The sequence below is a fragment of the Anticarsia gemmatalis genome, chromosome 7 (genome assembly GCF_050436995.1).
Source record: "Anticarsia gemmatalis isolate Benzon Research Colony breed Stoneville strain chromosome 7, ilAntGemm2 primary, whole genome shotgun sequence".
NCBI classification, from domain to species: domain Eukaryota; kingdom Metazoa; phylum Arthropoda; class Insecta; order Lepidoptera; family Erebidae; genus Anticarsia; species Anticarsia gemmatalis.
The window spans coordinates 2,052,295-2,124,383 of record NC_134751.1 but is presented as its reverse complement, the minus strand read 5'-3'; the positions used below and the strand labels follow the sequence as shown (position 1 = coordinate 2,124,383).

The window sequence follows — 72,089 nt, the reverse complement described above, 5'->3', positions numbered from 1 at the left end:
CAAAACGACCTATCCTTCTCATATTTAACTTAAAAACCACATTACAAGAGGAAATACAAGTGCGCAGTAAATCAAAATTGTTACAATAAAGCAAAGCTTTACTTAAAACAGATTTCAAACATACTTAAATACTTAATTGGTTTAGATTCGGTTTCATTTCGTTTCAACAACTTAAATGTTTTAAATCCTTTGGCTTGGAAAGTGGAAGTGTTGTTTTACATAAAGAAAATTATAATTGAGGAAGCGTTTCCCAGGTTATTTGTTGAGTCATAAATACATAAATAAACAATGTGTCTTAATTTAAATAAATAAAATAAATATAAATATTATTGGACAACTCACACACGGTTATTTGATTCCAAACTAAGCAGAGCTTGTACTATGGTAACCAAATAACTGATAAACATACCTTATATACTTCTAAATACATACTTATATAGATACATTAACATCCAGGCTCAGAACAAATACTCGTGCTCATCACACAAAGATTTGTCCCGGGTGGGATTCGAACCCACCACATAACCATAACATAACCCATTTGTCATGGCACTTTCTTAAATGCTACTAAAATATTAATAGTACTCGAGCTAATGTTGTCAGGATAAAACAGAAGCGAAATATATGGTAATGGTAAGTTCATCAGTAAAAGTGAAGTATATAAGTTGTTAGTTTAAAAATGTGTAATTGTAGATTGTTTCTAGACTGAACCCAAAGTAAGAATATGGCAATTTTTTTTGCACTCTTTTATCTCTTATGCCTTGAAAATGGTATTACAACATAAATACTATTGTTTATCTCTCAGACAAGACAAAAACAAGCGTTTTTATAACGTATAGAATTTTTATTCATTAAGATATTTAATAATAAAAAATGTACATGACGTTCGCAATGAAAATTAAAATAGAAAATAGAAGTCACTCAATTGTAATTTTCGAACGAATTAATCCGTCATTATAATTTATTTGAAGTAAATGAACTTCCTAGAAAAGACAATACGATTAAGTACTGTGTAAGTCAATAAATAATTTATTTGATATGCTTTCATGACCTTGAATTATTACAAAGAAAATATTGCGTTTACCCTCGACACACAATAATTTTATTTGTTAGACAAACTTTTATTTTTATTTTTCATGATTTTGAGCTTTTAGTAGTTTTAGCTATGAGTTTGAAATAGATCTTTAATTAATTGTTTCCGGAAGTAACCTAACAAACAACGACATTTTAATACACTATCCTACTATCCTTAAAATGTCACAGCAATTTTTATTTGACCATTATTACAGTATAACACGTAAAAACTTACTTTGAAAACTCAATCAGAAGCAACACAGTTCCAAAGTTCGAACACTTCGAAATCCATTTTCCGTACAAATTACACTTTCAACACAAACTTCAACACACAGTATATTCCAGTGCACTTTTATTGACCGAGAATCACTATTCACTGATAAGAACACTGCACTTTACACTTGAGGACAATGATTGAAAAGTTACGATAACTTTTGTTCACCGTTGAACAAGTGCCGGCGTCCGAAGCTTTTTCGTGACTGAAGTTTCATACCACCCGAGTTGTGTGGACTGCGCACGCGTGAAAATGAATGGTGTTGATACCGTATAGGTGTTTCAAATGTTTATGAACTGTTGAAGGATTGTTTTGTATGAGAAGGATAAAGGTGTAGGCAGGAGTTTCGATCATTTTTTTTCTTGTTTAGTTGAATGAACTAATGTTGGGTTGATGCCTTTTGCGTGAATTTCCAAACTTGGTAGACAACTTTATATTTAAAGTATTTGTACTAGATTCGTCAGTCATTGACTTTTCAGAAGTTTTTTTTTTACTTTATGTTGATCACTTAGTTGTGTCGTTTTGTTTTTGTGGCATCATAGTCCAAGAGATTTTTAATGTGAAAATACCCACCGTAACATATTTTATATTGTAGTTTATTTTCACCAAGTATTTGTCTTTGACCTCCATAGGTAGTCGACCTTTATCTATTAATTTCGATACCTTGTAGGTGATCTGAAAGACAAATGAAACCATCAATTTGAGAGTCTTCATTATAATAACGTGAACTTTAAAAATGAATGACCTTAGTTTAAGTATAATCTTTGGTATTAAGTGCTAATCCAGATTACGAGACGCTAATGTTAAAAAAAATATTAGACGAAATCTGCTGCTTATAAAAAAATTTGATCACGTGACTGAAATAGGGGAATAAAAATTGTAAATTTTTCATCTTTACGAGAGTGTTGGTTTTCTTTAGTAATTCCTTAATGCCACTTTTTTGTGCATAAGTAAAAATAGTGATATACCTAGGAGAATTAATGACTAAAAAATATTTATATCAGTTCCTTCCCACAACACTAAATAATAATTGAGTGGGATTTAAACACGTAAACGTACTAATCAAACGTTTTAAAAAGAATGTGTGTACTTTAATATCAGGTAATATCATTTATTTTCAATTATGGTACAATTATGAGATCAATATTTATAAATTATTAATATTAAAGAAAATATTTACAAGGTAATAAAAGGTATTTAATATATCAGGTTCAATTAAACACAATGCCAGGTGATATAAATTTTTCAATTGGCTTTTATTTTATCTTTGCGAGGCTTTCCGAGCCGCAGCTAATAAAAATTAAATGTTTTTTTTTATTCCACATAATATATATTTATTTAAAGTGTTTAAAACAAATTATAATACATTTTCGTTTCAACGACGTTCAATTTACTGACTACCGATAAGTTTTTATCCGACTTTAAAAAGTTGAACATTTTTGTTTGAATTTTTTGAACATAAAAATATAACTACGTTCATATCTTGCCTTACAATTAGGCCGTTTTAAATTATTCTTCCCCTTTTACGAAAAGAAAAACAAACGTCTAATGATAAGGAAAATGCAGAATCTTGAAAATGTCTGTTACGTTCCTTGACAGTTCAAAGAAAACGTTTGATGTTAAATCATGATCAACACGCAGTGATTAATGGAAGTCATAATTCAGACGAATAAACGTAAACTACCTTTATTTTTATAAACACGAAAGATGGTGAGTTTTGTTTTTAGTTGCACGGTTTTTTTGTTTGCGTCAAATACCTCGGGCAGCAATAAATATCATATTTTTCAATCGTATAAATATAAACTTTTCCAGAACAGGTTTTTCCTTTATTCTAATTCCAAAAAGTTTTTATTTTTTATGTTATAATTTTAAATTTACTTTGTATGTAAGGTTAACTTCTCCAGAACAGGTTTTCCCTTTATTCTAATTCCAAAAAGTTTTTATTTTTTATGTTATAATTTTAAATTTACTTTTTATGTAAGGTTTTAAAGCAATATGTTAACGTGATTACAATATTTCATTAAAGCTAGTATATTTATAAGTATAACAAATTTTGTAAACAATTTAGTTTACAAAAAATCTTATATTAATTTCGTCTCTATCAAAAGAAATATAAACAAATAAACATTTTAAAATTCTACCAGTCCTCCTAGAATGTCAAGAAAAAACAATTATAAATAGACTGAAAAATTCCTAATCTACTTTAAAGTAGAATATACAGTCAAAACAAACATCAAGTTAACACTCACATCAGTTTCAAAACAGAATTCTCAAAGCGCAAGAAACACTTTAGTTCCGCTAGATGTCACTAATGTCTCTACGTTCGTACACTTTTAACTCGCTCTGCGCTGTAGATTCTATTCAGTTCGCTCGCTTTGCCATTTCCCGCTAACATTGTTTCAAGTTTTCCATTACCTGAGTAAGTTTGTAGGCAATTGTACACTGAAAATATACTCTGTTTTCATTTTTTAAAGAAGAAACTCAGTGCTAGTTTCAGGTATGATTTCGATAAATAAGCTGTCAATTGATTTTTCTTTGGATTATTGTGTATGCGCAAGAAAAGTAGGATTTGGATTTGAATTTGGAGAACAAAATTTGAGAATATGCATCCAACTATTTTTTACTTTCACTGAATTTCATACATTTGATCTCAAAAAAAATATTAAATTGATAGAATAAATTTTATAATGCTATTTCACTACGATATACTGAAAACATAATAGGTACTTACGTAAATAAATTTATACAGAACAAAGGTTGTCACCTATTCTTAGTAATCCTTTGATCCATTTGGATAGAGGTAACCAAAAGCTTAATAACATCTTTTAGAATTCAAAATACTTTGAATTTACTTAAAATAGGAATTTCCAGGAAAATTTACAGTCATGGTAATGAATGCAAACCACAAAAGAAATTGGAATCCTCTTCTGGGAATATAAAGGGTAGATGAACTTTTGCTTTGAAATGTCATCAAGGGGCAATAAAAATGAATAAATTTAACCCCTTTATGTCTAACCGCTGGCCAAGACTTTCCTTATCGAATTAGAGAATCATGAGAATTAGGCCTTGAGTTTACCACACTGGTCAAATGCGAGTAAAAGCATTCGCAGTCCTGTTAGAATTATTTAAATAATATCTCAAGTATTGATAAGGTTAAATCACAATGTTTTCCATTATTGTTAGAACAAGTGATAATTATTTAACTTAAACGAAAAGTCAGTAGTACAATTTGAAAGTTTTAAGATTTTAGACTTTCGATCCATTACGTAGGATTATTATATTCTATTCTATTAGAATTATATGTTTAAAGAACCACTCTGCTGTCATTGCTTACTTTTCGGATTTAATTTGTTGGAAAATGCTCCTTATTAATTCAACACTAATGATCGCTTTCGCGTTACCGTTTTCCTCCTAGTGCATTAATGTTATAGTTAATTAATTAGTGGATAATGGAAATGTCAGGACTTTCTGTGGGCGAGAAAAAAAAAACGTTGGCATACTTTTGTATAGGAGATAATCTTGGATTTCTTTGTTGAGATATTATAAATAAATAGTTTAACCTAGATTATTGCAATGACTAGCATGCTCTCTATATTTTAATAATACGAATAGAAATAAGACAAATATATTTTAGTAAAGGAATATAGTATTTTTTTTTTGGCTACAATTGAAAACATTCCAACGAAACGTTCAACTACATTAAGAACTAAACCATAGACTTACCAAGTAACAGTAAGGATACAGTTATTGCCTTAAACCATTAAAAAAAACAAACTGTACTTATCAAACATACTTATTCCAACTCTCAATTTTTTTAACAATCAAGAAATCATCCCAAACCATATCACAAACATTGTCCACAATTTTCCATAACTAAATGGCTCTAACGAAACGACCTAAATAGGATATTGGCCGACAAAGCCCTATTAAGAGGATCGGAAACCCTATTTGAGACCCTCTCACAACTATTATTCTGGGCCCTAGGTTACTAGGTAAACATGTTCAGTTTACAAACAAAACCTTTGCTAGACTTAACATAACTTGTTTTTTATTTGTCTATCGTAGCTGTATAGTTGCGAGAAATTTGGTAGCAGTATCGTTTTGCAGCAGAAGTTATTATTGTGTTCTGGGTAAAGAAATGTCATTTTATCTAGAGAGTTCTAGCAACAGCAATTTTCTAATGAATAGCGAAATTTTAAGGAATCTAGTTTCTGCAATATGTTTACTTTTACGTTTGTCAAAAAAAAAGTAGTAAAAAAATAAAATTAAAGCTTTTTGACTTTAAAGTCTTATTTTATAAATAAATCTTAATCTTATTTTATAAATAGTCTTAAATCTTTAAAATCAAAGCGTTTTTTATGACATAACCGAACAAGTAGGACTTTTCATTTCATACGCTGGTTTTAAGAACTTTGCCTTCTAGGCATTTTGAATAATTATGAAATGATAAATGATATATAAGACACTCTTAAATTTTTGCCATTGCTATGCAAGGGTCTACTTTCAAGGAGAGGAAGGAAACAGGCTTTAAGTCCACTGTAGACGGACTTTTAAGTATATTCTAAGCATATCAATTTTTGTTGGCTAAGGTTCAGATATTATGATCATAAAATATTCATGTCTCATACTCTCTCTCTACTCATATCGAACGAAAAGTTGAACGTAGGAACTAAAATCAACTATCTGCATTTTACAGTTGTTTGTTCCATAAAATGACCGTACACTCTGTTGAATCGCAAACAAACCTTGTTTCGAAAACATTGTGTTACTATGTTTCAATCAAAATTGTGTTACAGGAAAGTTGTTCATTGTGAAACAAATGTTTTGTATACGAAAACTCTTTTCATAGCAATAATGACGTATACTTTAGGACAGAACAATTTAAATTTGTTTGATACATTTAATGGAGACATGCAAAGTCTACAACCCTGACTTGGTCAAAATCGTAGACTAAAGGCCTAGCTCCTCCCTAGTTAGGGAGGTGGCCCTTGCCCACGAAATGTTAAGATATAGTAGTCAAAATAGTGTGTCACAAAACTTTTATTAAAACTTAGAATTAAGTTATCTGACTATAGATGAATAAGCCCCAAGGGCATTGTTTTCAATCTCAACACTAAAGGTATAATTTCTATTCACAATATCAGTTCTTTTTTTGTTACAAAGTATATTGTTCTTTAAAGGTTTTTGAACTCCAATATCTATGATGTCAATATTAGTCATATTGCATTTTTATTTATTTCTATACACTACATCGTACAAAGAGGCTTTTCTTCAAAACCTCTATAAAAGTTACTAGTAGCCCACGAAATGGTATTTCAGTCCATAAAATTTCACAAAATACGCCAACCGTAAGGTCAATATCTTATTATAATGTCAAAGATACTCGTTAATATTTTATTTAACTTATAAATCACAATTTAAAGACATACTTAACAAATAACAGCATCTAAAACTGAATTAAATCCCTTTAACAGTATTGATAGCTCATTGATATTGTTTATTTTACTCCGGTCCTTTATAACTGAAGACCTTTATAAATTTTTGGAGGTGCATATTACGAATATTCTTTTATTTATTTATGGGCCACTTTCACAGATGATGAATAAGTATCAGAAGAATCTATCTGCTTAATAAAATGACAGCAAATGTATGAGAAGAACTGTCAAAATTCCGTTCGGTAAGTGATCTGACCCTTAGCTAGAAGTGGTGTCTTTTACAGTCGAAGGAGAAGGAATGAATGTAACACACATTTCGCTATTTACAATTTCCGTTCTATACGGGGCAAACCTGTTGTCATACACAAAACTAAAGACAGAAAGGTACACTACAAAATCAGGACCTGTAGTGCAATTGTCTCCCACTTTCGACTATCAACAATTGGCTAGCTATCGAAATGTACTTGCTAAAATAGTTTCCACAGCGCCCGTTAGAGACGCTGATTCGATTTTTACACAGCTAGCCGGTTGTTGATAGTCGATACTGGTAGAGAATCGCTACAGTTCTTCAATACTTAGAAAACGTCTTCCCATAGTTTTAAGTTCTTATGTTAATGTGAAGCACCTTCTTCTTATCGTATGATTAGTGGTCAACCTAGTACCAAAGCGGTTCAAGCCGCCGAGAGACCTTTGACGTGGCTTCGGAGGGCACGTAAAATTAAGATGACATAACGACTGTTATCTCCAAAGCACGGAGACCCGCAGTTCAAAATCAATGCGGTCATCCATCTATGGAATGACCGCGCTAAGGTTTGCTTAACTCACAGATCGTTTACCGAACGGTGAGCGAAACTGGCTGTGGGCACATGAATTGGGCGAGACAGTTCTCCAAGTATTCATAGTCAAAGTGGGCAGATAATATTGTATTGTCAGTTTTTAGGCAACATATTTTGCTTAGATTCTAGGTATCACCGTTTACTGGAGTTATGGGGGCGTGAGGATTTTATTCATTATTTATGTTGACCTTTTCTTATTCATTTTTCTTAGAAGCATTATTTTATTCTCATCTGAATATAACAGAATTAATGTAACGTTAATAAGAAAGAAGAATGACATTTTGATAATGTATAAAAAATAACGTGAAGAGATGTAAGTACTGAAATTCCACATACAAAATTAGAAAGTCGTAATGTTAAAAAATATAATAGTATCTCAAGTTATTAGTTAACTAGCTTTTACTCGCGACTTTGTCCACCACCTGAATTTTCCCATGGAAATGCGTCATTTTCCCGAAGTAAAAAGTAGCCTATGTCCTTTCTCAGGTATCAAAATATCTCCACACCAAATTTCATGCAAATTGGTTCAGTAGTTAAGGCGTGATTGAGTAACAGACAGACAGAGTTACTTTCGCATTTATAATATTAGTAAGGATTGGCAGATCAAAAATCAAAATCAAAATCAAATCATTTATTCATTTAGGTCAAATATTGACACTTATGATAGTCGTTACAATTACTGAATCTACCACTAGCTCGGAAAGGGGGTAGAGCCTTATGAGAAGAGCTAGCGAGAAACTCACGGCCACTCTTTTCAATCGCCAAAAAGTTTTACAATGTGGTTGATACAATAATTGATCATGCGAGGAGCTGCCAACAATCAGCGATATAGACTAAACGTCAATTAAGTTAAATGAACATAGCTAGGTTATTTATTAGTCTCTGATCATACCGTATGTTGGGAGCACCTACTAGCATGTGATAATAAGAATATGGGCAGCAAGTGAGCACACTGGTTGTGAACATTATAAAAGAAAAAAGTGACAGTTTTATGAATAACATCAAATTGTACGTAACATCACCTATTTGCATCATTAATTGCCCATATTTTACAATATTTAGACCTACTGCTACTGAGTTTATACAATTTATAGCAAAGTTCCCTAATTTCAAAGAATCCTAATCAAGCGAGCGACGAATCCCAAGAGCTATTGTCGTTTAGATACTCATCAATTCTGTAATAAGCTTTCCTAACGAGATGTTCCTTAACAGCAACTTTGAATTTTGGCAGGGGTAAATCCATGATGTGCTTTGGAAGCTTGTTGAAGAAACGAATGCCGAGACCTACAAACGAATTGTGCACCTTGTGTAAACGATGATGGGGACCTACTAATTTGTGTCTGTTTCTAGTGTTGTAATTGTGTCTATCGCTATTTGTTGCGAAAGTCCCTAAATTTTGTTTTATATACAACAAGTTTGCAAGCACATACTGTGATGACACCGTCAGTATCCCTATCTGCCCAAAAAGCTCTCTCAAGGAGTCTCGCGCTCCTAAACTATAAATTGCACGGATAGCTCTTTTTTGAAGGACAAAAATAACATCTATATCAGCAGCCTTACCCCACAGTAATATACCGTAAGACATGACGCTGTGAAAATAACTAAAGTAAACCAGTCTTGCCGCATCCACACCAGCAAACTGTCTTACTTTTCTGATTGCGTACGCGGCGGAGCTGAGTCTCCCCGAGAGATGCGCTATCTGAGTGCCCCATTGGAGCTTGCTATCTAGACTGATACCTAAAAAAGTTGCCGAATCTACCAAATCGATAGTTTGCCTATTTACGACTATGTTAGTACCTAAATTCCTCGCGTTGGGCATAGTGAACCTAATGCACTTAGTTTTGTTAGAATTCAATAACAGATTATTACAAGTGAACCAGTTGTGGACCTGTTCTAGAATACTATTGATATCGACAAAACAGGACTTCGAACGATCTACTTTAAAAATGAGAGAAGTGTCATCTGCGAATAATATAATATCACATAAGTCCTGCACCTGAAAGGGGAGATCGTTTATATATACGAGAAAAAGAAACAGACCGAGTATCGAACCCTGAGGCACGCCGAGAGAAACAGCTGAACCTGAAGACCTAACTCCATTGATATCTACTCGTTGAATCCTATTGCTCAAATATGACGCAAGTAAATTGAGCGCTGTATCCCTAATTCCATAGTGGTGGAGCTTCCTAAGGAGCGTATTATGTTGGACACAGTCAAATGCTTTGGAGAGATCACAGAACACAGAGATGCCCCAGAGGTCAGGTGTTTTTTTGGAGTTGAGCGACCTAAAAGCCTTAACTACATCATTAGAGTTGATATGTTTGAAGAAAAAAACACTACCACACTCTTCTACACTATTTCGAAGTAAACATTCTGCCTTGGCAGGACAGGAATTCAAGGAGCTAGTTGTAGCTGTGGGAATATCAGCGAAGAAAGTATTGAACGTCTGAGCAACCTCTAAGTTGTTGGTGATAATCGTGTCATTTACTTTCAGTTCAAAATTATTTTCGCGCTGGATAGCACGACCTGTTTCGTTGTTAATGATATTCCATGTGGTTTTGATCGTATTGTCTGAGCTTTTAATTTTGTTGCTTAAGTGTAAGGATTTAGCAGCAACACAAGTTCTCTTAAAAATTTTTGAATAGTTCCTAACGTATTCAAGAAATTTTGGATTAAAATTGAACTGTTTCATGGAATAAAGCTCATACAACCTAGCTCTACTTTTATAAATACCTGCTGTCGCCCAATCGCAAAATTTGAGTTTCCTATTGTTATCTAGTATGGTTTTCTCTTTGAAGATAGTTTTGAACTTGGATTCAATAATGTTGAATAACGATGTGTAAAGGTTATCCGGGTGTTCTTCGGTGTCGTCTAACTTCGTCATAGCACTAGCTATCTCACTATTAAATAATACTAAACGATCCCTAGTAATAGGCCTACAAGTAATTTTCTTTAACCTATTATCTACCCTAACAGGAAATATAGCCTTCTGTCCACAATGGTCCGATGTTAATTCACTTAAGATTTCCCTACCTAAGCATTCGCAGTTGCAGAATATACTGTCCAAGCATGTAGCAGAATGTGCAGTGATTCTAGTGGGCTCATTAAATAAAAAAACTAAATTAAATGATTTGAATAATGACTTAAGTCTCGTACTAGTCGAAGATTGCTCAAGTAAATTTACATTAAAATCACCACACACTACTACATACTTGTTGCTTATACTTAAACGCTTTAATATATCCTCCATTATCGACTCAAATAAAGTAAACTCACTATTTGGTGGTCTATATATACAAACTACTATGTGTCGCTCTAACTCGACACAGGAAACCTCAGCCGTGCGTTCTATTGACAAATTAACTATGTCCCTACGTTCTTTACATTTAATACTGTTAGCTACCATAATCAGTGAACCACCATGTCTAGCTTTGTTCCTAATATACGCACTAATAATTGTATAAAACTCATTGTTTATTGCTATTTGTTCCGTGTGTAGCCAATGCTCAGTCACACAGAAAATACCTACATTATGTTTTTGTAAAAACAATTCTACTTCTAATTCCTTGCTGGATAAACCTTGTATGTTTTGATGTGCTAATGAGCCTAGCTGTTTATCCATTGTCCTACCTGTCAGTTTAAAGAATCGGATACATTATTCGTAACCTTGTCGCTAACTACACTATCTATACATTTAATCACAGTATTGTTAGAATAACTACACAATACTGGGTCGTCCCTTAACCTAAACTGCGTTATAGCACCTATAACTGTGTTAATATTATAAGCTAACAATGTAGCAATTTGTCGTTTGTCCGAACTATTAAGAAACATAGTTTCTTGAGTATAAATAAAACTACTAATAAACTTATTAGTGTCAAAAAACAATAACTTATCACTATGATAAGATGTCATTAAATGTAATTGATTATTCAACCTATGTATACGCCTATTTTCCCTTTCTGTAAGAGATTGTGAGTACGGGAATGCGCAGATAATTAATTTACCTAAATCTAATTGCAATAAACTGCTAATACTATCAATAATATCAGTTTTATCTAAACCTAAACTATCACCTATCAGTAAAACTACTGTTGTATTTATATCTAAGCGAGTGTTCCTAACTCTATACTTTTGCAATCAAAGTCGAACCCGAAACAAAATATTGTGGACACTACTTTTTATTCCTTGTGAGAATCGAACCTACCTACCGTCCTCATAGCCAGTTGCACCGGTCATTACACGATTGGTAGGTTAAGCAACACCAAGCGCGATCATTCTTTAGATAGGTGACCGCCTAGTGGTAATTGAGGTGGGCGTCTCCTTTGGAGGGCACGTAAAAAGTCGGTTTTCGTGGTTATTCACTAAAGTATCAGTCGTTAAGCTTTATCAAAGGCCTTTTGGGCGACTTATTGAAACGAATCAAATAGAGCAATAATTCAGAATTAATTTAAAACTTACTAAACAAACCATATAAATACCACAACTCGTAATAAGCATGAATGAAGGTAAAGAGGAAATTAATTTCATTGATATCAATTTTACTCGAATGTAGGCATAATTAAAATGTATTTTATTTAAATGGACAATAAATAATAATTGAACATATTATAGTACATATTTCTGATTTATTGATATTATTGGTTCATTGAGGCTTATTTAATAAATTGATACGAGCTGAAAATAATATAATGTTATTATTGATGTGAAAGGAAAGTTTGTAAGCATCATTATCAAGTGGTGTTCATTGGTATCTGCTTATCCCAATGGGAAAAGGGGCAAGATTTAATGTATGTATATATTACAATCCAATAAATATTGTCTCAATTGTAACGATGAGAGACTGGAATATCATTATTTTCTTTCAATCATAAAGTTTTAGAAGAACTTCGTCGCCCTACTAACTTGTTTTCTTCTATTGTCATCCATTTAATATTCATACAGGACCTTTAAAACTATCATTAAATAATAATTTATTGATCAAACATAAGGGGCTATATAAGTATCTTATAACATAAGCAATGTTATCAGAAAATATTGCTGTAATGTAATTCACTTTTAAGATAACCTATAATTTAAAGTAGAAAATGTACAAATTAAATAGTGATAATTAATTTTATCTTTATATATATTCTTGGTTGCTAGGGACAAAAAAATACTTGAAACCTTTAAAAAGTTTATATCTTATGGTATTTAGATGCCTTTATGATAAAATGTCTGTCAGTCTGTAACACTTTTGCGGCTGAACTGTGAAACGATATGTGTAAACATTTTGTATCAATTTTATTTGAAGTCCGCGCTACGCATTCTTGTAGTCAATTGAGTTATTTTGTTTTTAAAACCAAAAAAAAACATATACATCGAGTCGTAATATTAAAGTATACGTAAGTGAGGCGTTAACGATAAAACAATGTAACTTGAGCCTATTTTACTGAGTACTACAATAATTTATCGTGTTTGATGTACAGACTGTGTATTAGATCCGCGCTCCACTTAATAATAATTATAGCTAAGATTAATCACTGCGGCCAATAATTGCGTTTTTGCCTACATTCAAACAATCTATCATCAGTACAAACTCATTCATGTATTAAACTTGAAATTGAACGGTAAAAAATATGTAAAGCAAAAATGTTTCAAATAATTTTACTGTCAGTTAGTCAATTTGTTTCTAATTTATTTTATGGTGATGGCTATTACCCGGAGGTTTATTGGTAAGATATAACTGTATTTAATTTATTGAGAGAAAACATTATTATTTTTAAACATTAATCTTCAGTCTTTCGTTTTCTTGTAACTTTTGTAATGAACATACAAAATCAAAACTTGTTTACAAAAACAAATCAGGTTTGTATAAACTTTTACGCTGCTATCAAAAGAGACATTTGATTTAAAATTATTGCTTTTATATTTATTCACTACTAATTTTCACTCCCAAACATAAATTTTCCTTCACTTTATGAAATTCCATCACGAATGCTTCTACACTTTTTCAGTTATGTTCCCGTCATTAATTCCAAAGATTTAATTCAAAACAGCCGCCTACAAAAATCACGTATTTTATACCCAAACTAAGTCTCCGTTTCAACATGTAAAAATTTTACGATTACCACAATAATAATGTTCATCATAAAACGAAATTATTGTCACGTAAACGTGCAAAGAAATTTTATTAGGTCATGCCTTTATTATGCAATTATATATTGATGAAGTATGCTCGTTCAAGGCCTCTACAAAAAAGGTTTCTGCGATCTTCGATCTTAGGTAAATTACCTTTCAACTTATTTATAGTTTGCTTTAGATGCCAATATAGAATTTTATTTACACAACTGCAACAAATAGAATATTAAAACTACAACGTTGTCATATAATTTCTAAAATGAAATGGTTTTATTTTGTGCATATTTTAGTGTCGACAGTTATGTTAACACGCCGCTAAAATTATGAAACAATGTGTTCAATTTATCATGCAAATTGTATTTATCTCATAATGAGACATATTAAAGTAAGGACCGAAGCAAACGTATGGTAAAGATAACAATATTTCTATAAGTTCACATTCAGCTGTTGAACACAATTGTATGACACACGGCATAACTCATATATAACGGAGCTCAAGTGAGGAAGTGAACTATTCGGGCCCAAGTGCTCGTTTACTACGTCCGTTACGAGAAAAATGTTCGCGACTGAGACAGTACTGTTTCTAATAGCACTTACTTCTTACAGGTGCTCGGGAACAAGTGTCAATGATCGGTTTTACCCAACATACCACCTCGCGCCTCCACAAGGATGGATGAACGACCCAAACGGCTTCTGTATATTCCAAAATGAATATCACCTTTTCTATCAATACAATCCGAAGACTAGTCTAGAACCGGGAATAGCGCATTGGGGCCACGCGAAAAGTACTGACCTCTTCAACTGGAAACATCTCGACATTGCCATGTATCCGGACCAAGAATACGACATCGGTGGCGTGTTCTCAGGTAGTGCTATAATAGAAAATAACACAATGTATTTACTCTATACGGGAAATGTCAAAGAACCGACTCAAATTGAACGTCAAGCTCTTGCGTCCTCTACCGATGGTGTCAACGTTGTGAAGTATGCGGGAAATCCGGTCCTAATGGGCGAAGAACACCAGCCTAATATTAGAGATCCTAAAGTATGGAAGAATGGAGATACTTATTACATGGTATTAGGAAACTCTTACAATAACAATACAGTTGGAAGAGTGTTACTGTATACCTCTAAGGATTTAACTTGTTGGAAAGAAGAGTGTGTTTTAGACGGATCAGATGGAACTTTAGGCTACATGTGGGAGTGTCCCGATTTCTTTGAACTGAATGGTATGTATGTGTTGCTATTTTCTCCTCAAGGTATAGAGCCACAGGGTGATAACTATAGAAATCTATACCAAGTTGGTTATTTCGTTGGAACATTCGATTACACGACATTGAAATTTACTAGACTGACTGAGTTTGTCGAATTGGATAGAGGAAATGATTTCTATGCAACACAAACCATGTTAGATAAGATGGGACGTAGGATAGTTGTAGCTTGGCAAGATATGTGGGAGCAGGACTATCCTGAACGGAAGGACGGCTTTACAGGACAAATGACGATCCCGAGAGAATTAACACTGAGTGATGATTGGAAGCTCCTACAATGGCCAGTAAAAGAAATTGAAAACCTTCGTGGTGAGGTTTTATATTCTGGTAAAGCAGGTGGTGATACATGTGTGGAACTGACTGAAAAGACAGGAGAAATTGTTGTGAAAGCACCTGTGTTAAAAGACTTCAAATTGATTCTTGATGCTGGAAATGCGACTGTGACTATAAGCTATGATTACTCGAAAGGAAAGGTGACTGTTGACCGCGGCGGTAACGATGGTGTCAGAAGAGCTGATTGGAGGCCTAAGGGTAAACTAGAGATGCGGCTTTTCGTTGACCGGAGTTCGATCGAATTATTCTGTGGTAAAGGTGAGCTCACTTTCTCGACCAGATACTTCCCCTATGACAAAGTCAATGTGAAATTGGGAAACGACTGCGGTGCTGATGAAATGACAGTGTACAGTATGAAGAAAACTGTTCCTCCGCCTTGTTAATGATTTCTTTGTTTATATTGATATAATGAAATCAGCCTCGACCTCTAAGTTGCCAGTTATTTGTGTGTATATCGTAAACATTATTGTTTAGTATTGTTGCACGAATTATGTTTATCTCTTTGTTGATTGGTACAAATATTGTTTGTGAAAATTATTTGTATTTGAATTTAAATTGTCGCCAATGTGTAAAATAATAGAACGAAAATTGTAATTAAACGGATTTGATCATGTAAAGTATTATAATGGTTACTATTTTTGATGATATATATTTATATAATATTTTAATTCAATAAAGATAGTGTGAAATAACGACTAGTTAACGATATAATTAGAAATGATATATAATTATTATGGCGAAGAGTATTTCATTGAATCATGAAAAATGTTTGTCGCATAATAAATTCTTTCAACATGACAATTATTATATTAGCTTCACTTTTTTACGGTAACTAAATGATAATTTCAAAGAATGATCATAAAATATTCACCGACGTAATTTTTGTTATTTAATCAGCTTATAATAAGCCTTTATAATTACTATTCTGTATTCATATGCAAATACAACGTTTACAATTCATTAAACTGTATTATTACAATTTGTGGTTTATTTCATCGAATTGGATATTATTGAAGGCTCTATTGATACTATTGAAAGTAATTCACATTATATTATATCAGCCATTACAGTGAAACAAGTACACCAAAGTACTTTCTATACTTTTTGGTTTTTGAAAATTGATATAACATAAATCGAATCAAAAGAAATAATGAAAATAATAACGCCTTTTGATGGCCAGTCTGTCTAAAACACACTTTGAAACTTGAAAGTATCCCTTTAAATCAATACTTAATCCAAAAATCGGGAGAGCCTGTCGTAAAAATTTGTCCAATAATGTGAAAAATGGTTACAATCAATCCTTTAGTGATGAAACAGTGACTTTAACAAATATTGGTTTAATAGCCACTTTTTAGTTGCGTAAAAATATGCTCCAATGATAAGGATTCTTATAAAGTCAACTCAGAGATATCTTACGATTTTACAATGAATTTGTGAATAAAATTATAGCTAGCTTCTTTTATTAGAAAATACATTGTACGTCTATGGGGTCATACAAATTTTAATATGGAAAATTACTCCGTAAGTTCTAGGAAACCGTGACGATTAAATAAATATGTTATTATTTGATAAGATCATAATGGCGTTAAATGGACAAACAACATGACATAAATTGTTTGATGATGACAACTCGCTATAGAGAATTGCGTTAAAATTTGCAATAACAATAACATTTTATATCATAACATTGTCTGTTTTCTAAAGTTTAGTTTCATTCGACTACTAGTTTTTCCCCGCTACTTTGTTGTGTAAAAATATTTCCTAGTGTAAAAGTTATTCCATGAGTTAATTAAGATTATAAACAACTAGATTCGGCATGCCATTTATCCGCGTGAATGATTTCCCGGAGAAAAAAAATCATATGTGTTAGTCTAGATTATACGCTATCAGTGTACTTTTAATTAAAATCCGTACGATATTTTTTTATGTGAAAGAACAACAAACATACATTCATCCATACTTACAAACATTCGCATTAAAATATAAGTTGGATAATAGAATCTGTGTACAAATTGAATTGCAAACATCAATTATACAACTAGCGTCGCCTAGCATAAAATATTTTCTATCTATGAGGGACATTACACATTTTGGAAAACCCGGAAGCCATCTCGAGTGCGAAACTCCGGTTGAAAATTCTTGAGTAAGAAATTCACTCTAGCACGTAATTTACAGTCGCATTCACAACTAAATAACATAATCTCTGAAATTTAGCAACAAAAACAGTATACTAGCGTGTTAAACCTGTTCATTATATAGACATTACCAGCGAAGGCCGTTGTGATAATCACTGCAAAATTGTTAACGAAGATTGAGGTTGCCTTTGTAAGGAAAAAATGGTAAGGCGATGTAAATAGATTGATGACGTCATGACTTAGGAAGCGTTTTATGCAATATACTTTTTAGAAACGTGGCGCAATTTCCTATACTTGCTACCCAAACCCCCTCTTGCTAAAAAGTCCCTTGACATATAGCGTTAGTTGAATTTAGTTTAATTCAATTTATTTCGGTGACTTTGTGTGCAGGAGTTTTATGATTGAACTAGCTGACCCGCGCAACTTCGCTTGCGTCACATAAGAAAGAATGAATCCCAATTTTCTCCGTTTTTGTAACACTTTTTACTCATACTCTGCTCCTATTGGTCGTAGCGTAATCGTAAGCTATCTAACAGTGAAAGAATTTTTCAAATCGGACCAGTAGTTCCTGAGATTAGCGCGTTCAAACAAACAAACAAACAAACAAACAAACAAACAAACAAACAAACAAACAAACTCTTCAGCTTTATAATATTAGTATAGATAATGCGAAAGATGATTAGTTATTTTTATTTTCAGTTTTATAATTTTATAAACCACGTGTTCTTCCTCACTTATTATATTCCTTTGCCCAGCACATGCGCTTAAAAAACTTAGAGATAAGGTAATTTGGATAAGACTGAGTTCTGAGTTGATTTCTTACTTCCTTTACAGCCGGCTAGTTAACGACAATTTTTTTATGGAAAACTGATTAGTGTCTGAAGCGATTGCAATAAGAACTATTCTTGCTGTATGTAAATATTATGTTAAGCTATCAAAAGTTTGCTTTTACTGAAGATCGAGGCTCGATTACTATCAAGTATCCGCAACCTGCTAGCTATCGGAAAATGTATAAAAATCTGATCAGCGCCTCTAGCGGACATCGTAAAAACTATCTTTGCAGTACATAATAAATGTCAAACTCACAATTGGAGAGAATCGCGCTACTGATATCAGAAGTTACAGTCTTCTATTTTAAACTTAACATTGAGTTCTAATAACCTTGACAACTAGAACAAGTTAATAGATTAACCTAACCACATGTAAACATGATAACAAATGTACGCATCCTAGGTTTCTTGCAGAACTAGTTACAATGATTCACGCAATAATTGCATTTAAATATTTATCATAGGGAATTTCCTGTGTTTACCTATTCTTGGATTACTTCAATAACTGCATTTATTTATATCTTACATATAGACAATGCTATTCGAATAAATAGTTGCTTTTCTTTCTAAAGATATTATTAATTATTTATTTCACATGGGTGGTGGTCAACCTGGTAACAAAGTTGTTTAAGCCACCCAAAAGGCCACCCTTTGCCATTGATCAACGACCGAGTCCAACTCAATGTACCCCTTGCAGCACGGAGTTGCCCAGATCAATTTCCGTTCAGCGGTCACCCATCTATGGTATGACCACGCTGACGGCTGTGTTATTATATGAAAATGCTTAAAATAATGGTTATTATTTATATTGAAAATGCTGAAAAAAAAACTGATTATTTTACTATCTGCAAGAGACGTCTATGCAATAAGCTATTTTTCAAACTTTATCTGATTATTTAATTGACAAATGCCTTAACCAATAAGAATAGCTTTGGTGCATCGTAAATTAAATATTATCTACTCCAAAGTGCTCTATGATTAACGGCACCACAAAAAACCACGTAACACAGTTCTATCATAAAATAATGGCAGGAAGAAAGTCATAAAATTACCATTCATATTTTTGAGGTCGCCTCTGAATGTTTTACAACGTAAACGATATGCTATCTTACATAACACATGTAGTTATTAGTGTAATTGTACATAATTGCGTACTATGTTCAAAGTATTCTGTGTGACGGCTAAGAGAAAGAGAGAGAGAGAGAGAGAGAGAGGGTTTCTACTCATTTGATATGCAAGGTTTGATGACCATTGGGTATTCGATAAGTTTTTACTGAAGATTGGTAATCATGTACCTCATTATCTATCTATACTAATATTATAAAGCTGAAGAGTTTGTTTGAACGCGCTAATCTCAGGAACTACTGGTCCGATTTGATTTATCGAGGAAGGCTACAGGCTATATATCATCACGATATGACCAATAGGAGCAGAGTACCAGTAAGAAATATAACAAAAACGGGGAAAATTATGACCCATTCTCTCTTATGTGACGCAAGCGAAGTTGCGAGGGTCAGCTAGCCTCTGCTATAAAGATGAGTCGCTAGATGGGTGTTAAATGAAATACTGCTCTCGAGAGCGGCTCAACGGTTATCCGGGAATCCAGGAATATAATAAGAGAGAATTAGCGTTATCGCTAATTCTCTCTTATTATATTCCTGGATTGTTCTTACGCAGAGAAAAAAGCAAAAATTTGCGAATCAAATGAAAATATATTTAATTTAAAAAAAAACGACTGTACTAATATACGGCACGAAGTTTGCCGAGTCAGTGCAACGTCAATAGAAAACGCCGTTTCAGAGTTTTGCATAAACTTTTGTTTTTTAGTAAAAAGGAACAGTAAATGTCTTTTTGAATGAATGAATGAAATGAATGAAATACTCTTTATTGTACTTGTATAAATAAAATAAAAAAAGAAGATACAAGAAAAAGAATAGACATGGATAAAAATAAAAACAAAGTAAAATTAAGATGGTAGTACAATTGGCGGCCTTATCGCACAGTGGCAATCTCTTCCAGGCAACCATTGGATGGAGAAATTAATGCCTTAGAATGAAACGAGAGAGGGCAGTTCCTAAGAGTGTTAGGAAAATATATTAATTAAACGTAAATAATTACATATATATAAAAGTGGAATATATATATAAATATATAAAAGATACATAAATAATATTAAAAATACATACCAAATACATATATACATTAAATAAATAGTTAATTGTGTAGCGATAGGTAGTGTTCCTTGACAAGTTTTTTAAAGATGGGCAGGGATTGAGCGCGTCGTATAGATACTGGTAGAGCATTCCACAATCGCACAGCTTCTACAGAAAATGATTTATCGAGAAATCTTGTGGAATGCACGGCATCTTCAATCTTAAGTTTTCTGATGATCGCAGGAGTCTAGAATGTGTGTCATGCAAGAAATCGAAACGTTCTTTAAGATATGGGGGTGCTAAGGGATTAAACAATACATTGTACAGAAGAGAGAGAATGTGAGCATTCCGGCGTGAACGTAGGGGTAACCACTTGAGCTTGTGTCTGTATTCAGAAATATGATCATACTTGCGTAAACCAAATATGAATCTAATAAAGAAGTTTTGAAGCCGCTCAAGTTTATTCAGTTGGTCCTCGGTAAGATCAGGATAGCTGACATCGGCATAATCAAGAACGGGAAAAAGAAGGGATTGTACTAACGCAACTTTTGTCGTGATCGGAAGAAGATTACGTAGTCTGCGCAAAGACCCCGCCGAAGCAAAAGTTTTGCGACGTACTTGTTGGATCTGGGGAACCCATGACATATTTTTGTCAATAAAAATACCCAAATTCTTGACTACGTCACTAAATGGTATAACAGTACCGTCACAAGACACCGGGGGTATCAGTGACCATTCAATTTTTGAGACCATTCTCGAACTGCCAACAACAATCACCTGGGTCTTATCCGGGTTGACCTTTAGCCCATACGACCTACTCCAGTCGCAAATTCGCACCATGTCAGTGTTTACTGTTTGGACAGCCTCCGTCAACCTATCTAAGGGAGCGTGGGAGTAAATTTGAAGATCATCTGCGTAGAGGTGGTAGGAAGAAGTTAAGACGTTAGAAATTGAGTTAATAAAAACTGCGAAGAGTAGGAGAGATAAGACGCCGCCCTGCGGAACGCCAGCAAATGACGGGCACCATGCGGAGATCGTATTTTCGACCCTGATACGTTGCCGGCGCCCAAACAGGTAACTACGAAACCAGTCAACCGCTGTTGGAGATACGTTAAGAGAGCATAGTATCCCGAGAAGTATATCAAAGTCGACAGTGTTAAAAGCGTTGCTAAAGTCTAGCAATGCAAGCACTGTTAGATGACCACCTTCCATTGCAGACCTAATATCTTCCGTAATATGAACCAGGGTTGTGGTGGTACTGTGACCGGGACGGAAACCAGACTGGAGTGGGTTAAGGAGTTGATTTTCGGAAAGAAAGGAACTAAGTTGATCATGAACGAGGCGTTCAAGAACTTTGGAGAGGAAAGGTAGGATAGAAATGGGCCTGTATTCAGAGAAAGATAAAGGGTTGCATTTTTTAGGTAGAGGTGTGATTTGGGCGTCTTTCCAAGCTGATGGAAAGATGCCACTGGAGATAGAGGAATTGAGGATATGACAGATGACAGGGAGTATTTCATCAAGGATAGGAAGGATCATATTACGGCTGACGCAATCGGTACCTATCGCATTCGAGGAAGTAGATAGGATGCTCTTCTTAACGTCACAAGCAGCAAATTGATGAAATTCAAATGGGAAGCAGTCGGGAGTCGAACTTAGTGAAAGAGATTTTAGTGTGTTATCTTTTAGAATGGGGTCAAAGTGAGGTAATGCAGTAAAGTATTGGTTTAAAGCGTTTAGATCAAGAGGTTTAGGAATCGCGTCTTGGCGCGATTTGCCGACTCCCAATGACTTCAGAAATTTCCAAACTTTGCCTGGATCTCCATTTTCGACAGATGCATGAATATATCGGCGTTGTGCATTCCTACACACCTTACTGCAGTGATTTCGTATAGCTACATATTTTTTCCAATTAGCATCAGTTGGACGACATTTAAATTTTGTTTTTGCAGCAGCTTTCTGGGAGAGTAGAGTCTTAATGTCGTCCGTAAGCCAAGGTGACGGAAGATGTTTCACCCTAATTGTACGCAATGGTGCATGAGTGTCGTAGAGCTTTATCAGGTTTGAGGTCAGTAACTGAACTTTCTCATCCACACATTCCGAAGCAAAGAGAGAATCCCAGGCAATGTTGTTGACATCCGCACGAAGATTTGCCACATTCATTTCACGAAAGTTGCGCTGTACAAGGATTTTAGGTTTAGGTTTCGGAGGCCGGACACGATAAGACAAGAAGAGGAGGTCATGGTAGGAAAAGGCATCAGCAGGACACTGACCGTGCTTAGAAACACGATCAGGGGAAGAAATAAGGATAAGGTCAAGCAAAGATGGAGTACAGTTTGGAAAATGATGTGTAGCATTAAGAGGAAGTATAGAGAGGTTATTGGAGTCAACGATGGATTGGAGTGAACTGGAACGGTGATCATTTTTAAGGAGGCAGGTGTTGAAATCGCCCATGATTATGGTTTGACTGTACACGGGGATAAAACTTTCTAACAGGATTTCAAGAGAAGTGAAGTAATCTACACGTAAAGAAGGACTATAAAAAACACCGAGCAAGATTTTAGAGTGAAAAAGTTCAACTTCGAGAAAAAGATGCTCGCCAGCATTTGGTGGTGGGGGCTGTGGTGACTTGCTAACTATAGTGAAGGGAATATTTTGTTTAAGATAGATAGCCACTCCACCCCCACCTCCCACTGCGCGATCATTTCTAATAAGTTCATAGCCTGGGAGCGAATAAGCCGAGGAGACTAAGCATGGTTTAAGCCAAGACTCAGAAACAAGTATTGCATGAATATGTGTACAGTCGAAAGTAGCCAGCATATCCGGGAAATGGGCCGGAACACTCTGAGCATTAATATGGACCACATTAAAGTTCCTGGGAAATCAGAAAACTGGGACGACAATGTCTCAGCAAGAGAAGGAACACTTACGAAGCTGGTATCACTACTAGCAGAAAAATATTCGTCACTATTTATGCTGCTGTCTAGTAATGACATAATTAATATCAGTTAATTTAAATAATAATAAATAAATAATAATATACAAAGAAAATATATAGAAATATATATATATAGTAAATATAAAAGAGGCTGATAAAAACAAAAGTTATTGCTCCATCTGCCGGCTGCGAGAACATAATACGTGAGTACCATAAAAATAATCTTTTTTTCATTCATTAACTAAAATATCGACTGCATCAGTTTCTTTGTCTCTAGTATGTTTCAGATCCTTAATTAGAAACCCCAGTAAGACTGAATTCTCTAGTAAAGAAGAAGCCAAATGACATTGCGCCCGCAAGATTTCTTGCTTTCATTTGAAAACATTCCTATTCTCTACTATACCAGGTCTAAGAATTTCAAAATCAAAGAAAATGTATTTATTTTATGTGCATTCCTTTCTTCCAAGAAATTCTTGGTTTCTGAAGAATGCAATATTAGGTACAAGTTTTATTTGAATCTTTTCTTGTGACTTGCGTATTTTTAAGCAACCTACATTATCTACCTACGGGCCTTTAGGAGCAGTATCAAGAAACCTACAAGTTAAATGTAAGATTCTAACGCGAATGTGTTGGAAAGATTTTCACTCGATCGAGTAAGACTCGAAGCGATCAAATAGACTTATCTATAAGTACAGCAGCTCGATTCTCTACTACTACCGACTACCAACAACCGACTTGTCATCGAGAAATTTTATATGAAAATCTGATCAGTGCCTCTGACGTACGCCATAGGAATTTTTTTGGCAGTACATTCTAAATATAAAACTTTTGATACTCGATAGTACCGACTGAACTGAATGGCGCTACAGAGCAAAAGTCTATGTGTCACTCTTATTACGCATTATAATATGAAGTTCCCTCGCCGTTTCTGTTTGTTGGTCTGCGATAAGCTTAAAAACTACTTAACAATCCACCAGTAGTAATATAGTATAATAGATCGTTTTTCGATGAAGGTTATAGCTTCTGACTTTTTAAGGCCACCGGTAATAATAAAAAAAACTGGACGTCTATCTATTCTTAAGTTGTTTGTAATATTATATTATTATACTATTTGGCTATAAAAAGTCATATAACCAAAGAAATAAGTATTAAAACTCATGTCGAAAGCAAAGCCACGTTCAGATTGGCTGCAAACAAATATTGGCTGTTCCGATCAGAGCAGTGACCTAGTTAGTGTGAGGGTATGTTGACGTAATGTCTTGTAGACCTGATAGATGTTCTCTGTTAGTGGGAAGACGTTATTTAGTAGCCTTATTTAGTGGACGTTTAGTTAATGGACCATAGAAGTGATATTGAAGGTGTCTTGTTTAGTACTCTTTAAACTTCGGTTCATTTGAAGATTACGAAAGAAAGGTCAATAAAAAAAAAAGAAAAAAAAAATCCAAAGTAATTACAATAAAGTTTAAAATAATAAGGGCTTGTTTCACGGCTTATAAACAAGTGTTAACTTATCTATCCCATATAGATGGTCATAGCAAATGTAAAAAAACAGCTGTTAAAATTCCCTTATAAACGTAACTGATTCTTTTCCGGAAGTGTAAATTACTCAATACTGGCCTTAAATATTAAGTAGCTCTGTCTCCATTCACTTAATTTTAGATTTAAAACACATTAACTTCACCACCGAGTGTAAAATATCAAATAATAATATGTAATAGGTAATACCACTATTTTCGTGCAGTAGTAACTTCAAAAACCTGAGGTTTCACAAAATGTTCTCCAAATATTGACGACGAACGACCAAGTTCAATTTCAAAAGCAATATCCTATCTTCGACGCCTGTAACTTATATTCAAACAAACAAACAGCTGTCGAAATACGTGTTCTTTTAAGTTTTCTGGTTTGCTATCTTCAGGAGTAGGTAGTTTTGAAAAGCAGTGCACAAAAACTAACAGAAGAAGATTTTTTTTTAAATATCGAATGGTATGTTGAATGATCCTGAATAATATTACTTTGTAAGTATGAATCAGTCCTATCCTATCCCATCCTCATTCTATAAATATGAAAGTTTTGACCACATAACATACGTTAGTATAGATGGATGTGTGTTTGTTACTCTTTCAAGAAACTGCGGTACGGATTTAATGGTCCCGATACACTGATAGTTTATAATTTGAATTACAACAAAGGATACTTTTACCCAGCATTTAATTCAGGCGGACGAAGCAGTTCACGTAACGCTGTAACGAACCGCTTATGTGTTTATATTGTATGCCTAGATAGTCCCGTATTATAAGGCACCTATAACAAAATTACAAAAATATTTTCAATGTAGTTTAAAATAAAGTTTTTAGAAAACGTTTGTACATTTATTAAAACGAAAGTGTTGATAAAATGGAGAATAAATAAAAGTTTGTAGCGTAAAATTGGGAATATTTTTTTAAAGATTTTAGAAAAAATATCTTTGCTCTTTTAAATTTTGCATAAAAAGATAAATCAAAGTTCAATTATGCTTGTGATGGCTATAACTCTTATGCTTGATTATATTTTGTTGATATCTCCAAGTTTTGATAAACATTTTCGTGATATTTTCTCTTCTTTTTCAAGATAGTTGATTAGTTTAATATAAAACAACGTATTTATATGCTTTTATGTTCCAGAATTTGAAAAATATACTCAATAATCTGTGCTGATAAACGTAAAATAATAATTAGGTAGTCGGTAGTTGTTTCAAAACTGAAAGAAAAACATTGACACAAAACCGTCTAATTCTTAATTAATATTTGAAATCCAGCGTACCTGTTTGATTAGATGCAATGCTTAAAGTAGTTCCTACTCTTTGGCAAGTACGTAAAGAAGAACTCCGGTGGTGTAAGTCGGTAGGCTAAGCTCGTCGGCTGATAGTCCACCTCACGTCCCTGTTTAGCCCGTATGGAGATATGGTGCATGAAGGATTTCTACCGAAGACAAAAAAAACAGATCAAGTACCGGGTTGGTATTGGGTTAAATGTACCTTAAGCTATAATCGCTTAGAAACCTTACTTTACATCAATGTCCAAGTTGTTTATTTCTCCACTTTATCTAAGACATTCAAACGCATTACTAATTGAACAAAATGACTTAATGAGACAGTTTTCACAATGAAATACAAGGATATTTTTACATAATTTTCCGGCACGTGTAAAGTTACTATTTATATAAATCCATTTAATGATTTACAAGTTTAGTAATTTGAATACAATATATTAGCTTAGCCTTTGTTCCAAACGATGTTGGAGTCGGCTTCCAGTCACACCGAATGCAGTTGGGTACCAACTACCAGTGTTTTACATGAAGCGACTGCCTATCGGACCTCCACAACCCAATTACCTGGATTATGACACGACACCCTTCGGTAAGACTGGTTGTCAGACTTTCAAGCTTCTGACTACTGTGAACGATTGTCAAAGATCTTCGAAAATGACAGCTGGGACCCATAATTTAACATGCCTTCTGAAACACGGAGAAACTCGATATATATAAGGTGGATCCCATCCACAGAACAACCTCGGCAAGCGTGGCTTAACCACAGAGATCGATCCGTGCGGCTGTTGTTAACTTAACCACGAGCTCCTCAGTAACTTGAATATAAATAGACCCTTTTGCAAAATATCTTCGATAAATATTGTCTGGACTTGGCCCGATGCCCGTCACCGGCATCGGCAGAGAGATCCTATTCTCTCGGCATTACATGTAGAAATGCTGAAGGACTGCATCATTATGCAATGTATTGCATCATCAGGAATCCATGATGCATGAGATCCTTAATTCTGTTCTCAGACCTGACAAAGAGTCCTGACAAAGTACCTATACTTAATTGACGTTATTATTTCGAGATACATTTTATAATGCTTTATGCTATCAAACGAAGCTTGTATAAGAAGAAATTCGTGTGGCTCAATATGGTAAGTTAAATATTTTTACGTAACTATTGACGTAGGTGTCGACAACATGACTTCCGAGTTTTTTTGGTAACAAAATATTTACGAAACTGTTTGGTTCATTAATATGCAGGTAAGTTGAATATAATGGAACATATGCTTATTTATCATGTTTTGTTACATTTTTGTTGCAATTTAATTATATTATTAGGTGGTTGACAGGCTGTAACCCCAATCATGACGTAGGTATATGTATGTGTATGTAGGTAGCTTATCATATTTGGTTACCACCAAATAATCTATCTTAGATCTATGATCTATGATCGACGATAGCTCGCAGTTCAGCTTAGTAGCTACTAAGATCGGGCGCGGGTCGTCTCTTTCAATAGGTCCTGAACACGATTCAAACGCGCGCGATCGTAGCGTGTTGTATTGTATGATGTGTATCCCGCTATTAATAATGTAATCTAGCCGCATAACTGATATCCGTGCTTAGCATATTCATCGATCTTGTTTTCTTTATTTCTAGAACTTCTCCATCTCGCCTCACTATTACACAATACAAACTTAAACTCAAAGCATTATTATCATTTTCGAAAAGTTTTAACCTTAAAATTATACGGCGCAGAATTTTCAATGAAAACCGAGATGATATTGGACGATAGTTCGTGAACTATTCATGTCCCGTCGCCAGCTGCACAGAGCGCAAAGTTCAGTGTTATTAAAACTATTTCAAAACTAACTTCCCTTATAAAAACTGTAGTAACTCGTGCTGTGAAAATACTACTTTTCTCGGATGAAAAATAACGCTACGTGGAGTTTTGTAGTTAAGAAGTCATCATGAAATATTTAGAGTATTTCTCCATGTATATCTAACTTTGCTTTAAAAGGTGCAAAATTTTTAAACTTTGTACTGACTTACTCTTTGTTTCATACTTTCTCTTTTAAAAGATATGTTAGATACAAGAGGTATTAACCGTTTAACCAAATTAATTGCGCTCAGCAGTGGTACAGTAATGAAATGTTTGTTTTTTAAGAATTGTCTAAATTTACAGCTACATGCATATTAATTCTTAAAACCCCGGCCGTAGCACGAAAAATTTTATTTTTTCCTTATTTTCGTCGAGTATTTTTCCAGTCAAAACTTTTTGACTAATGTTTATACTGAAAGTTGGAAACTCGGACGAGGAAATTCCCGCAAAAGAAATTACGCATGAAATTGAGATATTTTGTTACATTTACTCACGCTCTCATTAATTTGAGGGGAGCCAGATGTTGTTTTTTGATATCTGAAATTAGCATTTTTAGTTTGTCATCTAGACTGCTAATATTTTTGCGTCGCCCAGCTCCGACCCCTTTCGCCTAAATTCTCAATGAGATTAATTAGTTTATTATTAAAAGCCGACACTTTTCGTATTTTAACCCGCTTAGTTTCAGTTCCAATTGTTTTTGCAAATAGCACAGCGATAATTTATATTAAACTGTCTGACCCGCGTAACTTCGCTTGCGTCACATAAGAGAATCATAATTTTCCCCGTTTTTGTAACATTTTTCACTGGTACTCTGCTCCTATTGGTCGTAGCGTGATGATTCCCTTCCTCGATAAATGGGCTATCTAGCACTGAAAGAATTTTTCAAATCGGACCTGTAGTTCCCGAGATTAGCGCGTTCAAACAAACAAACAAACAAACTCTTCAGCTTGATAATATTAGTATAGATATTCATATAGATTGGAGTGGAAAAAATGTTTAAGTATCTTTGTTTAAAAACTAGAAAGCATTAATGATTCCTCAAAAACAGATGATGTTAAGTTATAAATTTTCAAAATTGTATAAAGTAAAATTCTTCGAATAAATTACCGAGCACTTCCGGTTTACAAAAAAAAACATATCGATATATTTTAAATATCTAAGCACCGTTAATTAGGAGAGAGTAAAGTCCTTAATAATTATTTACTTTTGCTTCCTCGTTCATCAAAGTCGTTGCTCTCGAAGTATAAAGAAATTATAAATAAAAAAGGAAACTTTTGTTCATTCACCTTTAATTATTTCAAAATACACTTTTTTAATATAACAATTTCCGTCTTCATTCATGGAATGGAACATAAAGAACAAAAGTTTTGTTAATTTATTTTTAGGTAAAAATAGGAACTTAGTTTTTAGATAAAGTATTGCTGTGTTTAATTTGGAACGTTACAGGGTGGAATAAAATTGTAGTAATCAATTAAAGATTTTATTTAAATTAACAGTAAAATAGCATTGTTCATAAACAATATTCTTTTGCACTGCAATTAATTATATACTCAATCACAACTATCACAAGCGTAATTGATACTGAACTTGTTAAAAGTTATAACATATGTATATTTTAAAATTATTTTACTAACGAAAATAATAATATTATTCTTCAATTTCGTTTCGTAAAACTAATATTTTGATCAAACTTGACATCGAAAATATTATAACAGAAAAACAATTAATCAAATTCAATTTTGATTTACGATTTGACAGATAAAACAACACTCTAGAGTAATAATGTAGAAAAAATAAATTTTAAACCAATTTGAACACTATACACAATAAATTAGAAATATTTTTTGAAATAACATATTTCTTTGTTAATTTTGTACGAATGCAGATTAACTTAGGAGTAAAATTTACTTTAAAGATCACTTATTATGCTGCTTGTGATGATTTAATTAGTAATCACATTCATTTCGTAGACTGTACTTTTGGTACTACATTTTATCAAGAGCAATAATATGATTAGTAAGTAATGTACGAAAAGAGTCATGGTAACCTTTTTTATATCATTACAAGTAGAATATATTTTTTTACAATGTTTTTTTTGCGTAAAACACTTTTTACTAAAATCTCACTATAATAACTTAAACATAACTTGCTATCTCTTAAATTAATAGTGGATTAACGGATCTCTGATCACGTAATAAAATAACAAAAAATATAACCTATACTAAAGCTAATTAATCAAGCGTAGATAAAAATAAATTGCATGACTTGCTATACGAAAAATCTTTTTTGACTGATATTATATTGTAAGATGGATTGCACACTGGGCAGTGGGCGTGTTGAAGGCACATTATTATTAATTTATTTTGAAAATATCATAACTATTTTATAATCTTAAAAAAGGATGTATATATGCGCTAGACTATAAAATACGTGCCACCTATTTTAATTCGCAACAAGCCGTCTTAATGAAGGCGAAAAAAAACTATAACATTACAATATTGTGTTTGAATTATTTTATAGAATTAGTACTGTTGTGATCAGCAAATTGATAAATGATTATCTTGCTGTACTTTGCAGCCATTATAAAAAGTCCCTACGATATAAAGTTCATGCGGGTTGTATCATTTAAAACAAACTTTAAGTAATTCTAGTGTACAAACGATAACTTTTTGAAATATCTTAAAATTGTATAAGCTTTTTAGCTTTCAAAACGGCTTATGTACGCTTAGTGTGTAAACTCTTTAATAAATATAATATGATGTGCCTTTTTTGTTACATTGCACTTTTTGCGACGAAGCAAGATAAGTTAAATACAATTAATGGATTTATTTATGGCACCGTTCAAGATTGCTAGGGTACAGTTTGATATCATTCGTCGTTTTAATAAACTAGTTTTCTATCTTATTCTTAGGTAGCACAATTGCATTGACGGTGGTTACAGGGAGTATCGGCTTGTGATCACAGCTAGTGCAATATGAATTATCAAACAAGTCTAGGCAAATAGTGCATTAGTTCATTAAACCCTATGCCATCTTAGATAATAATCATGTGTCACATAAGTTAAAGAACTATGTTTTTTTTATCAACACTTTAAAGGACTGTATTTGTTTCGCAAGCCTCTAAACACTGAATATTTTTTTTCAAAATGCAATTTAACCGCAAACAAAATGCTGCTTCACAACCCGTATGGTGATCCATTTCAGAGAAACTAAGATAACGTGTGACAAGGGTCCTACTTTATACAGAAAAAGATAAAACAAAGGCAATACTTTTGAATACGTTACAATCACATTGAACAGATAATATTTATTTACGTTGATAATACTTTTCTAAGAAAAATAAAATTAGTTTTTGGGATTCCAGCTTTTTGCATACTATATTTTGAGTATACCAAACATGTATGCAGTACAAATTCGTGTAGTGAGGACTAACTTACAAGTTTTGAACGATTGCGCTTCCAAAAGAATTTTTTTCTCAGCTTGTAGACCCACCAGACCCTCAGATGTTTCCTCTTAAAAAATATTGTAATGGATTTATATAATAATTTTTATTTAATAAAACTAATCATAAATAAAATGGTTTTAATACATTTATTAAAAATAACTTAAACAAAATACATGCGTAAATTAATAGAATAATAAATAGATAACTAAAATATTTATTAGTTATTAGAACCAGGAAGTGCATAACTGCATTTGATATTGCATACAATAATATTATAATATTATTTCTTGATAGTATTTAATAAAATGCAACTATTACGATACAAGGTAAAGTATGCTCTAAGTCTCATGACTTAAGTTCGAAAGTAGAATATTAGTTAATAAATTAATGATTTACTTCAAGTATAGAGGTATTAACAATAAACTAAACTACTGAAACTATCAGTAAAATTCCATTCTTGGACTTGCAACTGCAATTTTTTAGCAAAGAAAAAATGTTAGTTACTATTTGCCCAGCCCGGTATTCAAACCCTGTACCTCCATAGCTTAATATGTTAATACGACTTCAGAGGTAGCATAAATATTCATACATACACTTATTTTAGTAATTAAATACTTTATATAAATTCACGATAGTAAGCCAGTTTTACAGCCTGTAGACAATTGCCGGATACCTATCAAATACATAAATTGACAGAAAATGTAACTATCTGGTACTTATCCGCAAGTTATCAAACCGTTAAAATGTTAAAATTAAATAATACTTTGTACTTCACATTGTACACACCAAAGGTGTTAGATAATTAACTATCTACTTCTAGTAATATCAGTTAGGTACTGTATAAATACTAATTGTAAACATCACTATTTGAAAAAGCTTACGACTTTATTATATTAATTCAAACACAACCGCAAGTTGCGAAATGTAAACTGCAAACCGCAAATCGCAAAACGCGGATTGGAAACCGCTAACCGCAATGCAACTGCGATGCAACCGCTTGCTTACAATTAAGGTAACTATTAATTCGATAAACATTACATTACATTTTGACGTTCTTTATCGTTCACACAAAAGCTTTACGTATGTATTTAAATACATTATTTACGAGGTTATTTTTGTTATTGTAAAAACTCTTCATACAAACAAGCGCAAGAAAATAATACAGACTTATTATTAAAAGCATTTACACTGCAGTTTGTGACATTCGACTTTTTAGTCTATATTACAAATTAATTCAACAATTTATTTACATAACAACGAATATTTCCTTTGAACTAACACTTCACGTTAGCGTAGCGTTGTGACTTTCATGGCTGCTGCCTCCGAAATCTTGGATCATACCTTCAATGGACACATAAGCTCCTGAGAACAGAGCGATAAGGGAGATGAGACCAATGATAATGTTCTTTATCATGTGGTAGCCGCAGAAACCGAAGCCATCTTCCCAACGGTGGACGGTGTCGATGACAACGGGGATCAGAAGACCGAGGGTCGAGAAGAAGACGGCTCCGACGAAGCTGATGACCAGTTCCAAGTTCGGGAAAGCTGCGGCGATGGCAACTGTGAACAAAAGTATAAAGTTAATGATAAATAATATTTTAAACAAAAAAAATATATATTTATTATGATACTAGGGTTGAACATTTGTCACTAAGCAAGTATCGACTTTTTTTGTCTCTTTCTCATACTTGCAATTTTTTTTTTTACTTTTTTATAAATTTACTCTTTGTTACCATTAGTTCGTCATATGTATATTAAATACTCCCTATTAAACACTACATTACCAAATCATGGATAGCAACTAAATAAGCAGAAAATGCTATTTCGCAATTGCAAACAGAACACCTCTCTAAAACCATTTTCATCTGCAAATTCTACACACAATTCAAGACCTACCTAAATATTTATGAAAAGCTAGATTAATATGCTTCTAACACTATAAATATTGCAAGCTGACAACTGCATTACCCAGTCCTATAGTAAATTAAGCGTTCATAGGTAATAAATTGGATGCACGTTTAATTAAGTTGTGCTAAGTGAAAAACGACTAGGCTCTTAACCACAGGAATAGCGTTTTGGTCACTTTATTGTGTAGAAAGGTAATTAATAATTGAAGCTCAAATTGTATATCACATTACGTAGCCGATGTGTGTAAAAAAAGTGTTAAATTTTTTTGTATAAAGCACATTAAAATTTGATATACAATCTCAGTCCAGTCTCGCACGATTTTTTATTGTTTTCCAATTGTGCTGTTTTCTTTTATTTTTAAAACAATTAAATACGTGATATTAAACGGGTTTCTTTTTAATATTAGAATTAAAATCACTGTTTATTAATTATATTGCACATGACGCATCTCTATTGCAGCAATTCACTGCATATCCACCAATAGTGAGTAAGAAAGAAAACAAACAATAAAAAACAATAAAATATTATACAAATAACACCTACAGCTAAATTATAATAAGTAATATCCCTGTCACTCATTTCCACAAACAATATTTAAGACCATTGAAACTCAGTGAAGAACAAGTCGAAAGTTTTGACACTAAGAAATAGCGTCCAAAGAATTCGTAACTTTCTCTTGAACTCTACAACAATTCTTCCAGTGAAGTTTTCGATCTCAAGAAGACTTCCAGTCTTCATTTACATTTTGGAATAATATTTCTCGCATAAATTAAACAAAAAAGTATTGAGAATGGTCAAGAACTTTGTTACAACTGATATTCTTGCATACATATATAACGATGCACATAAATATGCATTTATTAATGAATGGAAATAATTAAGCAAATTGAGTAGAGTAAATGATACTTCGGTGTTGTTATTCAGATGAAAGTAAAATACATGTTTTTAATTCTTGTATTTAATTACTCCACTCATAGCGATCGGGGTAAATCACGCGCTGTCTATGAGGAATATGAGGATTCATTAATTCACCACAACCAGTTGTAATGAACGTAGCAAACCAGGGTTATGAAAACAAGACATTTAATGATGAGAATATTGGCCTAATATCAATCCAAAAATCGCTTAACTTCACGCGGTTTACCGCAGCTATGTAAAATTGAGTTTTAAACTTTCATTAAATATCTGAAAGGTCAATGTACTGTATAACTAAACATTCACTGAACCTCCTAGGCTATTTGTTATGGTTAATTACAATTCCAATTACGTCAAATTTAGTTTTAGTTTAAGACTTATCTATATTTACAACGCGTGGCTTATTACATGGACATGTCTGCAATTTACAATTAGGTAGTTAGTCTTAATGCATCAAACATTTTAAGAATTAGAAGATAAAGTGTATTTGATCAAAGAATCGTAACAATTTTATAAATGCGAAAGTTTTTTTTATTGTGGATGGATTTAAGTTACTAAAGCTTTACGTAAAATATACAGAACTCATTTTTATCAAATCTTGTATAGATACTAATAGCTTATACCTGGATACTTTTAATTGATTACCCGGGAAATCTTCGGGTCGAAGTCGCGGGCAGAAACTAGTATATTTATTTTTAATCGATTGACAAAACTACTAGATAAGTAATAGTTTTCTTACAATTTTAATATCTGTCACGCTTCTTTATAATTGATACCCTAAGCGAAGCAAATGTCTTTAAAAAGCTATAAAATTAAGAAATTTGCAGATTGACAATATTTTTGCACAGTTTACGAGCTTACAACAATTACTTTTATAGTCGACTATCACAACTTTAATTGAAAAATGCAGTCAGTCAGCAAGTAAATTGTTTCTTCGCTTTAATGTTCGTGATTACATTATTAATTTTAATCTGTCTAAGGGATCTTGTGAAATCATAAAGTTGTTAGAGTAATGCTCTCTTGGGAAACATTGTGCTTTCTATTGTTTTAAACTTGAAAGGATTTTAATGTATCTTTGATAAACTTTTTATTGGAACTCAATAATGTAGTAGCAGAGTAAATATAATTTATTTCTAAGGTACAGCTCTGTTGATAGCTAAGTGCAGACTGCAAGCGGCAGCAACGGCATGAGTTATGAAAGCAAACGGCAAAAGTAAAGTTTTTACCCGCATTGAAAAAAAGTAGTATTTCTATTTGCATAAATGTTATTGATCATTATTGAAAAATCTATTTTGAAAATTGTTGGTTATGTAAATAAAAAAATCCACTTAGCAATATTATGTTAAGAATCTTTAATACGAGATTTAACCACTTTATTTTTTTTTCGATATAGCCAATTATAACGAAAAATAAAAGCTTCTCAAGCTTTGATCTCAAGATCGGGAAAGTCTTGAAAATATTCTCTCTAATATTTATGTAATAACTTTGACATTGACCTCTACGCCGAAATTCTTAGATTATAGTAGGTTCTGTAAGTAATTCCTAGCACGCCTCCAAAACCCTTTTATCTCAGAATTCGTGTATTATTTCTTACATTTTCTTCCACAAAGAAATTCCTGTGCAAAGTTAATGTAGCTATTGTGAGTCTTATGTCAGGAATCGAAAAATACTGAGGTTAGGAATACAAATTCTTAACTTCAGAATGTTTCAAGGATTTATTGAACAGTGTTAAAGGTCGTTGACTTAAAATTTGAAGTATTCGGTATGTTCTCGAAGAATAGTTGTATTGGAAAATTCGGAAAATATGTGTTTTATTCAGAACTTCGAAACTATTTCACTAAAATGGTTACAAATGTAAATGGAAGAAAGGTCGCTGTTTGTCTCTATTTTAGTCAATACAATTTAGTCCACCCAGTTCCATTATAATATGCATATTTGAAGAGCAAGAATCATTTGCTGGTTTAGAAATAATAAAATGAATATTTATTACCTGAAACAGTAACCAAGCCAGTTCTGATGGCAACTTGGACGAAGTTCTCGTACTTGGACTCCTTGCCTTTCCTGGTCCTGGTGATCATCTCCATGGGCACGTAGAACTGAAGAGCGTATGACAGGAATATCACGACAGCCATCAACAGCTTGGCGGCTTGAGCGATGCTGAAAAAAGAAGTCGCATTTTAGGGTACCTGTGTAAAATACGGACACATACCATTATTCGAAACACGAAATATTGTTACGCGACCATAATTTGTGGCAAGTGTTGCTTGTTTCCGAACGGCGTACCTTTCAGACTTTCAACGCCTTGTTAGTCGCCTGGTCTCGGTTAAAGTGAAACCTGCATGAGGTTTAGAAAATAGATAAGTTGGATTCTCTGGTACAACTTTTTTTGTGTACTTCTCATATCGTCATTATTATTTTATATTAATTATGTTTTACTGTAGTGCAAGTCACTAGGCAAGAAATGTATCGTTATGTAACAATTATACTTAAAAACAAAATTTAATGAAATTGACAAAAAAATTAGCACCTGTTTAATCTAAAAACTTTTTCCTGCACCTGTGACCTTCATAACCGGTGATGATGGCATACATATAAGTGAAAATGTTATATCAATTCTTACCTTATGTTTAATCATGGCAACGTACTAATTTAAAAGTTAAATTAGCAAGTACTAGACTTGCAGACAGACTCAATTAAAACGATAAAATTTACTTATGTATGTATTATATTTCTATACATATTGTAGGAACAAATTACTGTAAAAAATGTATTATATGGTGTTACCAAACCACTGTAACAATAACACTAAGTTATAGCAAAAGATTTTAAGGACCAAAAATTGCTGAGTACGATGGCAAGGTCCATTAAGCTTCGATTGCCTCATCGCTAGATCAGTCAACGTAATACAAGTGTTCTTTGCACTGTGTCTGAGTTCTGTTTGCTTCCAACTAGACCAATTTGTGTTCAAATGGTTTGGCGGCACCTATGCTTATTTGATTTTTAGCTCATTGGTCGAAGGTATACTAAATACAACGCAGTATTAACGTAAATGGCCTCAACTATATGTCCGTATATGAAGAGATCGCGAGATAAATTGAACTCTCATATAATGACAGATTAGCTACGGTAGAAGAAGGGAAAGGAGGCATTTTCCCTGCAGTGGACAGTACGTAATAATAAATGGATTTCCCATACAGTCCCATGTTATAATATATATTTTCATTCCCCATTCATATATCATAAATATCGACTCTTACTGGCTCTTCGCCAGAGTCATACATAAATAATAACTGTCATTATTTTTCTTGATTCCCATTAATCAGATTAGAACTGCGAACAAATAATTTCCTACACAAGATACTTTTTAGTAGCAAACATCTCACATTTAAAGAAACTTAAAAAAAATTTTAACAGTCTTTGGGCGCTGATCAGTTTGTTTTTCATACAAATGTCGACAGTGGCTTGGATTTGATTGTCGAAGTGAAAGCCTTAAAATTGCCCTCTGTTATTTTTCTTTCATCATGCTAGATTGACTATTTATTGGTTCTCCGAAGTACAGAGACGTTAAATTAAAATATTAAGCGGTCACTAAACTCAACTAATTGGGGCAAAAACTGTTTAAAACCACACGACCTAGCCATAACCTTTAGTCCAATTGGCTACGTGAACAGATATTACCACCAACCGCATTCTACTAAAACTGGCTACAAGTGCCTTAAGTGCGCCCTCTAACAATAATACCTACCCCACAGAAACCTTCACATGCATTCAATTAAAGCACATTCAGAGAGTTTACATCTAAGTTTCCTTTGCTTCAGTTACTAAGTCCTAATTAGCTCTTAATGAGTTTGTTACCCTCATTACAGTGGCAAAAACTAATCACAAAGTTCCCGCAGTTAGTATAAATTTAAGTAAGCATGCTAGGAATATTAATGAAGTTGGAATTAAAATATTAGTGGAAAGGTATGTAATGCAAGTTTTTGTTGTTTGTTTAGATATCTCCTGCAGTAAAATAGTTAGTGTATCGGGAACCTTTATATTACATTAATGAACGACAAAAATACGATAGGTACCGAACTTTATTCAATACGTATATCAGCCTAGCCTTTCTTCCAAGCTATGTTGGAGTCGGCTTCCAGTCTCACCGGATGCAGCTGAATATCAGTGTTTTACATGGAGCGACTGCCTATCTGACCTCCGCAACCCAGTTACCTGGGATAACACGATACCCTTCGGTAAGACTGGTTGTCAGACTTTCAAGCTTCTGACTACTGTTAACGACTGTCAAAGATCTTCGAAATTGACAGCCGGGACCCACAATTTAACGTGCCTTCCGAAACACGGAGGAACTCGATATGTATAAGATGGTCACCCATCCACAAATCAACCTCGGCAAGCATGGCTTAACCTCACAGATCGATCCGCGCGGCTGTTGTTAACTAAGCCACGAGCTCCTCTCGCGTACGTATATTTATCGTATATGTATAACTAATAAGATATATGCGAAATTAAATTCGTCTTTAACATTTTCTGTACTAAATAGCACAATTTTTATAAAATTCAAAAAAGAGATAAGTATTAAGATAATTCGAAAACAAAGTTCTACATTCAGCAACAAACAAGCTGGAATAAACCCGTGCGGCTAAATTGGTATATTTTCATCTAAGATACGACACAGATGTAGGAAATACGTGATTATAACTACAGTGAAGTATAAAACAATAATCTATCTATTTCAATTTGAAACTAAGAAGCATTTCAACGAATAACTGAAAAGCTTCATCGCCTAAAGGTAGATGTACTCTTTATAGACCTTCCAGGAAAGGTCGAACCAAGTCAATATTAATATTGAATATGATTTGTAATCCAAGCTCAGACCTCAACAGAATCGTATTGGTGTATTCACCAAGATTTAATTAGTTTCATTGGCAAAATTGACGAGACTAAAGACAAAGTTTGATCTTTAAATTAATTTATAGAATTTAATTTTAATGTTATAGTCAATATTTTGGTACAGATTCATTAAATGCAATGCTATGTAAAGCGCTATTAGTTATTTTGATTCAAATTGATATCATTAGTTTTCTGTATATGAGAATTTATAAAAGTTAAGGGTCAAAAGATACGCCAGTAACTTTGAGCGATAAAAATAGTCTGCGTCGTAAACTAATATAGTATCTCATCTGTCAATTTGCCACCTAAATCAGTTTTGGTCTTATGTTTCCAAGAAGTGCCAGACACACAATAAGTTTGGCTTCATAAAACTGCTTTGAACGGTGCGTACATTTTTTGTGTATGTAACTTAGAATTTGGTACAATAAATAGTTAGGTGTGATTTCAAGAAAACCTATTTTTCAGTTGCGGGTATATTTAATCAGACACACATAACTGATAAAATTGCGAATTCTAAATGCACTATAGCCAAGGAATATAAATATTTATTCTACCCCGGATAAAGATTTGCCATAACGTTTGCTATTTCCTATAAATAACGGAAGGGATGAGGGTACGAAATGGACTATAGACCCCAAATATATTTGAATCGAAGTTAGTATATTTACGACTAAACCCTTTTGGGATCATCAAAATAATGTCGAATAAGAATATACAACAATTTATAGGTAAGTTCTTGCTTTTCTACTACTATTGTAACTTAAACTGTAACTGTAATTTCAATCCTTTTTATTTAACATAAAACGAGACTTACACGTCTCAAAGCTAAATTAGATAATAGAGGTAATATTTCTAATTTTATGTTTTCACATTATTTTATTAGAATGCGCAGGTTTGTTTACAGTATATCAAACATTCTACGGAATCACCTAACGCCTAGTATTAGTCGGAAATCAAAAAAAATGCAACCATCAAACATTTGAACATGGAACATGGAACATGGAACAAAATCACCTAAAATGACTATAAGGACAGAAAATTGCAACCAGCCTGTAAACAACACTCTTTATAGAATAAAAAAAATACTTACATATCTCCTTCAGGCAAGTTCAAGGTCACAGATCCCTTAGCTTCATCTCCATACTGCAAGTAGCCGAAGAATCCAACAATTCCGTACAAGGTGATAGCGATGATCATAGACACGTTTAGTACCCCGGGACAGCCGAGGAAACGCTTGGGGTTCCTCATCTCGTTCTCAATGGGCATCACAACACCGATACCTTCCATGGCGAAGATCGCTGTGCTGTAAATAGAAAAACCGATTGAATTGCAGGACTCGATTATATATTTTATGTTGTAAAACGTTAGTTGTACAATATATTTACATAGATACATACTAACACGCCTTATATACCCGAAGGTGAAGGTAGAGTTGAACAAAATACACCCGTGTTTCGTTATTAACAGTGATAGTCTTATGCAATAGGGGGCGAGCCTATAGTCATAAATATATCATGTTTCCAAACTAGGGGTTTTATAGAAAAAGTCTAATATTTACCACAGAGGCAGGTTTAGACATTATAAAAACAGAAAGAAATTTAGTAGAGAATTCACTGCAACTTTAACGTGCTATTGAATATCACGCAATTTTATTTCACTTTATTTGCTAGACTTTTCAATCACTTGCAACTTGATTGAAATTGAGCAAATAAATAAATATGAGTGATTGTGATATTCCCTTGTCGTATTATACTCCGTCCCAAATTGGCCTACTATAGGAATATTTTATTGGACAATTGCAGACGTATCTATAGATTAGGCGCGCAACATAGTTAAATGTTTACGAGTAGTCAATATAAACTATTATTCATTACTTTAATTGTTCAATGACACGGAAAAGACTTGTGGCGTCTTTATGTAATCAAGGCTTTCCTAGTAGATTATGAATAAATCATACTTCCGAACATTAGGGAAATTGTTTTGTCTAAATTGTATAATTTTGAAAAATAGTTTAGCAGAACCTTTTTCATATGGATGAACAATTTGACGTAGGACAAAGTAATTTGAAGCGATCGTGGAAAATACTAAGAAACTTTGTGCCTAGTCTGTTTCTATGGCAAAGATATTTTCTAAATCAAAAATATTACTACTACTCGGTACTTGTATCTAACTAATGCCTATAAGTATTAAAATTTAGGAAGGTAGGTAACTCCTAATGAAATCGAAGAAAGAAAACGTGAATAAGTTTGTTATTATTTTAAAATATTTCATGAGCCGCCTCTACTCATCTATGTATTTCGTACTTAGTAATTTGTACAATGCGTTGGATCTAGTCTTTTACTATTTATGGATTTCCTACCAAAACATCGAAGGATAACATAATCAGCAGCATTAGAACAAGAACAAAAAACTATTGTTTTCTTCACTTACCTCATGAACAAAGGCCAAGTAGTAACACTAGCGACCATCACCCTATCAGTGACTGGAGGAAGGTCCACGAACAAGTAATACATGGTGATTGAGAACACAATGAGGATGAACACGTTGGCGATGGCTGAGAACGGCACTAGGTACTTCAAGTTTCTGATCTGACCAATCAGAACGAGAGGCACGAGGGTTATGGCACAGTACGCTTGGATTGACATGAACTCTGGGTAGTAGAAGTCCAGAACCTGGAAAGAAGGACAATAAAGTTATTTGCTATATTATTTGTACTTTAAACCATTTTTTTTTGTTTTATTAAGCCAAGGTTTTTTTATATGTATATAAAAAAACCTTGGCTTAATATTTAGTAAGTACATTTAAATTTATCAAAGGTAAAATGTATAAATTGTTCGCATTAAAATTTGTTGCGTTATTACAAGATGAAAAATTTTGTATGTCTGTCTGCCTGTCTGTTGCGCTTTCACTGCTTAACCACTGAGTGGATAATTATGCAAGAACGGAGATAGTCGGAGAGTTGATATCAAAATCAAATAGATTTTTACCCAATTTAATTGCCAGCGGCACTATACAACTCAACTCGTGTGAAAATAATTTATTATTTTATAAAAACCGTGAGGGAAACTTCATGTAATAAACATAATTATTCAGACTCTAATACTACGTGTTCGAATTAATTAAAGTCATTTTTCTTAAGCGCCTTATTCATTTCGCGGAGCAATGTTGTTTATACTTGTTGCCATTGAAATATACATAGGCGCAGATATATATGCCTAATGTAGCAGCGTTGACGGTTAACGAAAGATAAATTGAAGATTTTTTAAATGTTTCGTGAAAAATGTTTTCGTCCAAATAACTACTGCTATTTTTTGGTTTTTAAACACTCAGTCTTCATTAATCGGGTAATTGGTACTGTGCTTATTTACATGGTAAAATAAAGTTATTCTCCTTACCTCTTTCAAAGAAGATCCAATAAACACGACGTAGACACATAAGACGCTGAAGTAAGTCACTGTCATTGAGTAATCCACTATCGATCTAAAACAATAATGGTTTTCTTAAAAATTGCTGGATCTAGGTAGTTTTGTCGCAAAAAATAAGGACCAGTGTAGAGGCTTTTTCGCATTGTTTTTAAAGAGTATCCGAACAGATATTGAACAAATCCAGTAATCCGCCTTCGTGGCGCAGTGGTTAAGGTGGTCGCCAGGCCACTACCAGTGCGTCGTGGGTTCAATTCTGATACGGAACAAATACCTATTTGTGCGTCCACAAGTAAATTCGTGTCTGGTTGTATTTTGTGTCTGTTGTTTTCATAGTTGTAAAAGTTCCCACAACACAAGAGCAATTCATGGTGCGGGGTTTGTCGTCTAAAAAAGAATCTAAATTCTTGTCGAGACAGAGTCTTGCCTACCTTGTTGAATACACTACCGCTCGTTTTACAGTTTGTTTGATGGTCTTGCATAGAATTGTATAAAAGTAAATCATAAATATCTCATTTTTCATTTTTTTGTACTTACTTCACTTTAGGTCCAAATTGTTGTAAAGGCTTCGGCCCAAGGGTAAAAGCGGCTCCACAAGTTTCTGAGAAACTAAGCGAAGGTTTTTTCAACTTTACGCAAGAGTCTTGGGCTATCCTTACCTGAAAACAAAAAAAAAAGATTACTAAAACATACTTAATAGGTATTACGCCTTTTTTTCATAGGGGTATTTAGGTACCCGAGAACTTGATTGCCTCTGTGGCGCAGTGGGTAAGGTCACTACGCTGCCACCATTGCGTGCAATTGTGCAATCCACAAATAATTTTTCGTGTCTGGTTCAGCGACCACCATATAAAAATATGTTCACTCATCTTTTGTCAAAATTCACAGTACATGGACGCAAAGATGGATGCCCCAGTTTGAGAGTCGTTAACCCTTATGTCAAGGTTAAATACGCCGTATAAAAACGTCACGTAATACATTGTTTGTTTTATAGAAAAAATGACATAATTGAGATCAAATGCCAAACGATTTAATAACATCGGAAGCCAAGTTTATTGACTTCGTATATAAATTTTACAAGATACTTGAACAACCTCGTAGATTTAATTCCGCAAATTTCAAAACTTGAATGACTAAATTGTAACTGTAAATTAAAAATTATATTATCTTACCATACAAAATACATCGAATATTACAAAAAGTAACTCAGTTTGTCTGGCATTCATGGCAAAACTACAGACGCCAGCAAGATGAATTTAATCAAGTGTCACTTATTCGGGAAGGACCACCTATTTTCTTACAAATCTATACTAATATTATAAAGCTGAAGAGTTTGTTTGTTTGTTTGAACGCACTAATCTCAGGAACTACTGGTCCGATTTGAAAAATTATTTCACTGTTAGATAGCCCATTTATTGAGGAAGGCTATAGGTTATATATCATCACGCTACGACCATTAGGAGCGGAGTAGTAATGAAAAATGTTACAAAAACGGGGAAAATGATGACCCATTCTCTTTTACGTGACGCAAGCGAAGTTGCGCGGGTCAGCTAGTTCCTTAATAATTTGTACAATAACTCAATATAGTCGGATGGATTACAGTCAAATATAGAAACGCCTAAGCCTTTTTATTTTGGCAAAAACGCTGAAGGATAGAGTTAACCGATGATAGTATTCAAAAGGCAGAAAGATAGTAATCATCCCATCGCAAAGGGTAAATCCCAACGGAACTCGCAATCGGTCACTCTACGAAACGATCAAACCCTTTGGCAATCACATTAAACATTTTCTATTAACAGAACGGGTTTCAACGTAAAACATCGATTAAAAGACTTCAGTTAAAAAGTTTCAAGCTTTTAAGTCGGCTCACTTTTAAAGGCTTCCCAATTACTTTCTTGTAAAAGTTTCGAAGACTCTTTTGTCTTTTTTGAAAGAATATTTTTGTGTAATTTTACGGGCAAAGGGTCACGAAATGGACATATTGTTGGTTATTTTGATCGAGTTCTTGTTATAAACAACTCTAGGAATGTGAAAAATATGTATTTTACTCAGTAGGAATGTTTTTAAATAATTTTGAAGATCCGCTTAGTACAAGGTATTGTAATATTTGCCGATATTCGCATAAATATGTTAAGTGCCGTAAAATATTGACAGTTATACAAAATCTTAAAAAAAATATGATTAATATATTATTTGTCTTAAAAACTAAACATTTGCCTATTAATAAATTCCATAAACTTTCTGCCAATTCAATGTCCAGACTACCTATTACTTCAATCATTAATAAGCATTTGTCACCTAAATCTGAAGGGCACCAAATATTTAGATTCCTTGGAAGAAATAGAACCTTTTCAAAGGCTCTTGGAACAGTTCATAGTAATTTGATTTGAGATAAATAATTCGAGGTATTTTGCTTAAATCTTAACAAACACTTATAGTTGTTATCGGGTTGCTAACGGCAGATTTCTTCAATAAAAGTAAATCAAGGTTTTTTTTACAACAAAATTGATTTTAATCTAGCACTTGATATTACAATATCTCAAGATGTTTGTTGCAAGACAGATAAATGTTCAAGAATCAATTTTTATATCGTCAGGATATCTGTACAAACATGTTCAATGTACATATTTCTACAGATTCGATACTATCGAGATTCGAGAATCTGTCAAAACCTTGAGAATTATTTATCGAATAAAAATATCTGAAGATGGAAGAACACTGAAGTAACCAGTAAAACATTATTTACTTAATGTTTTCTGTCGGTGGAAACTTGAAAATGGCCTTCTTATATTATGTATACAGTAGGAACAAAACAAGTTGTTAGCTGTTTCTAATAAAATAAAAATAAATTAGTATTTTTTTAAACATGACAGTTCCTATAACCTAGTAACAATCTAACATTTTGTATCAAGGCAATTAAATTATTCCTTATGATTATTCTATCTTCTCCATATTCAATTACCATCAAGAACTGAATAGCTACAAACCCTTTAATATAGTATTAAACTATTACGGTATCTAACCCACAGGCTTTCGGCTCATAATAGCTAAAGTTGTAACCAGGAAACGGACGAATGATACGGGTATCGTACAAGGGCCAACGTCCCTTCAAAGTCGTAACCTTAATCGTGGATCGAAACAGATGATGCTTTAATGTTTTAGTTGATTTTGAGAACCTGTGTATTTTAAAATATTTTCTAATAGTAAAACAATTTTTATCTGGTAATACGTGTGGCATAATGATATGGAGATTGATTAAAATCATAAGCAGATATCTTTTTGAATTTTAATGTGTTTCTGTAACGTTGAATAAAAGTATCGCGAGAAAATGTTTTCTTGAGAATTCTTCTAACATGTTTTTGTGGCGTATGAACTCAGGAGTTTTTCAAGCATTTCTTGTAGTAATTAATGTTGTTCTAGAGCTCTCAACCCGAAGTTGGGCAGTTCTTTTCTACTTTGGACAGAAGTCTTACCTTAAAGACCATTTCCAGTAATAGAACAGTGTCTCTAAAAGGGAATTAAAGAAAATAATAAAGTATACTTACCACCATAGCAACAGTATGTGTGCAAACAAAACCAGCGATAATAGTTCCTACGATTCCAGCTGCAAGGCCTGAGTTCTTGAACGCTCCAGGCATCGCCAGGATGCCGGTACCAAGACATGCTTTCAGCAGATGTACTACTGATCCGATTGTTCTAGGGGCAAAGAAAATTTGTTATTAGCAAATAATTTTTAAGTCTTGAATATTAAAATAGTAATGACGTTTTTATGTGTTTTTACAAAAAAAAATGACAAGAGTTGACAATAATTGTTTTGTGTAAAAACACAAACAATTGTGCCTTACAAAAAAGCATCTTTTGAAATGGTTTCAGAGTTTTTGTGGTGTTAACGGTACTAACACAAAAATATGTATTTTCACAAAAAAAATTACAAAAAGAAAATGGTTACTATATTATGTTGAAAGATTTTTTGTACAATGCATGTCGCGTGCAACTTTTGTTTCACTACTTTTTAACATAACTGTTTTTGCTACACTGTTTTACATTTTGAATACCGTTTATTAACTATTATTAGAAAACGACAAAAACCATATGCTATTACTTTTTACGTATCATTAAGGAAGACTACATCTAAGTATCTACTAGTATTATGACTAAAACAAGATAATCATCTTTACTAATACTATACACAAATGGAACACTGTGTGCAAATTATGCGTATGTCGAATAACAAAACTGCTTAGCATCTAAATTAACTTATTGTTTCGGAAAGAAGGAAGTGTTAATGACTTTGCGTAGTGCGTATTTGGTATAGTCACAAAACGAGACATTAGTGACGCGACTTAAGTGCTCAGAAGACACGTGTTTACTAAAGACGTTTTGAAACACGTGAGGATTGCAAATGGTTTTTGAAATGGTCAAATATTTTTTTTATTGAGCTGTAAGCTTTTGTGCTACTGAAATGAAAAATGCTTAATGTTTATGTGTGTTTCCTTTTCTGTAGTCAATAGTTGAACTGTTTTTGATAACATTTATTATAAGTAAAAGGATAATTTTATTTTACTCTAACAAACAGGACAAGGGACAGTTTTGTTTTTTAAATTAACGTCGATAAATTTTATTATTACTATTACTAATAATGCTTTTGTTTATAATAAATTGATTGTATTTAAAACAAACACAATAAAAGGCGTTCTTTATTTTCCAATTAATTTGTTAATTATTTCCATGCCTTTGAAAACGTTGTTTGTTTTGAACATAACGGAATAACGACAATTCCAAGAATTCCTGAATTTCGCAACAAATATTTATGTTTTATTAATTGTTTGAGAGAATAATAATAATTTTAGGAACATTTTGTATGGATACTCAAAAGCTTTTGTACTTTTTCAAGGTAAATTGGAACAATTCACACGTTATGCGTTAGAAATATAATAGCTATAATACTAGCCTAGAATTAGCAAATCATTTTAAATTTAGTTTAAGCTTATTGACACATCGTGGTATTATTTAATGTAAGATCTCTATCCATTTTTATCCGTATATGGCATTAAGTTTCTATTCAAGGTCATTTTCGAAGGCATGTTTATACTCAGTTTAAAATAGTCGTATGAAAGAATTCAGAAGAATAATATTGCCCATCATTTTAACTTTTTCGTTACTATTGAGAGTACTCAACCATAATCGATTAATCAAAAATTTAAATTAAATAAAAATCGACAAATTTAGTGACTAAGTTTTATTACTACTTACGAATTCGGATGCTCCACAGTCCGGTGTTCAAATGGATTGTATGGTTTCTCATCGATCGCTTTGGAAGCGATACTTATTGATGACTGGAATCCAGGATTACTGGTTAAATCCGCTCTGAAAATAAAGAAAAACATATTACTATAATTATATATCTATATATCGCTGATTGTTGGCAGCTCCTCGCATGATCAATTATTGTATCAACCACATTGTAAAACTTTTTGGCGATTGAAAAGAGTGGCCGTGAGTTTCTCGCTAGCTCTTCTCATAAGGCTCTACCCCCTTTCCGAGCTAGTGGTAGATTCAGTAATTGTAACGACTATCATAAGTGTCAATATTTGACCTAAATGAATAAATGATTTGATTTTGATTTGATATAATTGACATTGTAATAACTTCGAATTTTAAGTAGTTTTTAAGGAAAAATTTGATAGATCATGTAGAATCTAGATTTGGTTTTGAAAGACAAATATACATTCAACCCTACGGATTATAGATTACACTATACTAGCTGTCCACCTGCGTCTTTGCCTACGTGGAATTTCCAAAGATCCTCTCTTAGTGCTCCTCTTCCCTAAGGAATCTTCATACCAAATTTCAACTTTATCCGCTCAGTAGTTACGGCTGTGCGTTGTCAATTAGTCAGTCACTCGGTAACTAAAGAGCTTAATATAATATTTATATATTGATTAAAGGATGTCATGTCCTCAACATCAATTCGCAATAAAAATAACCTTTAGTTCATCACGCGACAAGTTTTATCGATTCTTCTCGACGATAATTATCTTTATGCTTTTCTGAGATTAATAACAAAGTTTAAATTATGAAGGACTACTTTATAATCACCATTAAAAGAAGAACAATTTATGTAATAAGCAGTACTTAGAAGTATTTTTATCAGTCGCAAGACAACATTTTATTCTTTTTTATGGCTAATTAAAAATTATGAGCGGCCGGACCAACTTTTCTACTACTTTATTTTTAAGAGAAACCACAAATCATTTTCGTGTAAATTACGGACGGCGTTTACAAAAATATTATTTTAAATTAAGTGCGAAAGGTATCAGGTAAACTGTTTACCTGATTGTGCCATGCAAGGAAGGGTTTTGTATTTAACAGTCTATATTTTTCCTTTTCTTTTCAATTTGATTCTTGTTTGGAAATAGATTTTTCAGCAAGAAAGTTTAGATACAAATAAAAAATCATCTTGAAATCATGTATTGTATTCATGTATGGCTTAGATTTAACAGATAATTTTACAACTGTTTCTGGTGTTCATTTACCGATTGAACTAGAACAGTATTTATCACATGAAGTAAACAAGACATCGGATTGATAGCCTTGCTGTAATTTGTAAACAGTTTACTATTTTCACAATTAATTTACTCAGACTAAATAAAACATCATTTCTCAAATTCAATTCTCCGAAACAAGAATTCCGGAAACCGAAATCTTAACCACTTCACTTCCAAAACTAATCGCTATCAAAGCAGGTGCAATCTCTAAAAAAACAACAAACTTCGCAATATCCAAACAGATCCGTAAATAACTCTTTCATCAATTGACCTTGTATTGTACAGAACCAATCATACGGAACCACTGTCAATGAAATTAAACTATACCGACGAACATTGTACGCTTCGCTGATTTGTTTGCACATTGCGAAGGCTGTAACTCAAGAGTTCGAATCCTCAAAGTGATGAGGTGTTGAATATTACTAGTAGATAGACTGCCTCCGTGGCGCAGTAGTTTAGATTAGCCGTTGGCTGTGAGTTTCTTTTTTGGCAATTTCTTGCTAGTTCTTCTCATAAAGCTCTACCCCTTTCCGAGCTAGTGGTAGATTCAGTAATTATAACGACTATCATAAGTGTCAATATTTTAAATAAATGATTTGATTTTGATGTTGGAAGGACGTGGGTTCGATCCCACACGGCATAATTATTTGTGCGATCAAGTAACAATTGTTTCGGGTCTGGTTGTACTTTGTGTCTGTTGTTTGTATGTTTAAAAAGTCCCCGCGACATAAGAGCAATTCTTAGTGCGGGAGTTGTCCTTTTCTTACAAAAAAGATAAATGTCGGTACTACTGAGAATTCGTCGATAAAGTGCTGAACAAAGTGTGAGCATGTTTATCACTTACATGACTCAACTAAAACATCAGGTTAGATAAAATTGAACAGATATTATTAAGCTTGATAAAATATGAAGATTTGCAAACGATGCGCACGTGTTGTCACTATCAGTGAAGATAGGTAATAAAAAAATGAATTTGTCCCGTGATTCCAACACTGGAGACCAGAAAAACCTCTTTTATTTATCTGTTTGGTATAAATATTATGAAATAGTCCCTACACTGCAATATACGTAATTCATTTTGTGTACCCTTGTTTTCAAAGAAATCTAAGAATGATGTAAGAGAGTTTGTCAATTAAATTGATAACTGTAACGACAATAGTTCAAAGGCTTGTTTGAAAACGAAGGCTCCATATAAATAGATTTAATTGAGGAAGGACTTCTATCCGCAAAGGTAAGGTGAATGAACTTACTGAAACAATAAGTTACTAGTAGTAGTAACAAATTGTTTGATTGGTATGGTTCTGAATAGAAACAAAATTTCTGTCAATTCTCACCAAGAAACTAGTTACAGTCTTTGTTTTTGAATTTGTCGCAATTTTTCATCAAGTACACATTTTTAATCATATCTTTTTTAAACGCTCAAGATTTTGGACCCAGGTGCCATTAAATTGATTTATTGATCAACACTCATTCCTCGTAAGATTTACTACAATCATAGATCATTTACATAATGAAATAAATATGAATTTAATTGTATTTCTTTCTCACATCAATCGATGCAGGTAGTCAATTGATCTTAACGCAGTGGTAACACAATTTAAATATAACTCAATTAATTTGGAGTCATCACTACACATAGACGAATTTTGACTTTAATTTAAGTCTGTACATAGCATGGCCTTTATTTTCTATTATAATAATAGAAATATTCGGACGGGAAAAAGTCTTTTCGCATTATAGTATGAACTTGTAATAAAATCTCTTTGGCTTCAAGAATCACAAATGAGTACACGGTTCTTTAGGTTTCTTTCAGTGAGCTTGTGAGGTATCCAAATATCGAGCTTTTTTGTCTAGAGAAAAGATTTTATTACAAGTTCATACATATACTATAATGTGAAAAGACTTTTTCCCCGACCTAATATATTACATATCGCTAAAAGGCGTGTTCTCCAATACTTTTGAACTCAGTAAGACACAAACTGGTATACAAACGCAATAAAGTTACCGTTCCCTTTGTACGTTAACTTTTCTCTTTACAAATGTCCTTGGTTGTAACACAAATTGGGTATCATTTTGTGCTCGATCGCGTGAACAAAATATATTGTGATTTAATTCAGGTATTCTTGTTTATTGTAAGGAAATTTGCACCATGAAAATTGAATGAAGGCTATTCGGGTTGTTTATTTACTAACACGGTGACCCGTACTATTGAGTTACAAAATAAAAGAATCATTTGACTAAACTCCAATTCTAATGAAAGTAGTTGTACATAAAACCATTGGGAGGCGCTATTTTATTAGCGGGGACTGACGTGTATTTTCTTTTAAAATTTAAGTTTGTCATAGGTACACTAGAGGCATTTTATATTACAGTCAGGTAACAAAAACGAACGATTCTTTATGCATCGAGCTAGCTCAGTATTATAATTTAACAACTCAAAGAAACTTATATTGTTCCACGTGAATTCTCCAAGTGTAACACCAACTTTAAAATTTGCCAAGTTTTTTAATTATACCGACATTTTGTACAAGAACAGTTTAGAACTGAACAAAACTAATATAATGCACTTTATGAACGTTTACAAAGTTTAAATTAATTTTGTTAATCCATAAATACGTTTTATATGTACAGGTTGTTTACTCCCAACTTGTCAAATCGTACTCTAGCGCATGTTCGAATGCTGATTTAAAGTGAAAATGTTGCGAATAAAATATTTTAATTAGTTGTACTTTATTTCAGAGTTTATTTAAGCGGTAGTTTGCATATTAAAAATACGATTTGATTTCAGCTCAAACTTAACTCGACTGCAATCTTTTATTCTATCAGTAGTAAGCCACCAGTACATCAAAGAAGTTTAATTATTCTAATGATTTTTGTAGGATGGTGAAGTTGTTGAAAGACCCATTAGATTGATAAGAACAATTTAAGAACATAAGTGTTTTTTTACGTTTGTTTATTTTTTCTAGGTTAGGCTCTGGCCTGGGCTCAGGGCTTGATCTTTCTCAGACTAAAGGAGGAAATCCGTGATCACTATAACAGGACAATAATAGGTTAACATATTCGTCTTGAAAATTAAAAAAGTTAAAAATACTTACGTGGATTTAAAGTTTTCTATATCCACCGAGTCTTTTTCTTTCGACATTTTGTATGCCTGGAAAAAAGAAAAAATAATTAAAACATAGAAATAATATATTAGGTAAAACACAAAAAAGTATACGATTCAGTACCACAACCCCTAGACGAGACGAAATACCTTAGATAGGTATTCACGTATGATACTTCTATTTTCTATATTCAGCCCTTAGCATGTTCTACAACAAAAGCTTTTAGCAAACGCGTGTTGGAAACATTATTTCCACCACCTGCGATCTTATCACATCTCTCAGTTGACAACTAGTGTATGTCAAATTGATAGCCCCTATGCAATACATTGCTTCTTTGACGGAACGTCTCAATCACTATAATCTAAAGAAGAAAACAATGTACAGCATGGTGGCTTTCAAATATTAGTCAACTGAGATACGTCATAGCCCTCCAGCTCTTAACAAGATGAGCTTTAAACCTCCAGAATCTCCAGTCGTCCACCGTTAAACTATACATCCAGACCATCCCACTCCGTTTGCCAATATTGTCCCCAACAACTTTCAGTACGAGATTTTCCTTAATTTAAAACTGTATTTTCCCATTTGTTCAAAAGATTTATTTAACTATAGAATTGACAAATGATCACTATACACGTTATTTATTGTTTTCTACATTGTTATTATACTCATAAATAAGTATACTGGTAGAAAATTTATAGTTTACCGTTAACTTGGAGCGGAAAATCTCATCAATTGTCGTGGACCAGTTTCTTGTTACTTAGACGGTCTTATTGTGACTTATCAGGTCGCAATAACCTTTGTGAAAATCAGTAAAATATTTAAAGTAGATACATTAATTTATAAAAAATAAAGTGTTTTTCATTTAGGATATTGTTAGATTCATGCTAACCAGATAGCATAAAAATTAACCTTCTGTCGGTCAAGCGTCTCCTATAACAAGGGAAAATTCGGGCCTTGACTACCAATCACTCTAGTAACCAGCGAATTAGAGACTATAATTATATACTACTAAGAAGCGTGTTGGAGACTAAATAACATCTAATATCGTTTATATTCGCTATATAAAAAAACTTGGCTCTTGTGAAAACTCATTAATTTTAAAAATACATTGAAAATTATTTAAAGTTCGTTCTAAGTTTATTGTCGGTGTCTTAACCCCGATCAAAAATAAATAAACGCCTTAAACTCACAGCTCAAATTAGAATCTCTCTCAAATAAATTATATTCACAAATATTTGAACTTGACGACAAAATATTGGGCCATCAAATTATTCGTCCAAAGGAAATTTAATTTGGAACGTTGACCTTAGAGAGGGCACCCACAATTTTGCTGACCAGATTGCTAAACCCTTCCGTTTTGATTATTTGTATTATCTGAGTGAATGGCAGATAAAAAACGAATTGTGAGGGCTGATTGATACTTAACGTTGACATACATACGTGTATGCAAGGAGAATATAAGTTGGCCAAGATTCGACCAATGGCAATTTATTTTGAGTCTATGATGATGATTGTAAGACTGCTAATAATATTATAAGTAATAGGGTCAAATAACTAAAGAGAGACTTCAACGAATCGGGGTCAATGAATTTGCATTGTTAATAATCTCAAAAAGTACATCAACACATACAATGACAAAATTTATTATCCATTTCGCAAACGCCTTTCTTTGAAAGAGTTGAAAAATGTATAATTTAAACAAATAAACCACAATCTACAAGGAATAAATTTTTCAAGTGGGAACCGAAGAGGAAAACCACCTTAATTTCATCATCAAGTTATTAAAACAAAAACAAAATTAATATCTCCACAACCCTTATATTTGAAGATCTCACTCTAGTACGTATACTTTAATGTAATCAGCTTACAAAATACCTCGTTTTCCTCCAGTATTTATTTGAAAAGACTCTCTAATATTAATGAAAATGACGCCAAGCCCAATTAATATGGAAAAGGATCGGGCAAGAACATCATTTCCGATATCAAGTCAATGCTGTAAAATATTCCAATCAATAGGCTTTAGTTGCTTTAGTTTCCAAGTCAATAATATAAATGGTATTCTGAGAATTTTATATTGTAACAATTTGAACTTATGTGTACAAAGGTAATTAGAAAATTAATTGTAAAAACTGCAAATTTAACACGCAATACGCTTCTCGATACCTTAGTAGGTGTGAAAATAAGACAATATGACAAGAAAGAACTACTATGCTATCTTAAATCCCAAAGTGTAAGTTAAAAGATACTAAAATTACTTTTTAAAAATTTACTATACGAACACTCAATTCGTGTAATAAATATATTAAAGAATTGAATAAAACTGGGAAATATGTGACCCAAAAACTTTTGAAAGCAAACGAGCTATTTTCCTACAAAGCAATGAGTAAGAAAATATTTTTACCCGATTTATTCATACAAAACATTCACGAAATTTTCGTTCAAAAATTCTTCAAGCGTTAAAACCAACAGAAATCGACGCCCGACATATTTTCATACGAAATATGTATGAAATAACATGTATTTCAGTCAAAAGGTTATTTCTGAGTATTTACAGAAGGAACATTGTATTTTCTGATTGCTTTTTGATAAGCCTCTTCAAATGGAAAGAACATTTGTCTAGACGTTAAACGTTTCCCTTTAATAGGCTTTACGGGAAATAAGTCATGCGTTACTCATATTTCTCAAATGTCAATTGTGAGTGCGATATTGAGATGTTTGTTTTCTTTTTCTTTAGTTCTTATTAAAATTATAATAATGTTTTTTATGGGAATCTGTGTTGTATATAAGTTTTATTACATTGTGAATTCTGTCTTGCAATAGTTTGTTATCTGTTTAATCTTAGAATAGGTAACTATAAATGGCTTGAAAATTTTGAAATCTTCAGTCTGTTAGTCGTAAAACAATATCGATTAAAAGGATGTTTTATTTTTTTACTTATGTTCATTCATATTCTATTCTAAAGTTTAGCTATATAACCATATTAAGATAAATGAAAATATATTATTATCACAAACTAATTTTAAGTCGAGAGCAATAATTTCAAGTCGTAATACGAATGTTAGAATGATTCACTTCACTTGTTTGTTACTCCCGGATCATTAAGTATTTACACAAAGATTAGTAAGCTCTCGGCTATTGGTATATCAAATATTTTGCACATACTTACGACTATTTAGCCTGTATTAGTCTATTTCGTGGTATTATGTGAACAACATATTGACCGTACAGTTTTTTTGTGACGTTCTGGTTAGCAAGTTTATTTTAGAATTTGACAGCTGTAACAATGAAGCACGTTTTATTTTACGATATTTAAATTGATTGTTTAAGTTGAAATAGCAATGTTCTGAATATGTGTCATTCCGAGTAATATAGCCGGACTTGTACCGAAGGCTCCTTGCCTTAGTGGTTTAGGTTGCCACGCCGCTACCATTACTTTGGGAGAGAGTGGGTTTGATTCCAACACGGAACAATTATTTGTGCGACCCACAAATAATTATTTCAGGTCTGGTTCTACTTTATATTCGTTTAAAGTTGTTGTAATTAAAAATAAAATAAAGGCAATGAAAGTGTCAGTCAGACCTAAGTTTACAACAATATAACGTCCATACATTATATAAATACCTAAATGTTATTTACTGAAGCAGTTAAATAAAAAAAACAAATAAAAAAATAAACAAATAATGTTGACTCGACGACGAAAGAGCAAATAAATTACAATCCATCGCGTAAAAGAAATCTATGTTTGAATTGTCTTCAAACATTACAACAGGTCAATTAGTTATTTCTTGAACCGTAACACACAATACTCGTTTTATTCCAAGATAATTTGTTTTATAAGGAAGTAAAAAATAAAGCCTTGGTGCTATAGACAGAGAAAGTAGGTATTCAGGGTTACAACAACTAATTATAATCGAACAGGTTTAGGTGTAGTAAGAAACAGATAAAGTACCTTCATAATAGTTATTATGCAAAATGTGATAAAACTGCGCCTGTTATACCCGAAGGTGTAAATGGGGTATGAACTACAACCATTTTTTGTCACGTAATATTATCGGTTTCATATATGTAATAGGGGGCGTACCTGTTGTCATAATAAGATACGTTTATGTACAAGGTTACTTATCAAAAATGTTAAAAATCTGATAGCGAATTGCTTAAGCCGAGGAATCAAACCTATTTAATGCTATTGCTTAGACTACAAGGGCTGTTAGGTAATTCTTACATTATTTACCACCTTATTGAGGGCTACGTTATTGTTAAGGAATCTTGTAAAGGTTTCATTCATATTACTGTTGTGTGTATTTGATTTAATGTCAGCCAATTCAAGCCATTATTCTTAATGGCTTTGACTTTGTTACATTGAACCTGACATTTAAAAAAATGTTTTCTATACGAAACGTTCTGAAAATGACTAGTAGAAAGAAAAATAATACTAATAGTTATTCCGAACTGACACTAACATGATTTGGGCAAAGTATACATTTTTTTAACACTATTTTAAACATTTTCCATCGCAAATTTCAAGATCACAAACAGAAGCTACAAAATATTTTTTAAATCTATTCCTGACATAGTAAAAAACTAATAAACTAAATCATATTTTCTGCCTGTCGAAATCCAAATCAAGTCACGGCAAAAATCTAATATTAGAGTATTTGAAAAAGCCAATTAATAAAAACTCGCGAAAAATTTTTACCAACAAAAAACAGGGTCGACTTCTAATATTTTTGGACGGATTTTCGAAGTGGCTGTTTCGAACAAAATTTTGTTTGAAGTATTTCATCCTTTCCGGACATTCGGTGTTCTTACCCACTTGTCCCTCGTTCAGTGTGTCATTATTGTGTTCATTTCGATGTAGGTCAAATAATATATTAACTTGTACACTTATGCTATTTTTTGGGAAAAATATTATAAGAACGTAAATCATGTTAAGTTGGGAGGAGATTTAACAAGATCTCTGTGGTTTTTTGGGCCAAGACATATTAATGAGCATTAAACAACCTCTTTTCCCGTGGTTTTTCTATTTAAATATGTGTTATAAATACTCGAAGGTATAAGCAAAGGTGTATAAGATGCACCTACAATCGCCTATAACAATAAAATTAGTCCCATTAAATGAGGGCCGATATACCGAGCACGTTACCAAACTCCGACTAAACATGTGCATCAATACACATATCGCTCCTTGAATACAAAAGGGCCACAAATCGAAATCTATAAATTTTACAGGAGAGCCAAAACAAATTTTTGAAACTGTTTTTTTGTAACATTTCATATATTTATTTATTAAATATAAGATGTTAATATATCATTAGATGCGTATTTTTTAGCTCTATCTTCCTACAAAATAAACTTTGTAAAAGCTGTTACCTATTAAGAGAAAAAAGCATATAAGTCTCTTTTGCATTCAAAATTTGAACCAATATTATGAGAAATATGTCAAAAATTAAACACAGTTTTACAAATAAAAATGGTAAATTGTACTTTTTTGGTAAAAAAGCCGTATCAAAAAGTTTAATAATAATTACTAAGTAAAACCATAACTGAATAGACCAGGAAAACATTGTATTAAACAATATAAATAAAAAAATCTTAACTTTTTATTAAGTAAGTAAAATTATTGAGATCAACTTTGTGCGTAACTTTCATTATTTAGTAAAATTAAACATCAATCATCATCATCAATCAATGGGTAACGTGACGAGTAGACTGAGTGCAGCAGGAGTATTAAAGAAATAAGATAATAGAAAAGGTTTTTGAGTTTTATAAGCCTTTATATTGAGCATTCGTGGATTATTCCAAAGCTTTTGACAGCATTACTCATTCCGCCATAGAATCATCACTCCATCCAATTCCTACTTAAAGATACTATGTAGAATCGAACCTTCATACATCAAACTCATCAAAGCAATAGACAACAATATCATTCCAAATCCAAAGAAGCGTGAAACAGGGAGACCCGCTATCTCCCAAATTATTTACCAGCACCATCACAGAAATTTTCAGGAGCCTGGCGGTGTTATGGCAATCAAAAGCATAGTTGTAAGTGGTAAACAGTTAACAAACCATTGTTTTGTAGATGACATAGTCCTCTTCTCTTTTTCGGCATCGGAACTCGAATCAATGCTCAAAGATCTGAGCACGGCAAACCTTCAGATTGGACTGAGTAAGAACCGTACAAAAACCCAGGTTATGACCAACAACACAAAACGTAGGGTCGAGGTAGACGGGCACGTCATAGACTATGTCGACGAGTACACTTGCTAGGGCCAGATAACCTCTTTTAACAACCGACGGGACAAAGAGTTGGACAAACGTGTCACAAGTGCCTGAAAGAGATCCTGGTCCAGGAAAGAGCTAATGAAGGGTAACCTTCCACTGTCACTGAAGTGAAAGGTCGTCGACGTGTTTATACCTACTACCCGTCCTTGCCTACGCTGCCCAAACATGGTCCCTTACGGAAAACCAGAAAGAGCCAGAGAGCGATGGAGCATAGTATATTATGCATCAAAAGAACAGATCACGTCCGAAATTCTATACTGCGCTCCCAAACTCGCATAGCCGATGTAAGGGAGAAGACCGCCTGGCTGAAATGGAACTGAGCCGGCCACATTATCCATATGCATTCGGAAAGGTGGACCCGCATATCTACCAACTGGATGCCAGAAGATGGTCATAGCAGACGCGGGAGACTTAAATGGACATGGCGGGATGATTTAGACGCATTTGAAAAGGACTGTTCGGATCTAGCCCCTGAAAGAGGAATTTGAAAGGAAAGGGTGCCTCTTTACTTTGCCTGCATCAAAATGTATAATTTTATTTTTAAAATTGTAACGAAAACTAAAATTATTATCATACCAAACGGTCATATTTCTGGCCTTCCCATTCTAGCACGCTAAAAATGATTATTTATTCCACAATAATTTAATGCAAAAGGGACATATTTCAAAATATGCTACTGTTATATTACAAAATATAATAACAAATACTGGTGTTTGAATGCAAAACGGTCGTTTTCAGAAATATGGCACTTTTTTATTACGAAATATGGTAACAAATACTGGTGTTTGAATGCAAAACGGACGTTTTCCAAAATATGGCAGTTTTGTATTGTAAAATATAATCACATTAACTTGAAATTTTGCAACCAACACAGACATATTTTGGATTGTGGCACTTTTTCATGCAACTGACGAGCATTTGCGTTGAATCTCCGGGCGCAACTCACAAAGTGGCTGTTTTGCACTGACATTACCTGTCAAAGTGAGCTAATGCAAAAAGGGCAGTAAGTCAGTGCAGCCATAATATAAGCAAAAATGATGGGGGTTTTTTTTTTACTATAAAATATAGTCGGTTCAGGTGTCATTTTTGCAATAAAACGATTTTCATTTTTTTTTGAGTTGTGGCCCTTTTGCATTGAAGGAGCGATATGACCGTTCAGGCTATTATTTGTGCTCTATGTAGGTAAATATAGGATAACAGCTGTTCTGTGCAAAGCAAATTAGATCAAGCAAAGATCACAAACAAAAGGAAATCGTAACTAAAGTAATATAACATTGAGATTATCAATAAACCAATAACTTTTTTAATAAGTACACAAGCATTTCATCACAAGAGCCTTGTAAAACAGAAAGCGTTTTAAACATCAGTTTCCATTAGAATATTGTTTTGGCCGGCTAGTGTTGTAACAATCATTATTTTTGACTACTTTTTCCGTCAAAGGCGAAACTCTTTTGACGTTTACCTTGGCCTGGCTTTCTTGGAGTTAGACTCCTTTCTTTAAGGCTCTTTTAGAAGTAATTAAAGTATTATGTACATAATTATAGTTTTTAGAACAAGGACTTTTTCTTTTTGAAATGGTGCTTGAAAAGTAATAGCCGTGTTGCATAAATGTCACATGAAGAAATTCAAAACCTTGGTCATCACTGCATACTATTATGCGAAAACTGTTTTGTTTGCATTTTGAAATGAGAAAATATTTTTTGGGCTATTTCTAAACGGCACAGGTCTACAATGTACATAATAATGTGTGAGGATCTCTATGGATCAAATCAAGTGCACAGTGACCGTAGCAATTTCTGTTATTATTATATTATTTTTTATTTCTCTTTATTTTTAACATCAGACAACATATTTTGCAAGTTAGTAAAATTAAAAATAAGTCAAATATTTATTACAACATATAAATTGCTGTATCATGTATACATGATAATTAAACAAATATATACCAATAAAAAAATGCCTTATCATGGTCACATTTATAGGACTACAACTAATTTAACTAAACAGCATTTTTATGCCATATTGAGAACATCATCATTAAATCAATAATATATGCTACTCTCGATTTCGATGTGATCTCAATAAGATATCTATATTGGTTTAAATAAGGGCCAGACAAGCACTCACTTGCTTTAATCCCTACAAAAATGATTTCGCTCATTCACATTTATAAGTCTAGTTTTTCATATCCACCGATTATTATCAGTTTTAAACATTTTTGAATGAAAAATAGATATTATTTAATAATTTCATTGTACCATTAAACTAAATAAGTACTGGTCCCTTTATTTACAAAAACAAAAACAAATCGGTAAGGAATTTTACTTTTTGTACAAAACCACTTCCAACGTCTTCGTTGAAATAGCGGTATCTTTTGTAAGTATGATTGACAGATTGTTTTCGACAAAAGGATGGTTACAAATTGATAACGTTTATTATTATTGTCGTTTTTTGTAAAAGAAACCCTTTGAGCACCTACTTTTCCTAAAAGCCTTTAATTTAAGAATCAGTTTTTAGATGTAAATACCTGTGTATGTAAATATGAAAAGTAAAAAAGTATATTCAAATCATTAACAATAATGTTTTGAATAAATATAATGACCTAGCTCTTGTCCGTGGTATTGTACGCGTGAGTCGATTTCAGACATTTTGTCACTTAGCCTGGCTGTCCCAGTGCCGGGTAATAGGTAGTAGTAGTAGTATGTTTTTACTTGTTGTATGCTAGAATATCCATGGTTTAAAGCTAGTTTAAAACATGTCATCATTATGCCAGTTATTGTACCTACGGTTTTCTAAAAATATCTCAGTAGTATTCTAGAGTGTACTAAGAAATAAGTGACAAGGAGGATAAACATCAGTTACCTGTGTATACGGAACATCCTCATTAACATCGTAATTCATAAGACGGGACACTTCCTTCATACAAATATAGACCAGTCTACTGTCATTGTGAGGAAACATGAGTTTAACCTTGATTTCGTTAGGAATAGTTATTGCAGTCACAGTACTTAGCGGTGAGAACGTTTTATAGAACTACAATAATGATTTATTCTAGTAGTAAGAAGTTTTCTAGTATCTAATAATAGTATGTATTTAAAAATATTGCCACAATGTTATATTTTTTAGCGTGCGACTCATAAGAATACCATTTTTTTTTTAATTTTCCGGGGCTTGTGATTCACAGAAATTTTACTCAAATGTTTTTTTTTTAAATTGTTGTTAAATTATATATTAAGTACCGAAGATCGATAAGTTTAATAAAATCAAACATTACGCTAGTAGAAAATTAGAGTCTATATGTATAAGTTTCACTAACTTATAACCTTGAACTACAAATTAAAAGAAAATAAATCGCAGGCAACCGCGTCATAATTATTGTATTCTTCAAATATCCGGCTTATACTCGTATATCGTATTGTGTGATTTAAACCCATTTGTTTAAACAGATCTAAGTTGGCTCACGTTTGTGTAGTTTTTGCATTATTGTCACGTGTTGAATTAGTAGTCGGTATACTAAATAGTGGTCTAGACTTGTTAATTAGCTGAATAAAATAAGTATTTAAGATGCAGAGTGAACACATTCCCATTTCATTTTCAATACTTTTGATGAAAATCGAGATAAGTAATTGGTTTTCTTTTTCGTGTGATTGAAGGCTTAAACAAATTATGGTTTGGTTTAAAAGGTGAAGCGTGATCTTCTACAATCAGTATTTCTGAATCGTCTATTAAGAATTTAAAAAATGGTTCCTCCCTAACAAGCTGATTTCTCGATTAGTAGTTATAGTAGTAGGTAATTTTTGCGGTTCTATTGTGATTCCACCAATTTTAAAGTTGCCAAACAAATTACTCGGTCTTAGTGTAGTAGATAATTGCTAATTAAATCTTGATCGTCAACATCCGATACTGTCACAATACTTTCATGTTGTCCTTTTAGCTTGTCAATACTTTTGCAAAATTTATGAATGCCAATCAATTTGTCAAGTTGTTGTTTTCATCAACTTACCTACTATTGTATCAAAGATTTAGCAATTCTCAAACTTCTTGCACCACAGAAATGATTCACGGTTAAATCTTCAGATTATTTACGTCAGTATATAAGATTATTTACTCACTCATTGACAGTCTGTGTAGTTACAGTAGCTGTATCAGTTTTACGTGTCAGTTGAGATAAAAGATAAAACAATCGTTTTTTATCTCCATATTGACAGTACGGTCGAGATGTGATTAGTAATCATTTGTGCACTTACTTGACAGTTGTTGAAATGATAAGATGTTTAATTTCAAGACCCCTGTGTTGGCGATAGAGACAGAACAATACTTTTTTATTACTCATTTTGTCCCTCGCTAAAGCATTTTTAAGTTATTACAGGTTTTTCCACAGACACAAAACTAATCCGATCAATAATTAATAAAGTTTTGAGAAATAATACACACATAAATAAATTAATGAGACTCAAGGTTTCAATGCTCGGGACACATTTAATTTAAACTAGCTAGCTGCTTGTTATACCTTTTCTCTCGTTAGCGATTTTTAAAGAACTAAGATAATAATTTAATAAAATAAGATTCTCTGTTTCATATAACCTTGAAACTACATTAAAGTAGCTTCCTCCTAGCAAAAAATGCAATTAAGACATAATGTAATATATTATGTTGATTATTTAACATAAAATGTTTCATTTTTAATAAATTAAAGACGTCTAAACAGTTGATCAAATATTAACTGAAATAGTAAGTTCATATATTATTATGGTGACACAGACCTACATACATTGTTGGTGGTGGTTGTGCTTACCTTCATACAAATAATACAATTTAAGGTCAACTGTTACTATTGATCATAGTTATATTTTCTCTTCTCAAAACCGTTTGTATTTACATTGCCATATTATAGTATCGCATCGCATATTGTAGGTATAAAGAGAACTGACAGTATCAATGCCACATCAAAAAAAATCTTAAAGTACTTCAGTACCAAAATCTTTGGTACAACTATAGTCCCATTTTACTGTAATCGCGAAAGTCTTTGAAATTGACAACTACATTGCTCACTTGAAGGACTAAAAGTATCAAAAACATTTATTTCAACTTAAGGCCTTTTTAAACAGCAGTCTGTTGTCCATATACATATCATTGTTATTCCAGTGGTTTAAACATTAAACCACTACTATCGTATCCGACAACTGCGGCTTTGATTCCCCACAGAGATTAACTTTTGACTACATTTTCCGAAACCCTCGTCTGAATGTATCTGAATTACATATACATACCTATGTATGTTGTGTGGTTCCAAACGTTTCTATTTTAAAGTTTTTGACAAAATTTAGTTATACGCAATACTTTGTAGAAAACGGTGTTTATAAACATGTGAATTAACTCTTCTGAAGTTTATTTTAGAGTTGACTATAATTTCGTATTCTTCTATAAAGTTAAATTTTCGAAATGTTCAATCACCAACATTTCTCACGTTCCACCAGATTATCAAGATCCTACTATTGATAACTGGGTATCAAGAAATCGGCGTGTTTAGGTAGAACCTTTTTTTTAAGAAAGACAAAGTAACTTCTGTCAAGAGATTATAAATTCCTTAAGTCTTAAAATCAGGTCGAAAATAATTTCTGTTTTAACATAACATTATTAAGTGTAAATTCTAAAAATCACTAAGTACTTCAATTTTATTTTCTTAACTCCAGACTACTGCGCAAAAAAGGCGTTAATACCTAATTTTGTTTACACAAATCGCGTATTTTAGTCCGGTCAAATTAGACCAAAAAATCAGTAAACCCACGACAAATTCAGGGGAAGCTGAAAATTCTTAAAATTGTTTAAATTATAATTATAAACATTGTCTTAAAAGTCCCAACCGATCCCATGTAAGGAAAAAATTTTAGCGGGGTAATAAGGTCCAAAAAATGAGTTTTTCGCGATTTTCTTGAAAACGGTAAGTTTTATAGCAAAATTACCCCAGACATAATTTGTAGATCAGGGAATTTCCTATAAAAAAGGTATCAATATTTTTTTCCCTAAAAGCCACCGCTTCTGAGATATAACGATGCAAAAAATTGCGAGCGTCATAATACACTCATACACTACTTCAACTTGCTTTAGCAATTATAATATTAAAAGAAGTTGAAATCGATGACATCATGGATGCTGATTTAATAATTAATATCGAAAATATAGTAGATAAATTTTTTTCATACAATGATATTGAAAATGATGAAATATCTGGAGCTTTACTTAATAAACTGAATCAAAAACTTAAGGATTATGAGGAACGAGGACCAACAGCGAAACTTTGGATTCAATATTTTTATATGGTTTCAATTCTTAAAGAGTTTTTAAGAGCTGAACGTATGGGGGATTGGAAAGCTCATTTAAACTGCGTCAAAGAAATGCTTCCTTACTTTCACGCGTCTGGACATTTTCCGTATGCTAAGTCTGCACACCTATACTTGCAGGATATGCTACAATTAGAGAATTTCATAGATCCTGAAGTCTATAAAAAAATTTCAGAAGGATTCTTCACTGTGAGACGTTCAGACAAATTAAGCTGTGGCACTTCAACGGACATGGTAATTGAGCAGTCTATGATGAAAGCTATGAAGACAGATGGAGGTATTGCTCGAGGAAGAAGCACAAAACAGAGTGTCATAAGTAAATGGGTTTATAGTAGGCATGCAATGAATACAGTTTGTGAAAAATTAGAAGATCTGGCTAATGTTAGGATGGATACGACCGAGCAGCATGTTGATGCAAGTGATTCACGAGTAAAAAAAGATTCTAAAGACTTACGAAAACTTTTGGAATGGTTCTCAATACATAATCCTTTTCCAGAGGTTTTGCATCGTTATATCTCAGAAGCGGTGGCTTTTAGGGAAAAAATTATTGATACCTTTTTTATAGGAAATTCCCTGATCTACAAATTATGTCTGGGGTAATTTTGCGATAAAACTTACCGTTTTCAAGAAAATCGCGAAAAACTCATTTTTTGGACCTTATTACCCCGCTAAAATTTTTTCCTTACATGGGATCGGTTGGGACTTTTAAGACAATGTTTATAATTATAATTTAAACAATTTTAAGAATTTTCAGCTTCCCCTGAATTTGTCGTGGGTCAAATGTCTAAATTGACCGGAGTATTTCTATTTACCCGTTACGTTCACACGGCCATGAACGTGAATTCAGACGTTCGAATGCACGCATGATTGATTTTATTACTCATCAGTCAAACCGATAATTAAGCGCAGTTTTAATTACATTCATCAATATTTTGACTGATTGCAATGCAACTTAATTTAGTACAGTGCAGTTGCGAATCAACTTACAACACAAACAAAGTACCTACCTTTTTAATCTATGCAAATTTTCTCAATTAAATTATTAATTTTATCGTTTATATAATAGTAAATCAATCTGTCAAAATTGTTCAAGCCGTCCAAAAGTCATTTGACATGACTTAATGACTGTTATCTTAATTGATTACAACCAGGACTGACTTTTAACGTGCCTTCCGAAGCACGGATGCGCTCAGCTCACATAGTAGAATGCTGTCAATTATTGTAATAGAATGTGAATACTTACATATTTAAAGTATCTAAAACAAAAGTACTTGTAACCGGTGCGCGGGCGATAATGACGTGCTAAATAAATGAATGAATCAAAATAAGCGTGTATTTGAATGCTACGGTGTGAAAATTATTTGGTTCATGTTTTCCTCAAAAGAACAGGGCATGTTTTAATGTAAAATGTTGTACAAACGCACTTTTTCTCATAATATTCAATAGATGGTTCGTTAATTATAGTTATCATAGCCAGTTAGTTAATTATAAGAGTCAGGTTTGCTGTTCTAATAAAGACTCATTTAACATAATACATAATTAAGGCTAGATAATTTAGATGCTTCTTAAATTCTTAACTATATGCCCTGCCAACTGCAAATATGTAGATCTATAGAAAAATAAGATTTAAAAAAATTATATAATTAATGACAATCAACATATGTAAAAACATTACCTATTTAAATACGAATGTATAGAATCCGCAGTACATCAGTTTCCAAACTTTGGTGTTTTTGTCACCTCAGTAATTTACACTAAAGAAAATATTTTCGTTTCGCTAAATATTGTTATCTTTATCATCTATTTTAAGTTTAAAATACTGTGCCGTAACTTCCGCAGTTTATGTGAAGGAAGACGGCTATTATGTACCAAATTATGTTACACATAGCAAAGTGCAGAATATTTACATAATTACTTACTTGGAAGACTGTTTTAAATGACTAATAAACGTTTAAGATCGCACTGATTAACTGACAATAAATTGTTTTACAAAACATTGTCATTAATTACTTGAGAAACATAATTTCTGACAGAAAATGACTGACAATTGTTTTTACAAAACATTGTCATTAATTATTTGAGAAACATTGACATATCTGTCAGAAAATGCAACGAAAATCTGTCAAAGAATCCCAATTATCAAGCACTATCAACGTTAAAGAACAGTTTTTGACATTTGTGACAGATATTGAACGGAGATTTTAAAAAACGTCAAAATACTCTTCCTAATCTGATGATGAAAATTACGGGCTTGAAAGATAATATTATTGTAGTACGTTAATGGGTAAGAAAGGTCATTACTATAATAAATCTTAATTTTTTCTTCAAGTACCGTGTTTTTGTAAACAATTGTGTGAATTGTAACAAAAAAAACATTTTCAAACTAAATATCAAACGTTAAGCAATTAATCTGATCGTTAAATGTTACTTGAAAATAAAATTGCCTACATTTATTTACATTGTAGTAAAATGTATCACCATAAAAACCTATTTATCGTGCTCATTCACTGAACACCTCATTTAAACGGGAGTCCTTGAACTTGCAAATAAAATAAAATGTATGCGTTACTATTTCAACTTGAGCACGCTATCGTTTACGTGATATCATCGTATCATACAAATTAGTTTCATAATCGAACACTCAACTATACAACATAGCATGTAAGCGCCAACTAAAAACTTATATCGCTTTCTTAAAAATATATAAAAAAAATAACCTAAAGATTAAACAACAAAATAGAAAACAAAACACAAACAATCACCCCTAAAACAAAACATTCGAAAAAACAAAACAATTGAAACTCAAACACAGAAATGGAAACAAAATAATAAAAATACGAACCTAATGTAAACTTTTTTAACACTTGTAAACAAATTGCATGTACAATTTAAGGCACTAACAGCACGACACTCGGTAACTGACTGACCGTCGCACGCGCAATCACGGTGCTCCCAACATTATCACTACAACCTACTTGCGACCTCATATAAGAGCCTTTTACCTTGATTTGTCTGCTTTCAATAATCTAGATTATCTATCGATAGTAATAGCCGAGATGTGTTTGTGCGTTTGTTCGTAAAATTGAAAGAAAAATAAAATTACATTCATATGCTGTTTTTTTCAACATCCAGGCTTTATTTTTCATGTAGCTTTAATATTATTATTACTAGACAGCATCGTGTCCTCTGGGGTTGTTGGTAAATGTAATAGTTTAATTATTCTAGGTGTCATCTCGCCGTCTTTTGCCGGGCATACCTTGCCGTCTACTCCCAGTTTGACGGATCCGCTTGTTGCTATTTTGACGTAAGAGTTAAAAAGTCATCAATAAAAAAAAATTGTAATGTTTCTTGATCGTTTGACGGCGTAAACTCAATACTTTGTTCATTGTAAAAATCGATGAATGGAAACATTTTTTATGATAAACACATCACACCATTTTCATAATAATATGCTTGTAATTACTATAAACGTTAACACGGTGATAATAAGATGTATTTAAAGTATAATAAGAGTGAATTACCAGAACAAAATAAGGTATAAATAAATATTTCAATTCTTTTGACTGCTCCAAAGTGGTACAAATTGATTCCACGCATAATACCTTTTGTTTCTTGGCTTATCATTTGTTTGAAAGGCAGTACCTACCGTAATTATACGCTCAGTATACAATCACAACAGTCTTTAGTTCTTAAATAATATGTATTTTTATAATTACGCTGTATTTAAAAACTTCCTGCGAACAATTTTGCTGTAGTCGGTACTACATTGATTGTCAACCTTAAGTTGATAAACGTACTCAAACGTTTAAGCAGGTAAAGTACATTTTTAAATATAACGGATGTGACGGTAGATTGATAAAGTCCGAACAATGTACACAGGATATAACAAAAACGTACCTTACGAGGTACGTAACAACACAATTCGTTATTAAATGTGTATAAAATACACTCTTGATTTATTATTTACACTGCTAGTCCCATGCTGGCGAGCCTATGCCATATACTGGACACGATTCCAAACTCCGGGCTACCGTTCAATATAATCTTATATTTAAATACAAAAAAAAATGGTACTTTTGCCAGTCCGGCAATCACAGTAAAATGTTATGGTTGGATCTGGATTGCATTTTGGATCCATCTTTATTATTATATAGTTTAAGGAAACGGTGATCGGCATTGACTTATACCCGAACTTACTTTCCCACTTATTCACCCACAATCGAAATGATCAAATAAAACCTGTCCGATTCACAAACACTATTAGTAAAATCGTTTACTAATAGGTTGTCCAAATTAATTAATTAATCGATTAACTTATCTGTGTCGTACTAGAACCATTATTAAATTATAACATTAATACTGCACTAATCGTATACGTGATATCAATCGCATAATATTCCACTACCTAGAAGTAAAAGTCATATGAAAACGAGAAAAGTGGAAAATTTCCGTTCAAACATATACTTATATTACGCCTGATTTTTTTGATCGCCACTGGTCTAACAACGTTACTTGGTACGATCCTCACAAAATTCCATACAATAGGCTCCAATTATTTAGCCGCTTTCACTGGCAATACTTGCAATTCCAGCCCATTTTTTCTGTAGAAGGACAGATTACCTCTTATAATATTATTTGATTTTGAGGTCTGTTTAAGGAACGGCTCCTAGTTTAATATATTCGTATTTCAATGGAAGTACGCCCATTCTTAGTTTAAATGTCATTTAATTTAAATAGAAGATATTGAGTCAAGTCATATTCTTGAAATACTATTGATGATTTAGCAGACAGGTATTAATATATTGCCATTATTGACTAAAATTGCTATACGTTCGGTCACAAATGCATGCTCTAATCTGTATGCATCGTAACTTGTGTGATTAACATCAGCCACCTTCGCGTCACCCACCGCTCTGTATTCATTGTAAGGATTTTGATGGCCATCTTGGCTTGCTTGTGTCTTAATGTGAGTATAGTAAGCATGAGTAAACCTACAAAATACACCTCTAAACATTTTCACACACATGGATTTACGGTATCATTTGCGCATGAAAATAACTTGTAACATAATACAAATGACATCACGGAACCAATGCAATGATTGGATAATTATTCGGTTTCTATTAAACCGGAGTAGACCAACTGCTGCATATCCAAAAATCTTCCCTCTTAGTAGGAGTCGCAGGCCAAACCTAGTGATATTGTAGTAAGAATATTTGAATCTTAGGTACAACGTGACCTAGCTGCTAGCTGGCTGTTACTTCATTCTGATAAGGACTTCTTTTAACCACGTTACACGAGAACTTCAAATTGACAGAACTTATCAACTGACAGGTTTTTCCGGTAAACAGTTTACTAAAGATTTTTGTAAGATTAGATTTTATCGGCCAAGTGGACACCTGGTATTTGTAGGAATTTTACTAAACATTATCCTTAACTGTAATCAAAACCTTTGATGTTGGCGAACTTCCTTAAGTTAGAAGAACAATCACTGAATCTGATCTCTTATAAATACGCGAGTGAAAAACTCTCTGAGTATGCCAGATATTTTCTTAAAATTTTGATGAAATTCTTCATGATTGACAGCCTAAGCAAAAATTTGATACTCCTTAAGAACATGTGAAATTAATAACACCTGAGTTTGAATTCCAGTTCATAATGATATAATATCATAATGATGTAATAGGGGTATGTATGTAAAATATAATTACATACTAATTACGGGATGAGTCCTATAGAAACGCGGTATCCTCTGCCTACACTTTCGTGTGTAACAGGCGCGATGTCATGTATGTATGTATGTATGTATGTAGAATATACCCGTGTTCGCCAGAGGAAATATAATGAGTTACTATTGCACATTTTGTAAATGTTTGGATTCAAAATATTATCTTCAATACAAAGTACAAAAACGTGAGAAAACCATGTGAGCCACGATATGACAATGTTTTTCTTTAATAGTTTTTACGAAACTATTAAAATGCTTGCATGTTTTGATAACAAGTTTTGTTGGAAAAGTCACGTTTTGAACGCTGATCAATGACATTACTTTGCTATTTGTAAATTGTGCTAGATAAAAAGATGATTATATTCTCAGAACATAAGAATTAATTATTTTTAGCCTTCAATCTATTTTCAGCCATATAATTATAATAAAACAAAAACGGGGAAAATTAGAACCCATTCTCGCTTACGTGACGCAAGCGAAGTTGCAGTTGTAAGCTAGTTATTGATAACTGATATCGTCTCAGAGATATCGCTACTGATTCAAATGTAGCATGTCATATTTTGAAATGAGATAACGTCTCTTATCAACGAAAGATAATACGTTCAATAGTTTAGTAGTGTTTTGACTGTTTGATTACTATCTAGTTTAGTTACAGTTATCTGAAAATATATCAAGATCTTTTTATAAGTAGATATATTCATCCGCTTTCTTTTTCTCAACTTCTTAGTTGTGATGTTGCAGAATGATGCAATATTATAGTATAAAAAGTTAACGTCTCTTTTTCTAGAATTTAAGCTCCATTTGGTTGCATATGTTTTAGATATCTGAGTGAGGTTTCTTCTACATCATCGTCATCGTCTTCACCTTATCAAACGTTAGGTAGGGATGGTAGCAACTTTAGTATTCGTAGCTTTGGCTCATTTTAAACTTAATATTGTAATTATAGTTTAGTTTTCTTATACGGATCCAAAGACTTTTATGGCTGATCTTTCGTTCACGTATCTGGATTACAAAAATACCTTTTTTTTTTGAGAACATTAAAACTGAAGAGTAACATCAGAGAAAAGTACAGACTATTTACTGCACTACTGACGTTGTAACATTTCTATACATCTTTCAGTACAGAATATATTGAATGGAACTCAAGAATATTGAATGAATATAATAATTCCATTGTCCGCGTCAGTTAAGCCTCAGTTGACTGGAAGAATCAGGTCACGGCGGTTGCTCCTGTTGTATCGACTTTACTTCGATTCTTTTCTCCTTGCGAGTTCTTGGATAGGTCAGTTAAGGGTTATTTTTAAATGTAAATTATGTATATGTAGTAACAAATGGTGCAGTATTAAAACGCTGACAGTACTCCCGTATTCTGGGAAACCTTGCCATCAATAAGGCAGTACTGTATTTTTCTATTTTTTATTTTAGATAAGCTAATT

At 32.8% G+C, this 72,089-nt stretch overlaps 3 protein-coding genes across 3 annotated transcripts in view; 1 reads left to right on the top strand and 2 right to left on the bottom strand.

Moving 5' to 3' along the window:
* The window catches only part of LOC142974117 (cholecystokinin receptor-like), a 154,609-nt gene extending 153,083 nt beyond the window's left edge, over positions 1 to 1,526 (bottom strand). The window contains exon 1 of the mRNA XM_076116271.1: positions 1,310 to 1,526. The gene's annotated coding sequence lies outside the window, so the exon portion shown is untranslated. The remainder of the gene's footprint in view (positions 1 to 1,309) is intronic.
* An 11,671-nt stretch (positions 1,527 to 13,197) lies between these two features.
* LOC142974269 (sucrose-6-phosphate hydrolase-like) lies at positions 13,198 to 16,251 on the top strand. Its single transcript, XM_076116473.1, has 2 exons — positions 13,198 to 13,333; positions 14,346 to 16,251. Exons 1-2 carry the CDS (start codon positions 13,251 to 13,253, stop codon positions 15,724 to 15,726), a joined length of 1,464 nt encoding a protein of 487 aa, XP_075972588.1. The 5' UTR covers positions 13,198 to 13,250; the 3' UTR covers positions 15,727 to 16,251.
* Positions 16,252 to 31,644: 15,393 nt separating this feature from the next.
* LOC142974268 (proton-coupled amino acid transporter-like protein pathetic) lies at positions 31,645 to 67,900 on the bottom strand. Its single transcript, XM_076116472.1, has 10 exons — positions 67,768 to 67,900; positions 52,294 to 52,349; positions 47,904 to 48,017; positions 46,196 to 46,346; positions 43,188 to 43,309; positions 42,624 to 42,708; positions 41,659 to 41,900; positions 40,319 to 40,531; positions 36,326 to 36,492; positions 31,645 to 33,072 (listed from the first exon to the last, which is right to left on the bottom strand). The coding sequence occupies exons 2-10, from the start codon at positions 52,338 to 52,340 to the stop codon at positions 32,795 to 32,797; spliced, it is 1,419 nt and encodes a 472-aa protein (XP_075972587.1). The 5' UTR covers positions 52,341 to 52,349; positions 67,768 to 67,900; the 3' UTR covers positions 31,645 to 32,794.
* Positions 67,901 to 72,089: the final 4,189 nt, after the last annotated feature.

What these genes read in the sequence shown, in the direction of transcription:
- LOC142974269 (XM_076116473.1), top strand. Translation starts at nt 13,251, where the DNA reads ATGTTTCAAATAATTTTACTGTCAGTTAGTCAATTTGTTTCTAATTTA. An exon ending in TATTACCCGGAGGTTTATTG is followed by an intron (nt 13,334 to 14,345) that starts GTAAGATATAAC and finishes TACTTCTTACAG; the next exon opens with GTGCTCGGGAACAAGTGTCA.
- LOC142974268 (XM_076116472.1), bottom strand. Translation starts at nt 52,340, where the DNA reads ATGTCGAAAGAAAAAGACTCGGTGGATATAGAAAACTTTAAATCCAC. An exon ending in AACTTGCCTGAAGGAGATAT is followed by an intron (nt 36,493 to 40,318) that starts GTAAGTATTTTT and finishes TTCTTTTTTCAG; the next exon opens with CATCGCTCAAGCCGCCAAGC. An exon ending in TGGCTTGGTTACTGTTTCAG is followed by an intron (nt 33,073 to 36,325) that starts GTAATAAATATT and finishes TTTTGTTCACAG; the next exon opens with TTGCCATCGCCGCAGCTTTC.